Source organism: Bos mutus, chromosome 10, assembly GCF_027580195.1.
Source record: "Bos mutus isolate GX-2022 chromosome 10, NWIPB_WYAK_1.1, whole genome shotgun sequence".
NCBI lineage: Eukaryota > Metazoa > Chordata > Mammalia > Artiodactyla > Bovidae > Bos > Bos mutus.
The window spans coordinates 80,923,278-80,995,366 of record NC_091626.1 but is presented as its reverse complement, the minus strand read 5'-3'; the positions used below and the strand labels follow the sequence as shown (position 1 = coordinate 80,995,366).

Below are 72,089 nucleotides of genomic sequence, written 5' to 3'. Positions count from 1 at the left end.
ATGTTGTTCTCAGTCACTAAAAATAATTTCATTTTTAATTGCACTGAAACTTCCAACCTAATTTAGAAACTAGAAACTGAGTCATTCTCACTTGACTAAATAGAATGTTATTCTTGTAAAGTTGATCTGTATATATTATATTAAAAGGTTCATTTAGGAATTTTAGACGTCAAATCTAAAATGCTAACTCCTTGCTTGTATCTTTAGCCTCAAAAATTAATTTATCCATTTAATACTTAAAGTGTTTTCATACCAAAGAGAATTTCTGATGTGGGAGTGGGCAGTGTGAGATCAGAGAGAGAGAGACTGAGAGAGAGGGACAGGATGATTATGAAGGAAAACAACTGGGAGAAAGGAACTGTAGGTCTAAGCATAATAGAAAATCAAATGGGAGTCAATAATGTGGTAAGAAAAAATATCCATGAACTATACTCAAGAAATATTAATATTTTCCTCTGCTATATTTAACATCACTTGGTGGCTCAGATGGTAAAGCATCTGTCTACAATGAGGGAGATCCAGGTTCGATCCCTGGGTCGAGAAGATCCCCTGGAGAAGGAAATGGCAATCCACTCCAGTACTATTGCCTGGAAAATCCCATGGACAGAGGAGCCTGGTAGGCTACAGTCCATGGGGTCGCAAAGAGTCGGACACGACTGAGGGACTTCCATTTCACTTTCACTTTCTTTCACTTTCAAATGTTTTCAGAAGGCTGTTCCTGTTAGGCTTTACTCGCTTACAATGGTTTATAACATTTATTTTTGCAGAGAACCAGAGCCACTCAACCAGTTCTGCCTGGATCTCCGTGGAAGTAGTCAACAATGTTACCGAGTTTATATTTTTAGGACTTTCCCAAGATCCTGGAATGCAACTGATACTCTTTGCTCTATTCCTCCTCTTCTATATGGTGATCCTGGGGGGAAACCTGCTCATTTTGCTCATGGTTTTTTCTGATCCCCGGCTTCATACACCCATGTATTTCTTCCTCAGTAACTTGTCCTTTGTGGACATTGCCTATTCCTCAGCTACAGCACCCAAGATGATTGCAGACTTTGTTTCTGAGAAAAAGATTATTTCCTACTGGGGCTGTGTAACTCAGATGTTTACCTTCCACTTTTTTGGTTGTACTGAGATTTTTGTTTTGACTGTCATGGCTTTTGACCGTTATGCTGCCATCTGCCAACCGCTCCGTTATGCCAACATCATGAGTACCACTGCTTGCACCCTGCTGGCATCACTGTCCTGGCTGGGAGCCCTGGCTCACTCCTTTGTTCAGACCCTCCTGACCTTTCAGTTACCCTTCTGCAGCTCTCAGATCATTGACCACTACTTTTGCGATGTCCACCCAGTTCTAAAACTTGCCTGCGCTGACACAACCCTAGTAAACATGTTGGTGATTGCCAATAGTGGTCTCATCTCCCTGGGGTGTTTCCTCATTCTTCTGGCCTCCTACACGGTCATTTTAGTCAGTCTTCGGAAGCAGTCTGCTGAGGGCCGGCGCAAGGCTCTCTCTACCTGTGGATCTCACTTCACTGTAGTAACTTCCTTCTTTGTCCCTTGTATCTTTATTTACCTCCGTCCATCCACCACTTTCCCACTGGATAAGGCTGTGTCTGTGTTCTATACTACCATCACCCCGATGCTAAACCCACTCATCTACACTCTGAGGAATAAGGATGTAAAGAATGCCATGAATCGGGTGTGGAATCACAAAGTCTCCTTGAAGGAAAAGCAGAAGGCATAGTTTGTTAGAATTACAAAATCAGAATTAGTTGATACCTTCCAAGGCCCTTAACTTATTAATAATTTTAAAGAATAGTCTCTAACATTCAACTATGTCATAGTTCTCTTTTAAAAGGGAATAATTTGAGGCTATTTCATCTTTCTGCTTCTAGGTGAGCAAAACTTAAACCTTTCCATACTGGCTAGGCTTATCCTCGCTTATTTCTAGAGTGGAAGAGTAAACACTTCTGCTCATGTCTCATTTAATACCTTAGATCCCTTCAGTTCAAATCCAACACTCTTCAGATATAATTCAATAGTTTAGAATGGAGTTACAAGAAAAAGTTATCTCTGAGGAACTGGATAATTTCTCTGTAAAAAAGTCCATCTTCCTAGGAGCTGCCTTCCTTATCCCCTTCTCTCTCTCCCTCCTCCTTCCCTGCTGTTTTCCCTTCCCTCCTGCCTTCCTTTATCTGATCCTCCTTTGTTTCCCCAAATCAGGCAGTAAACCTCTCATGTGGAGGTAGGACAACCTTACTGCCAGAGATGGGAATCCAGGTGAGAAACCTGTGTAAACAAACCTGATTACTATAATTGAGTATCCCAAGTCCAGACTAGATTTAGATATTTCACTAATTAAACACCCAGAGCCTATATATATATATATATGTATTTGTCCTGTTAATTCCTCATGAATGTGTTTCTTTGTTCAAAAAGTATAAAAGATGCTGGCCTTGGCCACTTTTTTCGGTCCCATTTCTATGAGACCTCCATGTGCATGAATTAAAATGTTTCTTTTTCTCCTGTTAATCTGTCTTGTGTCAATTTTATTATTAGTCCAGCCACAAGAATTTAAGACAGGTAGAAGGGTAAAGGGGGAAATATCCCCCTTTCTGACAATTTGTCATTGAGTTGCTAAGTCATGTCTGACTCTTTGCAACCCCATGGGCTGTCCCTCACAATATTTAGGATTAAATTTAACCATGAAAGATCTGTACACTGCAAAGTGTATGACATTAGTGAAAGATATTGAAGAAGATACAATTAAATGGAAAAATAATTCCATATTCATAGATCAGAAGACTAAAATGTCTTAACCATATTGTTAAGATGTCCATATTACCCAAAGTAATCTACAGATTCAACACAATCCCTATCAAAATTCCAGTGGCATTTTTTTTTTTTTTTACAGAAATAGAAAACACAAGTCTAAAATGCTTTTGGAATCTTGAGAGAGAGTAAATAGTTAAAAAACCTCCAGAAAGAAGAAACTGGCAGCCTCATACTTCCTGATTGCAAACTATATACCAAACTATGGTAATCAAAATTATATGATATTGATACAGAAACAGATCAATGGGATAGAACAGAAAGACCAGAAACAAACCTGTGTATATATGATTAATGGATTTTTGAAAAAGTACCAAGAATATGCAATGAAAAAAGAATAGTGTCTTCAGTAAATGGTGCTGGGAAAACCTGGATAATCCACATTCAAAAGAATGAAACTGGGCCCCTATTTTATAAAACTTAGAGTTTAGTATTTAAGCTCTTAGGTGAAACTACCAATGGTATTGTCAGTATTAGGGGTTCTGGAGTCAAGGGGAATTACACTTTTAGTTGTGAAATTGTGGTTTATAATGGAAAATATATATTTGGTCTTTGTCTTCACTTCTGACACAGAGCTCCTAAAACCCTTGGAATTTCCTGGTAATGAAAGCTATAAAAGTATTTTTGTTATGCTAATGAAATGTGATGATATAATATTTAATGAGCTGACTTTTGGAAAGCACCCATGGACAGGATGGGGCTGATTGGCAGGAGAACTAACCTTATGATGAAAGAGCTGGAACTTTCATGTCTTACTCCTTGGCCTCGGATAGGGGAGAGGTCTGGAGGCTGACTCAATCAACAATGGTCAATTATTTAATAAATCATGACTATGTAATGAAGCCTCCATAAAAGCCCAAAAGGATTAGGTTTAGAGAGCTTATAGGTTGGTGAACATGCAGCGGTGCTGGTAGAGGGGCTCTCTGTAGAGGGCATGAAAACTCTGCTTCCTTTCCCCCTAGCCTATCATATGTACCTCTCCTCTCTGGTTGCTCCTAAGTTATAACTTTTATAATAAACCATAAACCAGTGTCAGTAAAGTCAGTGTTTTTGAGTACTGTGGGTCACTCCAGCAAATTAACTGAAACCAGGGAGGGGGTCAAGGGAACCTTTAATTTCTTGCTGGTTGGTAGAAGCACAGGTTACACTCAATTGACATCTGAGCTGTGTGTGTGTGGGAAGATCAGCCTTGTTAAGACAAAACCCTTAACCTGTGGGATATGCCTTCTCAGGGTAAATAGTGTCTGAACTGAGTTACATTGTAGGGACACTCAGCTGGTTTTCAGAGCACCGTGTGTTGAATGTGTAGGGGTGAACCTCCTCCATACACAAATATCAGAATTTGGTGGTCAGGACAGCAAGAGTAATGATGTATGTTGTCACCTTCCTTCCAATTAGATTTTATGTCCTTGAATAATTAAATCAGGTGTGTGTGCATGCTCAGTTGTGTCCAACTCTTTGTGACCCCATAGACTGTAGCTGGCCACTCTCCTCTGTCCTTGGAATTTTTCAGGCAAGAATACTGAGTGGGTTGCCATTTCTTACTCCAGGGGATTTTCCTGATCAGGAATTGAACCCTCAGTCTCCTGTGTCTCCAACTTTGAGGGCAGATTCTTTTACAGCTGAGCCACCAGGGAAGCCTAATAAAATTAGAAGCATAAGCTAAACCTCAGTGTATGTATGTATGGTGCTGCTGCTAAGTCGCTTCAGTCGTGTCCGACTCTGTGCGACCCCATAGACGGCAGCCCAACAGGCTCTCCCGTCCCTGGGATTCTCCAGGCAAGAACACTGGAGTGGGTTGCCATTTCCTTCTCCCCAATGCATGAAAGTGAAAAGTGAAAGTGAAGTCGTTCAGTCGAGTCCGACTCTTAGTGACCCCATGGACTGCAGCCTACCACGCTCCTCTGCCCATGGGATTTTCCAGGCAAGAGTACTGGAGTGGGGTGCCATTGCCTTCTCCAGATCTACCTCTAACTTTTCCTAATTGGTCACTAGAATTACATCGCTGTGACTGTTTTTCCTTCAAAGAACATTTGGAATGGAAAGAGGATGGTGATTCAGGTTCTCTGGTCCAGGGCAACTGCCATGAACTCTTCAACTGGTCTCTATTTCATGAAGCAGTCGTAGGGCATGCCACATGCTAAAATTTAGGTAGATTTTTAACACAGTCAATTTGGCAATGTTTTCTTGTTAATCAATGTTTATTCTCACTTGAATTTGGAATACATTATCTATTAGTCTTATTGACACTCTCATTATTTCTTTTGTTTTTTCATTGTCATGGTTATAATTTATGCCTCTAATATGCACCAGACTCTGTGCTGGACTGGTCACATATGGCTTTTCAATTTTACTTCATAGCAATTTTATATGTTCTTAGCATCTCTAGTTCCCAGATAAGAAAAATTAAGTTCTAAGAGATGGTAACTTGCCCAATGAAATGGAGTTAGGAAGTCTTCTAAAAAAAAAAAAAAAAAAAAAAAGATAGTAAGAAGCATGTTATTTTTCCTACTATTTTAGTGGTCATTTATTTTTGTCAGAATTTATAGGTAACCTGACACTTGTATTATTTCGTATCTTCATGTACCTTTACTAAAACCTTGGAAGAAAGTGAAGTGGTTTTCAACTATTTAAAACAAAGTTTTTGAAAATTTCTGTGTTTAACCTCGGACACGACTGAGCAACTTCACTTTCACTTTTCACTTTCACGCATTGGAGAAGGAAATGGCAACCCACTCCAGTGTTCTTGCCTGGAGAATCCCAGGGATGGGGGAGCCTGGTGGGCTGCCGTCTATGGGGTCGCACAGAGTCGGACACGACTGAAGTTGGACTTGGCAGCAATAATGGTTTGGACAGGTCCCTGTTTTCCTAATGATCCAGTATCTCTAAGTGATATAGTTCTATAGGATAGTAAAATTAGAAACGAATGTCATACTCTAGAAGGCATATCACACATTTTCCACCTCTGATCCTTAGCCATTTTACTTGGTGTGGGCAATTCAGAAGTTGTGTTTCCATGCTCTTTGGGTGAAATACACATCAACTTTTAAATTATTCCCTCAGGGTTTTGATTCCTAGCTGGCTGGCCCTGGCCTCCTGAGAATCAGTTTTCTTAGTCACAAACTGCAGTGATAGTTAGCTCATTGATACATCAGGGAAGGAACTGACATACACCAAAATATAGAAGACAAAGCTTTCTGTTGTGGATGGGGAAAGAGGCACCTTCTCCCCCATCTGTAGTTCCTGACTACACCAAGACTGGCACCTCTGATTGGTAGGTAGAAAAATGGTGCTGGAATAATTGCATAAACCACTATATTTTTGAGACACTGGGGTGAATATATTGGCGGGGATGATTAAGTAAAATACTCAGAGAACAGTGGTAAGAAGCAGAAAGCCTCAGGTAATGAAATATCTTAGGGAAAACATGGTGGTCATATAGACCAGATCTTAAGCATGGACTTGGACAAACAATGTCTTTTGCTTGATTTCCATAACTAAAGGCTCAGTGGGGCACTGAGAAGACACTTTGGTCATCTCCGACCTACAGGATCAACCATTCTTACTCTCAGAGAAGATTCTCGGAGATGAATTCTTTTGAGATTCTTAATCTCAAAAGAAGACTCCAGGAAACAAAGCCAGGAATCATGAAGCAGAATCAAAAAAACACCAAATGAGTTAATAAAACAATTAGATTTGGAAGTATTTGACAATTTTTCTTAATAAGTCATTGATGTATTCACTTAAAATTGATTTAATCATTCATTTATTTATTCAATAAACATTTATTAAAGACCTTTAGTGTGCTAGGAGTAATCTAAAGTACTAGAGAGATGTATAATGAGACATGCTTCATGACCTCAAGAGATCAGAGTTTCTGTTTACTTTGGCCAAAATACAAGTTGAAAATTACAATGCAATGGATAAATTGTTATTGGAGATGTAAACAGAGTACTCCTATAGAAGCCCAAATTTCTATGGCGCTTGTTAGAAATTATTCATGCAAACTTCCAGGTGTTTTGGAAAGAAGGCCTTCTGAGAATAGCTGGCAGATTTAGTAGTAGTGATGTATCAACAGTCACATAGGACTGTAGTCTCGGGGAAAGCAGGAGGAGATGGTAGCATCTAGAAATCAGATGTTCTTGTCCTCCTCTCTAAGCTATTTCCTAGACTTGATCTTAGTCTTCCAGGCCCAAGGATGGTAGCTGGGAATAGAGAGGTATAAACAGATGTTAAGGATAATACTTTGGGAATTACATATTAGGAGGATACTTTCTCTATTGAACTTGATATTTTGCTAGGGAAATATAACAATGACAGCAACAGCAATAATGATAATAATTTAAGAAAGTGTGAGCTATTTGCCTGACATTTTTCTGAGTTTTGTATACATTAGCTCATTAATCCCTACAATAATACCTACGCACAAGATATGTTTATTATCTCCATTGCACCATTGGGCATTTCAGGCAGAGTGAAGTGAGTCATTCAGGATCACAGGAGCTACAGGAGCTAGTAAGTGGTCAGCTGTGTTTCAAACCAGGGCACTGATGCTCCGTATCTAAATCTATTATACGAGAAATGCTCATGCAGCAAATAATCCTCAAAACACTCATACTGAGATCAGCCATTCACTGATTCTAAGGCTTTTTTCTTCCCTAGTTTACTGTGGGCAACAGAGTATATAGGAAATTGAGAGATGTACATCTTGGTATTTTCTGCTACTGGTTTAAGTATGAGACTCAGGGCGCTTGGTCTCCACATACCCATCTATATGGGGAAAATTTTTCATATACTACCTCTTCACTATCTTATAGAAGAGGATAGTTGAGCTTGATATCTGGGAAGTAGGAGAAATCAATTCAAATTTCTTTTATATGTGGACATGTGCAGAAAGATTACATTACTGTCCCTCCAAAGTGCCAACCACAAAAAGTTGTTAATTAACTTTTCTGGGACCTTTACTTTCAATCTACTTTTATTTTCAGAGAATCTTATGATTATAGAGCTAGAAGATTTCTTAAAATTCTACTGTTAAAATCCATTATGTTGTTAGGAAGAATCTGACATGGCGGGAGGTCAATGACCTTTCCAACATCACACAGATTTTGGTGGCTGATCTCTAATGAGAAGCCAAGTCTCTCAATTATTGCTCAGTGCTCTTTACAGCTGCTTTTCAAACTGGAGTGAGTGTTAAGAGATCCTCTTTTACACTTTTGTATAAGAGGCTCTAGGTTATGGCAAAAACCAACACAATATTGTAAAGCAATTTTCCTCCAATTAAAAAAAAATAAATTAAAAAAAGATCCCACACTTTCTAAAATGTGATTCTTTGTGAAGATTTTGGAGAATTAAAAAAAATATTGAGCTTGTATGCAGCATTAGAAGAGTTATAAAGATAAAAGCCTTTAAATAATGACTTGATTCCTCACTCCATTGTTATAAAAAATGTATTTTTTGAATGTTGTGCTCTAACACATATCTTACTCAGGTGAAATACTCTCTAAAAATAAACATCCTATATCTTTAAAGTTTCTAAATATCTCCTACCTTCCTGCTGTACCTGCCTTCATGCCCTCCACAACCTCTAGTCTCCATTTCTGTGTTTTCTTTGCTCTTCTTGCCCATGGCTCAGTAAAGTGAAAGCTCTGCTCCACAACCTGTACCATATTCCCCTAATTAGCAAGTTTGAGAGGCTTTAAAGTACCTTTTTTCTCTATAAAATGGTTTTCAATTAATCATAACTTGAAATTTTATAAATAGTTTTCTTTTTTAAAATTGTTTTGTTTCCTTTAAATGAACATTCCACTGGTGGCAATGTAAGCCATAAAGATGAGCTATTTTCATCTGCAGAAGAAATACAGGATAATAACTTCCTCTTTCTTTTACAGCTTCCTTTCTTCTCATCAATATAACCTTTCCTTCTCTTCCATTTCACCCATTTCTCAGTGACAGCATAATCCTTCTACTCAATGCTATTGAAGTACAATCTGAAAGCATTTCTTTCAGTTGTGAGTTTTTTGCTTTTGGTTATCAAGATGGGCTAGGATAGGCGACTTTTACTCACAGAGATACTACTTTCTTCATTCACATCCTTATTTAAGCAAAGAGAATGGACAATAGTTGTAGATGATAGCTAATTTCTTTTAAGCCTCTAGTATGAGTGTAACTTAGTTATTTAATCTTTTGCTATTTCAAGATCTGTGTGAAAGCCTCCCTAAGTTACTTAAATTGACAAGACAGCTATTCTCCATGTGGCTATAGAGAGCTTGGCTAGGTACATGAATGAACATTATATTGTTAGTAACAAATAAATTCTTCACAGATTATTGTTTTTCCCCAAAGCATTTGCTCCCTTGAGGAGAGTTCACAGTTCACCCACTGATAGGGAGGGCCTCTGTACCCCTAGGTATCTCCAAAGTCATCCTCCAGATACTTCATCCCTGCAGAGTAAACACAGAATGGAAATTCACAAGATACTGTTAAAGGAGCAGCAGACTTTTTAAAGATTCTACAGATAAGATTATGCAATTTTTTTTTTTCTTTGTCTGGCCTATGTTCTTTAGCATAACGTCCTCTAGTTTCATCCTTTTTTTTTTTTTTTTTTTTGCAAAATAAAGGGTAGGAGCTCCTTTTTTTAACACTGAATAATATGTGTGTATAGATGTATATGCACAAATCATAATCTCTTTATCCATTTAAAAATAGTATGGTAGTTATCAGAGGTAGGGAGGTGGGGGAAATAGGGAGATACTGGTCAAAATGTACAAAGTTGCAGTTATGTAGAATCAATAAATAAGTCTAGAGATCCAATGTACAAGATGATTATAGTTAATACTGCTATATTGGGGTATTGGAAATTTGCTAACATAATAGATTTCAGGTGCTCCCATCATAGGAAAAAATGCTAACTATGTGGAAGTGATTATGTATTTAATAGCTTGAAAGTAGTTATCATTTCACTGTGTGTATGTATATCAAATCATCATGTAGGACACCTTAATGTATCAAATTTTTATCTTTAAAAAAAGCCCCTCCGCCCCCCCAACCCCCCAGAAAAAACAAGCAGGCTTGCATCCAGAAGCTTAAGAGGTATAGATGGGTGAACACAGAATGAAATAAAACCCTTTTGATCAACTGCTCTGAGTAAGAACTTATCGGCTTGGAATCATTAACCCCTCTTAAATGGTGGCTTTAGAAAGAAATGTCCTGACTCAATCTCCATGGATTACCCTAAGAATTTCCCTTCAAGAATTCCCCACAAACATAATTCCTTGTTCTGGATTTTATTGGCACAATCCCAAGATTTTTTAGAGTGTGACACAACACTTCTAAGTATTTTTGGCAGACAGTCAAATTTTATTAAGAACCTAGAATGTGCTAGATGAATCTCATTTCAGACATAAAAGATATAAAGATACATTTAAAAAAAAAGTTTGTCATTATGGTGCTCACATTCCAGTTGACTTTGGTGGTGTGGCAATAACATACAATTGAACATTAAATCCTGCCAGTTGTCTATCCTAAATATTTTCTGAAGAGGCAATTCATTTCTTTAAATAGCTGTTGAAGATTAAAGTTAGAGATTAAACCACAACGTTTTTCCTGCATGTAATTCCACTTCAATTTACTCACATAGCAATCAGCCATTCTCTAGATTTTACTCTAAAATATATTGGAAGCTGCTCAAATCCAATTCCTTAACAAGGACTCAAATGCTTGGTCTTTGTCTAGTCTCTTTATTCTGTTTGTACTCCGATCAGTCACAGGTCTTCTAGAGTCCATAGAAACTCTTTTTTTGCCACATTCTTTATATGTGTTGTTCTCTATTCCTAAAATACTTTTCTCCTGAATTTCAAATTTAATTGAAATGCCACCAATTCAGAGAATCTTTCCTAAAGAAAGCCACCACTACACCTTACCACATGCCACCATCCTTTATTTAACCACACTTCCCCTTTTTATTTACTTCTTTTATCAATAGTGATATTTACTTTATTTTTACTTATTTATATTTCTTTCATTTACTCATTGTTCACTAATTTATCTGTATATATTTCTAAAATGGAAGCTCAATGAGGCAGAAAGTCTCCTTTGTTCACTGTTGTCTTCTCATTTGTTAACAAGTAGTCAGATCAGATCAGTCGCTCAGTCGTGTCCAACTCTTTGCGACCCCATGAATCGCAGCACGCCAGGCCTCCCTGTCCACCACCAACTCCCGGAGTTTACTGAGACTCACGTCCATCGAGTCAGTGATGCCATCCAGCCATCTCATCCTCTGTCGTCCCCTTCTCCTCCTGCCCCCAATCCCTCCCAGCATCAGAGTCTTTTCCAAATGAGTCAACTCTTCGCATGAGGTGGCCAAAGTACTTGAGTTTCAGCCTCAGCATCATTCAGTATTCCCTAAATATTTGTTGGGTAAACAAGTGAACACTTTATAGAAATGACAGAGAAGTTACACATTTTGAGACAGAGCTTTCAATGTCATGTGTGAAGTTTTGCTTTGATACACATTAAGTCACAAATGTGGGCTTCCCTAATGGCTCGGGAAGTAAAGAATCCACTTGTAATGCAGGAGATGCAGGAGACATGGGTTTGATCCCTGAGTTGGGATGCTCCCCTGCAGGAGGACACGGCAACCCACTCCAGTATTCTTGCCTGGAGAATCCCATGGACAGAGAAGCCTGGCGGGTACAGTCCATAGGGTCACAAAGCTGGACACAACAGTACCGACTGAGCACACAGCACAAATCACAAATACAGACCAGGGTCAGAATGGTTGTGGGTTTTATAATATTTAGGCCATGGCCATGATCATGTAGGGTGTATATATATGTTGGTCTGTCCTTGATAGAGTGCTGCATGTGTGTATGTGTTTTATGAGTAGCAGCTGAGTGCTGGCTTGGGGAGTAGGGAGTTTGGTAACTTGCTGGTTGTAAGTAGTGGAGGAGATAGGCATTCACCAAGGAGGCAGGAAGGATGAAATGCTTTTTTATTTTTTTCCCCCAAGGAATAAGTCAGGTAAGTTATCTTCATGAGGTGTATATTATTAGTTTCTAATTTTATGTCATATATCAGACATTGAGGTACAAAAACAAATCTCTTTAACACTATTTTTTTCTGGTGAAATAATCCTTTCTATTTCATAACACCTGACGTATGTTTGCCTTTCCAGTACATCAACACACATTCACCCAGATTCTTTCTAGATTAGTGCCATTTTCTCTTCTTTTTGATGGGATAGGGACAGAATATGACAGAGGAGGAAAGTGTGACCTGTGTGACAATAATCAGAATTATCATATCAGTGTCCCCTTGAAAACTAAAAATACTTAGTGTCTTGTAATAGTATTTACTGCATTGAAATATTCATTTACTTTTAGTAACAAAAAGGCAGTTATTTTATGAAGAGCAAACAATCATTCCACATGTTTGAAAATGGTGTAACATAATAGCAAAATATCCAAGTAAACTAAGTAATCATAAGGTTCTGGATGCTTTTGATAGAGACACTTTTGATTGTTGGAAACTCATAGCTGACTTATCAGTGAGTGCAAATGAATAGCATGCTGTGAATTTACAATTATTTATTTTTTCTGCTTTTAGTATGGAGGCTATGGGGCACCTTTTCCAAGTAAGTACAGTAACACTGTGGCTTTCAAAAATCCTAGGAAATATGTCTTTCTGAATAACCATTCTTTTAAGAAAGTTGAGGATTGAAAACTGGCAGCAGCATCTATCTTTCTTTTGATTAAAATATTTCTAAACTGAATTTTAAATGTTTCTATCTTATTTAACATGATTAATTAACTCACTGAGGACCCATACTGCGCTATTCATAAATGTCAGAATATTTCCCCTTTGCTAAATACTGAATAATTCCACTGACCTTCCTTGGTGTTTTTGTTTTTCTGCCTCTTGTGTCAAATTCCTTGCAAACACTGTTTTTTGAGGGAATGTGGGGAAAGAGGTGTTCACTTGTAATGAACCATCCCTTCATTATAATAAAATGCTTTTATACCACATTTGGAAGTCTGTGTTTGTTAAAATTATGCACAAGTTGAGGCTGTAGGTTCCATGGTAGAAACATTGAATTTCTTTGGTTAATATTATACACAAGCTTTAGTGCACAGACACTGTGGTATCTATTTGGTTTTCTAGAACCCTAACCTTTGTATATATGTACTTCCTGAGGACAGGCAATACTATAAAACAGCACATAAGTAGAATAGAAGCAACTCTTTGGCATTGGTTGTTGTTCACAAGAAATTGTTACTTTGGTGTGGCAATTTTTACATTACTTAAAAGAGGAGGCATATTTGGTAAAGTAAATGATTGTCTTAGTTTTATTTGGTGGTTTTGTTAGATCTAATAGAAACAGGTTCAACGTTAGGCCTTAAGAAAACTTTTATCAATAATCTTATTCCCACTGCCAGCTTGAAATGACAGAATGGGTCAGCTTGGGTGGCAAGCATATCCATTGCTTAATTACTTCATCTTCTTCTTAACTACCTGAAACGGGGTAAAATGCATGGCCAATGGAGTAATCCGCATAAAGAATTTTTATATAGGGCCCTGTATCGTTGTATTTTGTGGTTGTTTACATATAACCAAGGGTTTAGTTCTCTAAGATTTGGTTAAAGAAAAAAATATCCATTCATTAAACTTGAAGCCCTGGCATCTCTTTGATGGTTTATATCTAAAATATCATCAGATCAGCACACCCAATATTAGACTATAAGCCCAAGTTTTCAAATTGATTGGATTTCACATCATCATTAACAGCAACAACAACCACAAAAATCTAGAAAGAACAGGTTGCATCTTTTATTACCAGTCTAAAATTTGGCTAAACTTGGAAGCAGCTGCACATATCGCTTACTATAGTAGATGTTTAGGGGAAGGATTAGTGCATTTCTGAGTTTCATAAAAAATAGAAATAACACTAAGAAGTTGATATTTTGGTGTCAGATATATGATATATTTCATATGGTTTCAATGTTTCCAATTTTCAGATCATCACTTACTCTTTCCTTATCTTGGTTTATACAATACAAAATCAGGTAACCAAACTTATGCTAGTACAATCTCTTAGTGGCAGACCAGATTTGATGATTTTTAAAGTGTTGATGTAACTCCAGTTAAATGCTATTTGGAGTAATAACAATTTCTTTATTTTTCATAGCCATATTATGAAAAAAAAAGTGAAGACATGGAAACTGCAAATTACACCAGGGTGACAGAATTTGTTCTCACTGGCCTATCCCAGGCTCGGGAGGTGCAACTCGTACTATTTGTTATATTTCTGTCCTTCTACTTGTTCATTATTCCAGTAAATATTCTTATTATTTGCACCATCAGGCTTGACCCACATCTAACTTCACCTATGTATTTCCTGTTGGCTAATCTGGCTTTCCTTGACATTTGGTACTCTTCCATCACAGCCCCTAAAATGCTTATAGACTTCTTTGTGGAAAGGAAGGTCATTTCCTTTGGTGGGTGCATTGCTCAGCTCTTCTTCTTGCACTTTGTTGGGGCCTCAGAGATGTTCCTGCTCACGGTGATGGCCTTTGACCGATATGCTGCTATCTGCCGCCCCCTCCACTATGCTACCATCATGAACCGACGTCTTTGCTGTATTCTGGTGGCTTTCTCCTGGATGGGGGGCTTCATTCACTCTACAATACAGGTAGCTCTCATTGTTCGACTTCCCTTCTGTGGGCCTAATGAGTTAGACAGTTACTTCTGTGACATCACACAGGTTGTCCGGATTGCCTGTGCCAACACCTTCCCGGAGGAGTTAGTGATGATCTTTAGCAGTGGTCTGATCTCTGTAGTGTGTTTCATTGCTCTTCTCACATCCTATGCCTTCCTTCTGGTGATGCTCAAGAAACACTCAGGTTCAGGTGAGAGTACCAGTCGGGCCATGTCCACCTGCTACTCCCACATCACTATTGTGGTTCTAATGTTTGGGCCATCCATCTACATTTATGCTCGCCCATTTGACTCTTTTTCCCTAGATAAAGTGGTGTCTGTGTTCCATACTGTGATATTCCCTCTACTTAATCCCATCATCTACACACTGCGAAACAAGGAAGTAAAAATGGCCATGAGGAAGCTGGTCAACCAATACATTTTATGCAAAGGGAAGTGAAAGATAAATGGCATTTTCTATAGTCCTTCTGAGGGTTTTTGTCCTAAAGAAGGAAGTATTTATAGTAGTATTGCTGCTTTCGCTACCTCCTTTTGTCTGAGGTCTTAAATCCCACTAGGTTTTCCCTCTAATTGGTGAAAAAACAAAGAAATTATGATGGAAATAAATTTACTCACACTCTCCCTGAAATTTCTGGCAGATCACTATCAGAATTTAAGATATAATAATGATCTGCTAAAACACACATTTTCACTAATTGTTGATTGAGGCTTTTCTGGAGAGGGTTTGGCTCTGAGGAGAATGTATGTTGAGAAATAATAAAACTAATAAGACCTGGGAGATGTGTCCACTATGAATACAAAGAAGTAAGTGGCTAGTATATGAATATGAGTAGTTTCAAGAGACTACGTTTTTGTTTAGTTGCTAAGTCGTGTCCCACTCTTTTGTGACCCCAGGGACTGTATCCCGCCAGGCTCCTCTATCTATGGGATTTTCCAAGCAAGAATACTGGAGTGGGTTGCCATTTTCTTCTCCAAGTGACCTAATTAAATATTATTATCATGTTTCAGTCTTAGTCCAGTGGGATGATGTTTGGTAAACCATCTTCCTGGGACTGGAAAAATAGATTATTTACTCCTTTATCGTCTTCCTCTTTCCAGAATGGAAAGTGAGGATTTATTCATATAAGCCATTTCAACTCATGCCAGCTGGTAACCACTCAACAGTATTGGTGACAGGAATCAAGATTTTGTCACACGTTGGAAACAAATTTTATAAATTCATAGCTGAGTGTAGTTTGATTACTGTGTGAGACTCCTCTCTCAGAGGAAGTTGCTAGTCAGCTAGTAGTTTTTAAAGTCAGTCTCCTTACACCCTCCAATGTGAAAACAGACTTGGAGGAAAGGGATTCTAGGTTGATTGGAATTGATAGACAACCAGCTGTGTGATTTTTTAAAAATCACCTCTTTTGTCAGTCTTCATGTCTTCTGTATTTGCTTATTTTGCCATTTATGTTAAAGTTAAATTAGTAGTGTGTTGCTTTTGTTAGCACTATAATTAAGAGTTCTTTACTATTAAATCAAATTTTATGTTTCTTTTTAAGATATAAATGGAAGAGACCTATAATTTCTGTAATTTTCTTTAACTCTCTAGTGAGAATTCTTTAGTGAATTATTTTAGTGACCAATTAATTCCCTAATACTCAGAACCCAATTACTGACCATGCTACAGAATGTAAAAGATTGTAATGTTTGCATTTATGCAACTTTTAAAATTTAAATGAACTTTTCAATTTCAAAACTATGGATCATTTCATCCAAGGGCAAGAGCATTTTGGGAGCTTTGAGCTTTAGTCATATGCTTTTGATAACCTACTATGATTAGATTTTGAGGGAAGTAGGTTCTTGTCAGTATCAGGAATGAATGTGTGTAAATAAATGATTAAAATAATCCCAGGGTTATTCTTTATCTGGATTCTATTTATTGAGGGGGTAATCTGTGCCAGATCCAGTGCACCTCAGGCACATAGAAAGGAATAATGGTACTTAACATCTGTTCTTTGCTTTGGGAAGCTTTCCCTATGATGTCACAGTGGGGTTCCCAGCCCTCACACTTGTGCGGAAGCTTTCACACACTAATAAGCAATTCCTGGACTGCAGGAGGGTGTCCAAGAATTTAGCTCAAATCTGACACTATCTCCTTGGAAACAGAATCTGATTCCATAGGTCAACTGCTCAGTTCCACAGGAACAATCTCCACTTGAGACGCCAGGTGCAAGCCCAGGTTGTCATCTGTGCTTCTGCCTGATTGGCTATAAATCAGAGGGTCCCACAATCCCTTTCTCAGGTTCAATTTGTTAGAACAGCTCACAGAACATGGGGAAACCTATTTACTCACCATTAACAACTTGCTACAAAGGATTTCAAAGGATATGCATCAACAGCCAGATGAAGAGATATATGGGGTAAAGTTCTTAACAAAGGAGCTTGGAGCCTGGTACAGGAGCATGTGGAGGCAGTCTGTTTCTGGGATATGGAAATTCTCCAAACAGGACCAAAGATCTATCCTTCAGGGTTTTTATGGAGGCTTCATTAATAAGCATGATTGGTTCATTAAAAAGCTATACTAACCAAGAGAGTATGGTATTGATGTGAAGACAGACTGATGGCCCAAAATAGAGTAGGCAGAAGCAGACTCACACAAATTGTAAACTGATTTTTGTCAAAGAAACATATACAATTCACCAAGAAAGGAAAGTTTTAAACAAATAATGCTAGAACAACTGAATACATGTATGGAAAACAATGAACTTGGACATCAAGCTCACTGCACACACAAAATTAATTTGGAGTTGGATCATAGATCTAAATGTAGCAGTTAGAACTATAAAGCTCCTAAGAGAAAACATAGATGAGTGTTTTCTTTTTTTCATATTTGGGACAAGCAATGATTTCTTAAACAGCACAAAAGAAGCTGTAATCACAAAACTGATAAATTAAACCTTAAGAAATAAAAAATTACTGTTCATCAAAATATACCATTATGAAATTAATAAGAAAATAATACTCTGGGAGGGAAATTTGGAATTTCATAATAACTCCTAATCACTTTCCTTGTGAAAAACAAGTAAAAAGATTTATTTTTATTTATTTTTTATTTTTAAAATTTACAAAATTGTATTAGTTTTGCCAAATATCAAAATGAATCTGCCACAGGTATACATGTGTTCCCCATCCTGAACCCTCCTCCCTCCTCCCTCCCATCCCTCTGGGTTGTCCCAGTGCACTAGCCTCAAGCATCCAGTATCGTGCATTGAACCTGGACTGGCAACTCGTTTCATACATGATATTTTACATGTTTCAATGCCATTCTCCCAAATCTTCCCACCCTCTCCCTCTCCCACAGAGTCCATAAGACTGTTCTATACATCAGTGTCTCTTTTGCTGTCTTGTACACAGGGTTATTGTTACCATCTTTCTAAATTCCATATATATGCATTAGTATACTGTATTGGTGTTTTTCTTTCTGGCTTACTTCACTCTGTATAATAGGCTCCAGTTTCATCCACCTCATTAGAACTGATTCAAATGTATTCTTTTTAATGGCTGAGTAATACTCCATTGTGTATATGTACCACAGCTTTCTTATCCATTCATCTGCTGGTGGACATCTAGGTTGCTTCCATGTCCTAGCTATTATAAACAGTGCTACGATGAACATTGGGGTACACGTATCTCTTTCCCTTCTGGTTTCTTCAGTGTGTATGCCAAGCAGTGGGATTGCTGGATCATAAGGCAGTTCTATTTCCAGTTTTTTAAGGAATCTCCACACTGTTCTCCATAGTGGCTGTACTAGTTTGCATTCCCACCAACAGTGTAAGAGGGTTCCCTTTTCTCCACACCCTCTCCAGCATTTATTACTTGTAGACTTTTGGATCGCTGCCATTCTGACTGGTGTGAAATGGTACCTCATAGTGGTTTTGATGTGCATTTCTCTGATAATGAGTGATGTTGAGCATCTTTTCATGTGTTTGTTAGCCATCTGTATGTCTTCTTTGGAGAAATGTCTATTTAGTTCTTTGGCCCATTTTTTGATTGGGTGATTTATTTTTCTGGAATTGAGCTGTAGGAGTTGCTTGTATATTTTTGAGATTAGTTGTTTGTCAGTTGCTTCATTTGCTATTATTTTCTCCCATTCTGAAGGCTGTCTTTTCACCTTGCTAATAGTTTCCTTTGATGTGCAGAAGCTTTTAAGGTTAATTAGGTCCCATTTGTTTATTTTTGTTTTTATTTCCAAAGATTTAAATGGGGATTTCCCTGGTAGTCCAGTGGTTAGGACTCCTACTGAAGGGGGCCCCGGTTGGATCCCTGGTTGGGGCACTAAGATCCTGTAAGCCGCTAAGCACAACCCCTCACCCCAAAAAGATTGGAACAGACACTTCAGAAAAGAAATACACAAATGATTGTATGTTCCTGAGAAGATGCACATCATTAGTCATCTGGGAAATGGCTCAAGACATGTGACCATGTGTTCAGACAGAGCACACTCTCACCACTCTGCAGAACAGGCATAAATTTGTCTCAGTAAAACTCAGAAGGCAACAAAAATGTAGTTTATCAAGTGCCCCCAGGTGTATATGACACCCTAGATACCAGACACTTTCATGTAAGTGACTAGGTTGCCCAGTGGATCAGAACTGTGAGAGCCTGACAAAGGAAGCAATTGAAATACTGCGTTATAAATTGGTTGATTTGCATATGAAAGGTGGCTTTGCAGGTGGGTTATTCATTATCTGTATGAATGGGAGAACTCTGGGAGGCACAGACTCTCTGGGGTTGGCAGGGCCCAAGGCGTCCAAGCATCAGAAATACAAAAAATAAAAAGGCACAATTAACACACTACAGCAAACGTTGGTCAACTGATGAAGGAACTTAAACTCTCTCATATGTTGCTAGTTTACATCTACCTTAAGATCCAGAGATCCTACTCGTAAGTGGTTAGCCAAGAGAAATGGAAACTTGTGGACAAAATTATTTACATTAGAATGTTCGTGGAAATGCCCATAAATGAAGAAAAGTAATAAAACCTTTGGATTCTATACACACAATGGAACATTATTTGGTAATTAAAAGGAACAGCTGCAGATAATGCAACATGCATGAATATTAAAATCTTAATGCTGAGTTAAAAGCCAGATAAAAAAGAATACATGTCATGTGATTCCATTTTGATAAAACCTAAGGTAAAGCAAAACTAGTCTATGATGTTAGAAATTAGAAAGTGGTTGCTAACTATGGTAGTATTTGCAGAGGAGAATGACAAAGATCACAAAGAGATTTTCTGGAATGAATGAAGGAAACATTGTACATCTTGTTTGGAATAGTGGTTCCTTGAGTGCTAACATTTGACACAAATATTCAAGTCCAACACTTACTCGTGCATTGGCAAAACTAATACAATTACATAAAGTTTAAAAATAAAATAAAATTAAAAAAAAAAGAAATATAATCAAGAACTTATTTTCATGCTTTCTTGTAAATGCGTGCAATTTTTGAAGGACACACAAATTAATATTAATTGTCTGCTGTGAGATGTGAGGAGAAATGGACACAGGAGATTAAGATGGGAAGGAGATCTCCTCACTGTACAGATATTTTTAAATAATTAATTTTAAAATGAATGAATGTATTATTTATTAACATTTCATGCCAAGATGGGCACAATAAAGGACAGAAGTGGTATGGACCCAACAGAAGCAGAAGATATTAAAAAGAGGTGGCAAGAATACACAGAAGATCTAGACAAAAAACATCTTCATGACCCAGATAACCACAAGGGTATGATCACTCACCTAGAGCCAGACATCCTGGAATGCAAAGTCAAGTGGTCCTTAGGAAGCATCACTATGAACAAAGCTAGTGGAGGTGATGGAATTCCAGTTGAGCTACTTCAAATCCTAAAAGATGATGCTATGAAAGTGCTATACTCAATATGCTGGCAAATTTGGAAAACTCAGCACTGGCCACAGGACTGGAAAAGGTCAGTTTTCACTCTAATCCCAAAGAAAGGCAATGGCAAAGAATGTTCAAACTGCCGCACAATTGTACTCATCTCACACGCCAGCAAAGTAATGCTCAAAATTCCTCAAGTCAGGCTTCAACAGTGTGTGAACCATGAACTTCCAGTTCAAGCTGGATTTAGAAAAGGCAGAGGAACCAGAGACTAAATTGCCAACATCCGTTGGATCATTGAAAAAGCAAGAGAGTTTTAGAAAAACATCTACTTCTGCTTTATTGACTATGCCAAAGCCTTTGACTGTGTGGATCACAACAAACTGTGGAAAATTCTCAAAGAGATGAGAATAACAGACCGCCTGATCTGACTCCTGATACAGCAGGTCAAGAAGCAACAAGAACTGGACATGGAACAACAGGCTGGTGCCAAATTGGGAAAGGAGTACGTCAAGGCTATATATTGTCACCCTGCTTATTTAACTTATATGCGGAGTACATCAAGTGAAATGCTGGGCTGGATGAAGCACAAGCTGGAATCAAGACTGCCTGGAGAAATATCAATAACCTCAGATACACAGAAGACACTACCGTTATGGCAGAAAGCAAAAAGGAACTAAAGAGCCTCTTGACAAAAGTGAAAGAGGAGAGTGAAAAAGTTGGCTTAAAACTCAATATTCAAAAAACTGAGATTATGGCATCTGGTCCCATCACTTCATGGCAAACAGATGGAGAAACAGTGCAAACAGTGAGAGACTTTATTTTCTTGGGCTCCAAAATCACTGTAGATGGTGACTGCAGCCATGAAATTAAAAGATGCTTGCTCCTTGGAAGAAAAGCTATGACCAACTTAGACAGCATCTTAAAAAGCAGAGGCATTGCATTGCAACAAAGGTCTGTCTAGTCAAGCTATGGTTTTCCAGTAGTCATGTATGGATGTGAGAAAATCACTGCAGATGGTGACTGCAGCCATGAAATTAAAAGATGCTTACTCCTTGGAAGAAAAGTTATGACCAACCTAGATAGCATATTGAAACGTAGAGACACTTCTTTGCCAACAAAGGTCCATCTAGTCAAGGCTATGGTTTTTCCAGTGGTCATGTATGGATGTGAGAGTTGGACTGTGAAGAAAGCTGAGCACCAAAGAATTGATGCTTTTGAACTGTGGTGTTGGAGAAGACTCTTGAGAGTCCCTTGGACTGCAAGGAGATCCAACCAGTCCATTCTGAAGGAGATCAGCCTTGGGATTTCTTTGGAAGGAATGATGCTAAAGCTGAAACTCCTGTACTTTGGCCACCTCATGTGAAGAGTTGACTTGTTGGAAAAGACTCTGATGCTGGGAGGGATTGTGGGCAGGAGGAAAAGTGGATGACAGAGGATGAGATAGCTGGATGGCATCACCGACTCGAGGGACCTGAGTTTGAGTGAACTCTGGGAGATGGTGATTGACAGGGAGGCCTGTTGTGCTGTGATTCAAGGGGTTGCAAAGAGTTGGACACAACTGAGCGACTGTACTGAACACTAAAATACAGCATGGTTCATGACTTTAATTACTAAGATTGTCTAAAATTACCAATTTTTACCAGCAGTAATATGAAGTCTCTGTTATGAGGACTAGTTAGATCATCTAGTTAATTTTAAGTATTGTGGCAAACATTAGGAAGCAAGGTCCCTGATTATGTCTATAGTTATGAAAAAATAATATTTAAAAAAGTCTTTGGTGGCAATAAAGATTGTAATGTACCCCAAGACAGGAATTTTTCTTCTCACGTGTTTTTGTGCATATTTTAATTTTTTTTTTTTTTTAAAGAGAACTTTCTTTTATCCATTGTCTACTTGAGTATGTGATTTTCAGAATATACATTTTTATACCTCTCTATCCTTTCATATTCATTTATTTTCCTAATACAGTCTTTTCATGTATTCAGTTCAGTTAAGTCGCTCAGTTGTGTCCGACTCTTTGCGACCCCATGAACCACAGCATGCCAGGCCTCTCTGTCCATCACCAACTCCTGGAGTCCACCCAAACCAATGTCTATCAAGTTGGTGATGCCATCCAACCGTTTCATCCTCTGTTGTCCCCTTCTCTTCTGCCCTCAATCTTTCCCAGCATCAGGGTCTTTTCAAATGAATCAGCTCTTCGCATCAGGTGGCCAAAGTATTGGAGCTTCAGCTTCAATATCAGTCCTTCCGATGAACACCCAGGACTGATCTCCTTTAGAATGGACTGGTTGGATCTCCTTGCAGTCCAAGGGACTCTCAAGAGTCTTCTCCAACACCACAGTTCAAAAGCATCAATTCTTCGGCGTTCAGCTTTCTTCACAGTCCAACTCTCACATCCATACATGACCACTGGAAAAACCATAGCCTTGACTAGATGGACCTTTGTTGACAAAGTAATGTCTCTGCTTTTTAATATGCTTTCTAGGTTGGTCATAACTTTCCTTCCAAGGAGTAAGCGTCTTTTAATTTCATGGCTGCGTTTGCATGTATTGGTATCCTTAAATTCCCCTTCCTCTTTATGTATTATTTTTATCTTCATAGCTTTGTATATCTCTTTATTACTTTACTTTTCCCTTTTGTCATTCCTCCTACCTCTTTTTTTCTGAACTGATTATAAATTAGAATGAAATATGTTTGATTATGCATTGTTTTTATTTTTAAAATATGTGGTTAGTATTTTAATTTTTTAAATAGAAAATCTGTGTCTTTAAAACAAAATCAAATCTACTAAAGTTTAAATTATGTTGTCTTCTGCATGATTCCTAATTATTTTTCTTCTGCTTAATAACATTAAATTTAAAAATAAATAGCTCTGCATCATTGATGTGCATGCTCAGTCACTCAGTTGTGTCTGACTGTGTGGTCCCATGGGCTGTAGCCCACCAGGGTCCTCTGTCCATGGAATTTTCCAGGCAAGAATACTGGAGTGGGTTCCCATTTACTCCTCCAGGGCATCTTCCTGACCTAGGAATTGAACCCGTGTCTTCTGCATAGGCGGGGATTCTTTACCATTGTGCCACCTGGGAAACCCCATCATTGCTTTAGCAAAACTCAAAATGAAAAACAGCAGATATGAAGACCAAATAGGTTCTGTATGGAGGACATCTCCTCTGAGCTTTTAATCAGTCCTACAACATGCAGTTCTTTTTCTTTAGAAGGATTATTCAAAGGAGGCTTTGTGACCATCATTTATTTTCTCCTTGCATATCCCTTTGTCACCAGAAGTTATCTTGAATCTAACATAGTTACTATCTACTTGACCACATTATTTTCTTTCTTGATATACCTTGGATTTTCTGTCACTTATACTACTTTTCTCTTTTTTGAATTACAGTATAAAATATAAACCTCCCTTGACTTTCTATTCATTCAGACCTAATAAATATTCTCATCATTCCATCATTTCTGTCACTGATGGAATGTTAATTTTAGATTCCAATAGAAAGGCCATGTCGCTTTAACTGATATTTGAGTATTTGCACCTAGCATATCTCTAATATTTAGATCTCGTTGGCATTCTAAAAATTCCCTTTAAAAGAGTTCTAATTTGGTTAGCCTTAGAATTCCCAGAGTGCATTCGCTGTTGCATCACAAATTGGTTGTTTTCAAATGTTAAGAGGTCTGTCTTCGAGAGAGAAGAGATATTTAATAACAAAGATGGAAATAAACAGTTATTGTCCCTTCTGTTAAGAGGTGGAGCTTGCTGTGTGAGAGCAATGTTGGATTGCTAGAGAGGTAAATATATTTGTCAATCTTCATATTATAAGGAACAGGAAGAAGGAATAAATGGAAACATTTTACAGCTTTTCTGGTGGGACATCTGCTGTCTCATAATGCAATGGTGAGCTGTTATAGCAAAAACAAACTTTTTTATTATTTGAAATCTGAATTCAATAATACAGTAACATCTTTTATCTGTTCTTAATGATATAACTCTTGTTCCTCTGAATATTTAGAATTACTTTATTGAGAATACATAAAACTTTTATTAAGATACCAGTTTTCTTGGTCTTAAATTTATATATCATATTACTAGAGAAAGAAGTGAGGGATATTAGATGGTAATCAATACGATCTGTTAAGGAGTCAATAGAAGAACATAAGTGCATGATAGGAAAGCCAAGCACAGTGGAAAAATCTGCAACCTTTAACCTTTAATACTTAAAGTTTTCTCTTATGTCCTAAAGACAGTCTTGATATCTGAAACAGTATGAAATAACCAATTGTATAATAGAGTGCAAGGTGCACATAACTTAGGAATAAGTACAGAGAGATTCCTGACTTACTTTTCTAGCAGCAGGTTTTATTATACACAGAAAAAAAATGATAAATATTTAAGCCAATGAATGCTAGGGAAAAAGGAAGGAAGGAACAAACGAAAGGAGGGAAAGAGGAAGAGAGAAAGAAAAAAAGAAAGGAAGGAAAGAACAGAACAGAAAGGTTAATTTGGATTGTGCCATTTGTAAATGTTTGTGCTTCAGTTTGCTTAGGGAATCAATTCATGTGTTTGTGCATGTGTGTGTGTGCATATGTGCATTTGTATACATATCCGTGCATCTATGTGATATAAATTGCCTCTTTAATAATTCCAGATTTTAGCTATATACAAAAACATCTGCTATTAGTTAATCTATTTGGGTTTAGACACACAAAATCAGATATTTTTACATTTCGATTAGATATATATTACAGTGCAGTATTATCATCTAGTTCAAGTCTTCAAGTTCTGAAAATGTTCCATCCTAAAAATAAACAACTTTTTAGCATGTACAAGCAACATGTGTATTTTATTTGTACATTTTTGTATTCATTTTCGTTATGACACTTTCAAAAATAGAATTACAAAGAATGGGATATAATCATATATACATAGAAATTCTACTGTTATTGTTTTTGTGTAGAATGGGGAAATTTCTGCTCTACCCATCTTGAGTTCTTGTGGTTGGACTAATAATAAAATTTACGCAAGGCAATTTAATCACAAGCATAGAGGTCTTATAGAAATGAGATTTAAACAACTGGCCAAAGTAGGTGCTTTAATACTTTTTAGATGAAAAAACTGGAACTTTGTAACAGATAGGACAAAGAAATTTAGGCTTTAGATGGTCAATTAGCAAAGAATCTAAATGGAGTCTGGGTTTGGGGTAGAAAAATAAAAATAACAAGATTTGTTTATATGAGCTTCTGGCTTGAATTCCCTGTCTCTAGGACAAGGGTGTCCTTTTACCCCAAGAGCAGGTGGTGCCATGAAGAGATTTTTTCCTGCTTTCAGGGAGACAGAAAGAAGGATCAGAGTGTCTCCCTTGCATTGACCATTTCTTAACTAACTTTAATTCAAAATAATCAGTATGCCATTGAGGCACATTTGAGGTGGCCTACACTGGGTCTTCAAATTTTCATACCAATAAATTATCCTGTACACTGGATAAGTACACTGCCAATTTAGAGACAACTGTACAGATAAGCCACAGATCTCAGTTTCTCCAGAACAACCAGCATTCTTTTTATTTAGACCAGGATGATGGGTTAATATTCTATAGAGAAAAGGGAAATATTTTAAGTAAGCAGGTTTTAAAAAATGTTTTAGGCAAACATTCCCTAAGGTATAATTTACATACAGTAAATATATTAATTTTTGTATAGTTTAATAGTTCAATAAATTTTGAAAAAAAAATACACTTGTAACCATTACAGATGAGATATGGAATGTTTCTTGCCTTAAAAAACTCTGCCATTCCTTTTTGCTGTCAATTTCCATCTTACCACCTTCCCCCTATTCAAATAAAAATTTGAAGAATTTTAAAAAGTTCATATGCCTCATGTGAATCATAACAAATGCAGGGCAGGACAGAGTGCTGCATGAGAGAGCAGTTAACAGGAGAACAGGACAGAAGCAGAACAGTGTGGCTTCAAGATTTGGGTGCTGGCACTTAATGATTTATAGAAGAATAAAGGGTGGAAGTGGCTTCCCCAGTGCTCATGGGTAAAGAATCCACCTGCAGTGCAGGAGACGTGGGTTCAATCCCTGGGTGAGGGAAGATTCCCTGGAGTAGGGCATGGCAACCCACTCCAGCATTCTTGCCTGGAGAATCACACGGACAGAGGAGCCTGGCAGGCTACAGTCCATAGGTTACAAAGAGTTAGACACGACTGAAGCAGTAGCATGCACTCAGGTAAAGAGTAGAAGAGATTTCTTCATTTGTGGGAGAGTAATGGTATAACATTGAAGAAGGCAATGGCACCCCACTTCAGTACTCTTGCCTGGAAAATTCCATGGATGGAGAAGCCTTCCATGCAGTCCATGGGGTTGCTGAGGGTCGGACCCCACTGAGCGACTTCACTTTCACTTTTCTCTTTCATTCATTGGAGAAGGAAATGGCAACCCACTCCAGTGTTCTTGCCTGGAGGATCCCAGGGATGGGGGAGCCTGGTGGGCTGCCGTCTATGGGATTGTACAGAGTCGGACATGACTGAAGTGACTTAGCAGCAGCAACAGCAGCAATGGTATAACATAGATGTAGAATTCACAGTTTTTAGTGGGAGAAGAACTGGAAATAAATTCTCTACTCTCCCATGCACTACAGGCACAGGAGATGAAGATAGAAAATAGCACAGTGGTGACAGAATTCATTCTCCTTGGTCTGACCCAGTCTCAAAATATTCAGCTCCTGGTCTTTGTCCTGATCTTAATTTTCTACCTCATCATCCTCCCTGGAAATTTCCTCATCATCCTCACCATCAGGTCAGACCCTGGCCTCACGGCCCCCCTCTACTTCTTCCTGGGCAACCTGGCATTCCTGGATGCATCCTACTCCTTCATTGTGGCTCCCAGGATGCTGGTGGACTTCCTCTCTGAGAAGAAGGTGATCTCCTATAGAGCCTGCATCACTCAGCTCTTTTTCTTGCACTTTCTTGGAGGAGGGGAGGGATTACTCCTTGTCGTGATGGCCTTTGACCGCTACATTGCCATCTGTCGTCCTTTACACTATTCGACTGTCATGAACCCTAGAGCCTGCTATGCCTTGCTGTTGGCTCTGTGGCTTGGTGGCTTTGTTCATTCCATTATCCAAGTGGCCCTCATCCTCCGCTTGCCCTTCTGTGGTCCAAACCGACTGGACAACTTCTTCTGTGATGTGCCGCAGGTCATCAAGCTGGCCTGCACTGACACCTTTGTGGTGGAGCTCCTGATGGTCTCCAACAGTGGCCTGCTCACCCTGCTGTGCTTTCTGGGCCTGCTGGCCTCCTATGCAATCATCCTCTGCCGTATAAGCGGGTCTGCTTCTGAAGGGAAGAGCAAGGCGCTGTCCACATGCACCACTCATGTCATTATTATACTTCTCATGTTTGGGCCTGCCATCTTTATCTACACTCGTCCCTTCACAGCCTTATCAGCAGACAAGGTGGTTTCCTTTTTCCACACAGTGATCTTTCCTTTGATGAATCCTGTGATTTATACCCTTCGCAACCAGGAAGTGAAAGCTTCCATGAGGAGGATATTGAGCCGGCATGTGTTTTTCTGAACAGGTTTTATAATATGAAGTTATGAACGGGAAATCTGGCTGCAAATTTTTCATTCATTTAACAAATACTGCTTTTCATTGAGTGCCTTCCATTTTTCATATACTGCTATAACTATTGGGACTTCCCTGGTGGCTCCGATGGTAAAAGTGTCTGCCTACAATGTGGGAGACCTGGGTTTGATCCCTCAGTCAGGAAGATCCCCTGGAGAAGGAAATAGCAACCCACTCCAGTACTCTTGCCTGGAAAATCCCATGGACAGAGGAGCCTGGTAGGCTACAGTCCATGGGGTCACAAAGAGTTGGACACAACAGAGACTTCACTTCACTTTATTGTAACTAGTGGGGGAAAGTTATGCATAACAAGAGAATACACTTTGTGTGTTTAAAGAACATAAAAGAAACACCAGAATGGTTGCAGTATAATGAATAAGTGTGAGAGATTTTAGGTGTTAATTTATATGTAAGGGTCAAATAACTAAGGTCTCTTAGGCTGAGATAAGAAGTTTTATTTTATTCTAATTTCAGTAAGAATTCATATTTAGTACTTTAAGCAGGAGAGTTGACTTATCTGAAATTGTTTCTTCTATGATTTAGAGGAATATCAGGTTTCTAGGCAGAGATCAATAACCAGAAAAACATAATTAAAAGCCAAATGTTATGCTGCAGACTTGTTTTGAGCAGCTTAAAAAGTTTGAAAAATTTTGAAAACATATATCTTCTTCCTCCCTCAAAGTTGGTAGATATATGAAAGGAAAATAATTGGTTTTATGGAAAAAGTACCATGCAAATATTTCACTTGATTGTTTTTCAGAGCTTCATGATCATTACTAATGAGCTATTACAAATTCTCCCTGGATATTAAAATCTGCTTTTAACTGATTTCAATCTGATTATGATAATGATACTTATTGGTATTGTAGATTCTGTTGGAGGTTACATAACCACTCTAGTTATTTTCAGTATAGTGGGGTTTAATGTGGGAAATTAGGTATTTATAAAATTTTTTATGGAGTGGGAGACCATTATATGTGCTGGGCTTTAGATGTTTAAACATATATTAATAAAGAAGTAGAGAATCCAACAGCTTATATTGAGGTTAATTTTTTAAAAATTGACAGTATATGTGAGCTGCTGTCAGTAGAGATGGGCTTCCCTGGTGGCTCAGATGGCAAGGAATCTGCCTGCAATGCAGGAGACCCAGGTTTAATCCCTGGGTTGGAAAGATCCCCTGGAGGAGGGTATGGCAACCCATTCCAGTATTTTTGCCTGGAAAATCCCGTGGACAGAGGAGCCTGGTGGGCTACAGTCTTTGGGGTCTCAAAGGGTTGGACACAAATGAGCGACTAAGGCTTACAGGATATTTGAACAATGCTATCTACAAATTTGACTTAGTTGCTATTTATAGACTACTGCACTCAACAATGACAAGCAAATGTTCTTCTCAAGTGCACCAGTCATTCTCAAAGATAGATCATTGGCAAGCCCATAAAAGTCTCACTGTATTTCATATAGAATACATGCTCTGACCACAATGAGCCTGAATTGGAAACGACTGAGAAGAGAAACATATTCCACAAATATGTGCAAATATATTCACATGCTTTTAATAACTTAATGTACACCAGAAATATTACAGGGGATATTAAAGATATTTTTCCTTTAATAATCTATCTTCTGAGAGTTTGATTATTTCTTATTTGATTATTTCTTGAATAACTGTTTGGCAGATACAGCAGATGAGCAACTGGGTCTGAAGCTTCCTTTGTGGGAAGATTTTAAAGTACAAATTAAATTTCTTTAGTAAATATACAGCAATTCAAGTTATCTGTTTCTTCTTGAGTTAGTTTTGGTAATTAATGGTCTTAGGATTTTGTGCATTCGAGCTAAGTTATCAAATTTATTGGCATGAAATTGCTCAGAATGTTCCATTAGCATTCTTTAAATTTCTGTAATATTCATAATAATTGTTTTTTTAACTCCTGATATTATTAGTTTGTGTAATCTCTTTTCCCCTTGAAAATGTGGCTAAATTTTTTCTGAATTTTATTGTTCTTTACAAGGAACTAGCTTTTGGGTTCATTTATTTTCTCAATTTAAGAAATTTATATATTTCTTTCTTTATCTATATTATTTAGTTTCTTCTTTCTTTGGATTTAATTTTATGTTTTTTTCCTAAATTTGGAGATTAAATTATTGATTTAAATTCTTTCTTACAAACTTTTTAAATAAAATCAGTTGCTGCTACAAATTTCCCTCTCAGCACTACTTTATCTACATATTGCATATTTTTTATGTTGTGTTCTCATTTGCATTCCATTAATAATATATTCTAATTTCAACTTTGATTTTCTTACTCGTGAGTTATTCAGAGTGTGTTTTTTCCTAAAGTTTTGAGAATATGCCTAATACATTTCTAGTTTAATTCTATTGTAGTCTAAGAACATATTTGATATGATCTCAGTTTTTAAAAGTTTGAAATTTGTCCTATGTCCCAGAATAAATCTATCAGATTAATACCTGTCATGTTGAATGCCATCATAAGTTTTGAATTTAAAACATAAGAGTGTACTTTTGAAAAATATTGAAAAATTCTCATGATATATCTACAGGACACAGCAATAATAGCTCAACATTGCTGCTGCTGCTGCTAGGTCATTTCAGTCATGTCTGATTCTGTGCGACCCCAATAGACGGCAGGCCACCAGGCTCCACCGTCCCTGGGATTCTCCAGGCAAGAACACTGGAGTGGGTTGCCATGTTCTTCCCCAATGCATGAAAGTGAAAAATGAAAGTGAAGTCGCCCAGTCGTGTCCAACTCTTAGTGACCCCATGGACTGCAGCCTACCAGGCTCCTCCGTCCATAGGATTTTCCAGGCAAGAGTACTGGAATGGGGTGCCATTGCCTTCTCCACAACATAGCTGAGAAATTGTCAATTTTGTAAAACAGCATCTCATGGATTATCTCCTGAATTTCTTCCAATGAATTGTAAACTTAATCAAATATAATCTGTTAGAAATTACCCACTTTTCCAGTCTTGCCTGTTACTGTTTCAGCACAGGAAGGGAGTTTGATCCTTCAATGACTTTGCACACTGTTCTCCTTTACCTCTTGCTGATGAACGTTTCAGTGAAGACTGAACCATAGTGCTTCCTGCTTCTTGATATATTTCCAACGCCCATACCAGTGTTTACTTCTCTTTGCTCTCATGATACTCTAGCTGTTCTTTTACAAAGATTTTACCATTATTTTATATGTGTCTGTGTTTAAAATTTCTATCTTCTTTGAAATTAGAGTTTGTACTATTAAATTTGTGTTTCATCACAATGACTTGCTCTGATAGATTCTCAATAATGGCTAGTAAGAACTGAATGAGTAATGCATGCATTATGATTTCTTATTGTACAAAGCTAACTTGAAAAATTTTAAATAGGAACCAATATAGAGTTTTACTTAATGTGATTATGTTAATAATAATAATAATTTTAAAAACTGACTTTGTGGTAGAAAGGAATTGATGAAACATATATAACACCTGATAAGAACAGCCAGCTCATTAGAAAAGACCCTGATGCTGGAAAGATTGAAGGCAAAAGAGGGTGTCAGAGGATGAGATGGTTAGATAGCATCATCAACTCAAAGGACATGAATCTGAGCAAATTCTGAGGATAGTGGAGATGGTGCTCCATTATCTCCCAGAGGACTATCTCTGGGAGATAGTGGAGGACAGGGAGGCCTGGTGTGTGGCGGTCTGTGGGTTCGCAGGGTCAGACATGACTTAGTGACTGAACAATAGCAATATATACAATAAAAATAAAGGTCAAGAATGTACATAAAGTATTTTCTCCACATTTTTGGTACATACTTAAACTTTTTTGTCTAAATATAAGGACATATTATATATGTTATTTTTTAAATTGCTTTTTTAAAAATATTCTGGAACCTATATTATGCATGAATGTATATGTTATACATACATATTATACTTTAAATGCCTGTATTAAGTTGTATGCAGCTATTAAAATTTATTTAAACAAACCCTACTTTTGCATATTTATCACTTTTTTAAATTAATATAGAGAAAAGACTGTATAATGACATTAGTTTTTATATGCATAATGCTTTGGGGAAGATGCACAAGAGTAATAGCTATTTCCTATTGTGAAGTTTGTGTTGGGGGATAAAAAATGGGAAGGAATTTTCTCTCTGTATAAATTTTTTCACTCTCTTGGCACTTTGACCCCTTTTCTATTCCTCAACACACCAGATCTTCCTTACTTTTTAAATTGGAAAAGAGAAGACTACTAGCCTTTTCAGAAAAAGGTGGATATTATTGCTTGATATACAGATCTTTCTTTTTGATTACCACTTACTGGAATGGCTTCTTTTAGACACTCAGCTTTTACTTTAATGAAACCTCCTCAGAAAGATCCTCTCTGACCATCCTTTCTAAAACACCAATCTCTTTCCCAAGCTCTCTCCAACTCACACTCTGCTATATTTCCTTTCTAACATTCATTACTATCTGATGTTTTCTTTCCTGCTTGCTTGCTTATTGTCTGTCTCCCTGAATTAGAATGTAAAATTCTAAAGGAAAGGACTTTTCTCTTGTCTGTACTGTACTGTTGACACAATACTTCCAGGCTCAGGGGAGACACCCAATAAGTTAATTGAGTTCAGTGCAAAAATCTAAGGATGTGTCAAAAAACTCAGTAATAGAGATAAATAATATCAATATTTTTTAAAATAAAAAGATCCCATTTTAAAAAGCCTCTAAGAACTAGCTTAGACCTTCATATTAATTTTGTCTTACATATTGGGATGAAGGTTAAGAAGTGAAACTCTCACTGTTTGCAGATGACATGATCCTCTACATAGAAAACCGTAAAGACTCCACCAGAAAATTACTAGAACTAATCAATGATTATAGTAAAGTTGCAGGATATAAAATCAACACACAGAAATCCCTTGCATTCCTATACACTAATAATGAGAAAACAGAAAGAGAAATGAAGGAAACAATTCCATTCACCATTGCAACAGAAAGAATAAAATACTTAGGAATATATCTACCTAAAGAAACAAAAGACCTACATATAGAAAACTATAAAACACTGGTGAAAGACATCAAAGAGGACACTAATAGATGGAGAAATATACCATGTTCATGGATTGGAAGAATCAATATAGTGAAAATGAGTATACTACCCAAAGCAATCTATAGATTCAATACAATCCCTATCAAGCTACCAACGGTATTCTTCACAGAGCTAGAACAAATAATTTCACAATTTGTATGGAAATACAAAAAACCTCGAATAGCCAAAGCGATCTTGAGAAAGAAGAATGGAACTGGAGGAATCAACCTACCTGACTTCAGGCTCTACTACAAAGCCACAGTCATCAAGACAGTATGGTACTGGCACAAAGACAGAAATATAGATCAATGGAACAAAATAGAAAGCCCAGAGATAAATGCATGCACATATGGACACCTTATCTTTGACAAAGGAGGCAAGAATATACAATAGATTAAAGACCATCTCTTTAACAAGCAGTGCTGGGAAAACTGGTCAACCACTTGTAAAAGAATGAAACTAGAACACTTTCTAACACCATACACAAAAATAAACTCAAAATGGATTAAAGATCTAAACGTAAGACCAGAGACTATAAAACTCCTGAGGAGAACATAGGCAAAACACTCCCCGACATACATCACAGCAGGATCTTCTATGACCCATCTCCCAGAATATTGGAAATAAAAGCAAAAATAAACAAATGGGACCTAATTAAACTTAAAAGCTTCTGCACAACAAAGGAAACTAAGCAAGGTGAAAAGACAGCCTTCAGAATGGGAGAAAATAATAGTAAATGAAGCAACTGACAAACAACTAATCTCAAAAATATATAAGCAACTCCTACAGCTCAATTCCAGAAAAAGAAATGACCCAATCAAAAAATGGGCCAAAGAACTAAATAGACATTTCTCCAAAGAAGACATACAGATGGCTAACAAACACATGAAAAGATGCTCAACATCACTCATTATCAGAGAAATGCAAATCAAAACCACTATGAGGTACCATTTCACGCCAGTCAGAATGGCAGCGATCCAAAAGTCTACAAGCAATAAATGCTGGAGAGAGTGTGGAGAAAAGGGAACCCTCTTACACTGTTGGTGGGAATGCAAACTAGTACAGCCACTATGGAGAACAGTGTGGAGATTCCTTAAAAAACTGGAAATAGAACTGCCTTATGATCCAGCAATCCCACTGCTGGGCATACACACTAAGGAAACCAGAAGGGAAAGAGACACGTGTACCCCAATGTTCATCGCAGCGCTGTTTATAATAGCCAGGACATGGAAGCAACGTAGATGTCCATCAGCAGATGAATGGATAAGAAAGCAGTGGTACATATACACAGTGGAATATTACTCAGCCATTAAAAAGAATACATTTGAATCAGTTCTAATGAGGTGGGTGAAACTGGAGCCTATTATACAGAGTGAAGTAAGCCAGAAAGAAAAACACCAATACAGTTACTAACACATATATATGGAATTTAGAAACATGGTAACAATAACCCTGTATATGAGACAGCAAGAGAGACACTGATGTACAGAACAGTCTTTTGGACTCTGTGGGAGAGGGAGAGGGTGGGATGATTTGGGAGAATGGCATTGAAATACGTATAATATCATATATGGAACGAGTCGCCAGTCCAGGTTCGATACACGATACTGGATGCTTGGGGCTGGTGCACTGGGACGACCCAGAGGGATGGTATGGGGAGGGAGGAGGGAGGAGGGTTCAGGATGGGGAACACATGTATACCTGTGGCGGGTTCATTTCGATATTTGGCAAAACTACTACAAGAGTGTAAAGTTTAAAAATAAAATAAAATTAAAAAAAAAAAGAAGTGAGGAAAGCCTCAGATTATGTTTATAATTATGGAAAACATCACAATTTTCAAAGTCAAAGTCTTTTGGGAGGCAGAACTCTAACCTACTTCAAGGTGGGGCTCTTACTCCACTGAAGTGCATATCTAACCCTGTGTATTTTCTTTTTCCTATATACAGGCCTCTTTATCACTGGTTTCCTTTTGTAGTTTGTGGATTTGTGGAACGTGTATTACAGACCAGTGTCTCTCTGTCTCTTGACCTTTGAAAATTTTATAATTGTCTTTCCATTTATGTCTCCATGAGTCTTTCTTTTCCCTGTTTTCTTGTTCAGTTTTGGTCATTCTAACCTTGTACTTCTTTATCTTTTCTCTCTTCTCTTTTTTAATTTCTCACACTATGTCCTTGAGATGAAAACAGATTAGAACAAATACATATTTGATTATGAATTTTATTTAGTTTACAAAAATGTGTGTTTAGTGATTTGGTTTTGAAGTGACACACAAACTCAGATTTCCTTTTAAAGCAAAACAATGAATACAACAATGAGATATAACAAGACTAAATTACGTTGTATTTAATTACTCTGAATTTTAATTAATTTTTTATTTTAGTATTAGTCAATGAAAAAAAAAACAATACCTCTCCACTCCTTGTTTTCGCTGAGGAAAGAAAAAGTGAGTAAACAACAAATACCAAGATCAGGATACATTTTTTCATATCCTATTTAGGAGGTCACTCATCTTTGAGGAAGTGATACATTTTACACCACACAGTTCTTTTTTCTAAGAAGTACTAGGCTTTGAATATCTTTATGAGCATTGTTCATATTCTGTCTGCTATGTCTACATCACCAGGAACCAGCAACATGCTGAATCTTACATACTCATTACTGACTTGACCACATTATTTGCTTTTAGGGTCAGACTGATGGTGAAGATAGAGGAATGAGTAATGCATATGCCTTGAGGGAAAAATCTAAGGGAGTGACAAAAATTTAGTAATAAACAATATTCTAATCAAATTTTTGAAGTGGGGTCGATTGACAATATTTTATTAGTTTCAAGTGTATAGCATACTGATTCAGATACACACCATTAAAAGTTATTTCAAGATAATGGCTATAATTCCCTGTGCTATCATATATCCTGTTGCTAATTTATTTTATACATATGAGTTTGTATCTTCTAATCCCACACCCCTAATCTGCCCTGTCCCTATGATATCCACTAGTTTGTGCTCTATATTTGTGAGTCTGTTTCTGTTTAGCATAAACATTCATTAGTAGTTAACATTCTACATATAAATTATATGATACAGTATTTGTCTGACATTTCACTAAGCATAATATTCTCTAGGTCTACTTGATATTGTAAAAAAACAAAATTAATTTTACAAAACTATGATAAACAAAATAAACACTAAATTTTAAATAAATGCTGGGTTAGTAATATTGCCATTTTGAGCCATATTGGAACCTGAGATAAAAGGAAACATTTGTAATGTTAGAGTCTTTATTTTGAAAAGTTGATATTCATAATTTTTACATTAACTCTGACTTTTAAACATTGCACTAAATTTTTATTTACCTTGATTACTAGGGGTTTTGGTATCAGGGTAAATTTTGCATCTGAGGCAATAATTCACATGTCTCATCCTCAACCTGATTCTGCTTGCTTCCTTGGTATACATATCAACAATCTCTCATCATTTATTTACATTTTTTTCTCTTTTTGATTTTATTATAAGATGTAAATAAACTTTTCTTAACTTTCTGTTTACTTTTGATCTAATAGACTTCCAAACAAAGTTGTACTATTTCAGTCACTGATAGGATTTTGGTATCAGAATTCAGGATTAACTCCCTGGGGCAGTAGATGACATATTCTAAAATATTTGCCCTTTACAAAGCTCTGGTATTTTCCTTGCCAAATTCAGTTGACAATCTAATCACTCCCTTTGGAAATAGTCAGCAGGGTTGTGGCAGTCTCAAATCTCCAAAGGACTTTCTCCATTGCATCATAAAGAGAGGAGATTTCAAAATCTAATGTTCTCTATGTGATGACAAATATTTATGAACAATGACAAGGATGGTCAGTTAATGTTTTATGGGAATGGGGAGGAAGGCAACATCATGAGAGTTATGTAAAACTTGGAGATTCAGATTTCTGAAGTTTGGGAGCTATTCATATTTTTGAGAAACAAGGAGAGGACAGTAGAAAAATACTGTAACTATTCTGCTGGTTCATTGGCTGCCTTGAAATGCAATGGACTAAAGGTCAGAGTTTGAGCAGGAATATTCAGAGGCTTAGGTCTAAATTCATGACTGTGGCATTTTCTACCCTCTCCCCAATAGATTTCCATTTATTTTTGATAATTGAAAGAATTACTTTAATGGTGGACAAACACTTTCATTCTATTTCCATAATTATGTGAAATGATCAATAGCTTTCAGAGTTGACATCTCATTTAAAACCAAGAAGCATGTAAATGACTGATATATTTTCTTTTCTTTTTACAGTACAGATGAAGAAGATGCAAAGAGGGTAGGCCAAGTGTTCCAGAGAAAAGCTTCACAGATTTTATGTTTTGCATTCACAGATTTTATGTTTTGCAGAACATTAGCCCAGATCTTATTTTCCATACTCAACATATTTGAGAAATTCCTGTGTTGCCTGTGATTCTGTTATTTATCAAAACAGGGTTTTTGATGGTTAGATAGAAAGTTGTGAAACAGAATAGTTTCCTGTAAAAACAGGAATTTTATATGAAGTCTTTTTCACCTCCACAGTTTCTTATCTCTATTTAATCACTCAGGTTTGTGCAGCTACCATTACCCAGAGTTCATCTTAAAGACATTTACAGAGGCTCTAGTGGCAATGTGTCCGTTCATTAGAGGTACCATTTAATGTCTAAATATTTTCCAGGTTTTTAGCTCTTCTTTAAACGTACTTAAATGAGCTATTACTACCATCATCAGCTCAATTTGATCCTGATATAACCCTTGTCAGAGTCAACTCATTATTCTATTTCTTGAATGAAAATTCAGATTTCTGAAATCTAAGTGACTTGTCCAGGGTCAAGAGTTAATGAATTGCTGAGGTGAGTCATCATAATCAGATAAAATGATTCCAAATCAAATTCAGTTAGGACATTGTCTAGAAAGTTAGCATTTGAAGGATATTTATAGATAATTTATAATCAATCTGTTCTATTGATGAGGGAATTCCTTATTGAAGGTGCATTCATTTGTTTGATGGTTTATATATTCATTATTAGCATAAGTATCAATTAAACATTTGATCATGTCGCCTAAGCGACATTTTTCAGAATATGTAAACTTGTTAATATATGTTTAAATAATTTACAAGCTTCAATTAATATGATGACAGATGTTGTACTCAAAGCTTTGGAAAAATTGTTAAATATATTCATTTCATTAGAGAGATAGTAATGAGATTTATTTTTCTTAAGGAAGATAATCAACTCATTTTATCAGGTTCATTTACAAGCAGAAAAAAAATGAGGAAATGGATAGCAGTTAATGAATGGTTAAGGTTTTGTAAATTGAAAAGAAATGTCTTCATTCAAGAGAAAATGGTTAGTTCAGTTCAGTCACTCAGTCATGTCTGACTCTTTGCGACCCCATGGACTGCAGCATGCCAGTCTTCTCTGTCCATCACCAACTCCTGTGGTTTACTCAAACTCATGTCCATTTAGTCGGTGATGCCATCCAACCTTCTCATCCTCTGTCATCCCCTTCTCCTCCTGCCTTCAATCTTTCCCAGCATCGGGGTCTTTTCAAATGAGTCAGTTATTCGCATCAGGTGGTCAAAGTATTGGAGTTTCAGCATCAGTCCTTCCAATGAGTATTCAGGAATGATTTCCTTTAAGATGGACTAGTTGGATCTCTTTGCAGTCCAAGGGACTCTCAAGTGTAGTTCTCCAACACTACAGTTCAAAAGCATCAAATCTTTGGTGCTCAGCTCTCTTTATAGTCCAACTCTCACATCCATACACAACTACTGGAAAAACTATAGCCTTGACTAGACAGACCTTTGTTGGCAAAATAATGTCTCTGCTTTTTAATATGCCATCTAGGTTGGTCATAACTTTTCTTTCAAGGAGTAAGAGTCTTTTAATTTTATGGCTGGAGTCACCACCTGCAGTGATCTTGGAGCTAAAAAAAAAATAAAATCTGCCACTGTTTCCACTGTTTCCCCATCTATTTGCCATGAAGTGATGGAACTGGATTCCACAATCTTAGTTTCCTGAATGTTGAGCTTTAAGCCAACTTTTTCACTCTCCTCTTTCACTTTCATCAAGAGGCTTTTTAGTTCTTCTCTTTCTGCCATAAGTGTGGTGCATATCTGAGGTTATTGATATTTCTCCCTGAAATCTGGGAAAATGGTTAGTACTCCATACTGAATTATTCTTTTGTAGACCAAATGTTTAGAATGGAAGATGATGGAAAGCATACACATTGCTCATTCTTGCTTGAAAGGAAACAACAGTGATGCTCTTTAAAATAAAATAGCAAGACAGGCATGACACATAAAGGAGTAACAATGAACATGAGAAGTGGAGAGAGTGAAAACCTTTCAGCATGAAAGGATCTGAATAAAAGAATGGAAGAAAGAAGAGAAAATGATAAAGAGTGAGATTTAAAGAAAGCAAAATAAAAAGTCAAGAAAATTAGGAGCAAATGAGAGACAATAAATTAATAGGGGAAAAACAAACTGCAATTGAGCTCATAAAATAAATTAGGAAATGAAAGGCTTCTTGATGAATAAAAAGGGAGAGAAAGAGAAAAGAGAGAAAATGAGAAAGGAAGCATGAAGAAATGTTCAGAGACGGGGAACGTCTAGCTCCAAGAGCTGGTCTGACCACAGTTTGCCCTCAAGGCAAGTACAGCGTTGCCTGATGATGTTTGTGTCTCTGCCCAAAGAGTGAAGGAGGCTGTCTTCCTGGCCTTCCTATTCCTCTATTGTGTCATCACTGCCAGAGTCAGATGCATCTCTTAATTAGCTGAAGGGCTAAAGAAGATTAAGGATATAGTGGTGAGAATTTAGATTTCTCTTTCAGCCTCTTCCTTTTTTATTTTTTAAAATATATATTTATTTCAAGATTCTTGTGCTATTTTTCAAAATAACTTTATTTATTTATTTTTGGCTGTGTTAAGTCTTCATTGCTATGTGGGCTTTTCTCTAGCTGCAGCAAGCAGGGTCTACTCTGCTTGAATTGAGGGAGGTACATGGGCTTCTCACAATGGTGACTTTTCCTGTTGTGGAGTATAGGCTCTAGGGTATTTGGGCTTCAGTAGTCGTGGCGTGTAGGCTCAGTAGTTGTGGTACTTGGCTCTAGAGCACAGGCTCAGTACTTGTACATGGGCTTAGATACACAGCAGCATGTTGGGCCAGAGATCAAACTCATGTCTCCTGCATTGGTAGACAGATTCTTTACCACTGAGCCACCGGGGACATCCTCAGCCTGGCAACAGTTTTCCCACTAATGTGGCTAACATATAATTTTTTATTCTGATGATGGTCATAATTTGTACGTATTTTTTTGGAAATGTATTTTATTTTACTTAGAGAAATGTTCACCTGATACATATAGTCTTTGGATTGATGCGAAGCACCATTTTGGAATCACAGTCAGGGAAATACATAGACAAGAACAGGATATGGGAAGAGAATGGATCAAGTATGTCAGGTAGCATGGAATCCTTTTGTTGGAAAACAGTGAAAAAACAGAGATGACAAGAAATAGGCAGAGTGGGAGAGCCTATAACTCTCAATTATAAAAACATTCAGAAATCTTCTCATGTCTTAGGGATATCATCCAATGCTGACACATCATGAAATGACACATCACTCACATCAACTCTGAGTGAGCTTGTGGGATGCAGTGAACCTAAAAGGAAATAGAGGGAACTCTTCACCTGCATTCCTGGGTTTCTCGGGTGTATTTTTATTTACAGGTGATGGAATGAATATTGAGATAAGTGTCTGTGGAAGTAGAGACAAGTTAAGAAGTAAGCAGAGAGGCTAACTGGAGGCCCTACAAGATATTTTTTTATTACAATTTTGTGTAAGTCTCACTTTGCCTCTGAGTGTGTGTGTGTGTGCATGCATGCATACATGCAGTGTTTCTATACATATATACGCTGACATTTTAAAGGAAGATTTTCAAAAATTCCATCTGTGGATGGTAGTACCTGTATATTAGTCATTCCATTCAGTTCTTGAGACATGTAAAGCAGATATTTTAATATTTCTTAAAATATGTACCATAACAAACCACTGTACATATTGTTTTGTTTTCTTGTTTTTTCCTTTCTATTACGTTCCTCTTATTTTTCATTCATACTTCTCTCTTTGTGTCTTTCTTTCCTAGTGACTAAGTCACTAGCGTTTTGTCAAGGTTTTTGTGTCTCTTTGTACATGTTCCAAAAAATTACTTAAGACATATTGTTTATAACTAACGTGGTAAGTTTGTCAGATATTTTTACCTAGAGAACAGTCCAAGTCTAGATGTAAGAAATTGTAATAACAATAAACTGCTTCTTTATGTACTTCAGGCAGAGACAATGGAGAGAGAGAATAGTACTGTGGTAACTGAATTTATCCTTGCTGGTCTGACCCAGTCTCAAGATGTTCAGCTCCTGGTCTTCACACTAGTCTTAATTTTCTACCTCATCATCCTCCCTGGAAATTTCCTCATCATCCTCACCATCAGGTCAGACCCCAGTCTCACGGCCCCCCTCTACTTCTTCCTGGGCAACCTGGCCTTCCTGGATGCATCCTACTCCTTCATTGTGGCTCCCAGGATGCTGGTGGACTTCCTCTCTGAGAAGAAGGTGATCTCCTATAGAGGCTGCATCACTCAGCTCTTCTTCTTGCACTTCCTTGGAGGAGGGGAGATGCTACTCCTAATTGTGATGGCCTTTGACCGCTACATTGCCATCTGTCGTCCTTTACACTATTCGACTGTCATGAACCCTAGAGCCTGCTATGCCTTGCTGTTGGCTCTGTGGCTTGGAGGCTTTGTTCATTCCATTATCCAAGTGGCCCTCATCCTCCGCTTGCCCTTCTGTGGTCCAAACCGACTGGACAACTTCTTCTGTGATGTGCCACAGGTCATCAAGCTGGCCTGCACTGACACCTTTGTGGTGGAGCTGCTGATGGTCTTCAACAGTGGTCTGATGACCCTCCTGTGCTTCCTGGGCCTTCTGGCCTCCTATGCAGTCATCCTCTGCCGTGTACATGGCTCCTCCTCTGAGGGGAAGAGCAAGGCACTGTCCACGTGCACCACTCATGTCATTATTATACTTCTCATGTTTGGGCCTGCCATCTTTATCTACACTCGTCCCTTCACAGCCTTATCAGCAGACAAGGTGGTTTCCTTTTTCCACACAGTGATCTTTCCTTTGATGAATCCTGTGATTTATACCCTTCGCAACCAGGAAGTAAAAGCTTCCATGAGGAAGATATTGAGTCAACACATGGTTTGTTGAATGGACTTTATAATAAGAAGTCTTGAAGGGGAAATTCTGGCTGAAAATCATTCACTTATTTAAAAAATATCCACGTGTATACCTGTGGCGGATTCATGTTGATGTATGGCAAAACCAATACAATATTGTAAAGTTAAAAATAAAATAAAAAATTAAAAAAAAAAGTAAAAAAAAAAAATATTGTTTTTCATTGAGTGCTTCCCATTGCCAGGTACCATTGTTGTCAATATGGGAAAATTATAATAACAAGAAAACAAACATGCTATCTTATTCAAGAACATAAAGGAAACACCAGCCTGGTTGGAGTAAGGAATAAGTATGAGAGATTTAGTTCTTAAGTTATATATGGCTAGAGTGTCATATAAATAATGCTTTTTATACCAAAATAAAAAGTTTTATTCTATTCTATTTGAAGTAAGAATTCATCTTAATATTTTAAGCAGGTGAGTGATTCATTCACAATTGTTCTTTTATTATTTAGAACAACTTTATCAAGATTCTGGGCAAAGACCAGTAAGGACAATGAATCTTCACAAGTCATATGTTATGTTACAGTCCTATTTTGGACAATTTAAAAAGCCTGAGATTCTTGAAATACATATATTTTCCTCCTTCACCCAAATTTGGTAGCAGGGTAAGAAAACAAAATAACTGGTCTTATGGAAAAAAATGTCATGCAATTATTCCACTTAATTGTTTTCAGAGCTTCTTGATTACTATTAATGGAAAAAACTGAAAAGAAAAACAGCTACATTTGACATGTTAACAAATATATGTGTGGCCAAAAGGCAAAGAGTGATGAAAATCTGCCCACTCCATGTGGATGTGTGAGTTTGTTTCTGTATAATTACAGAGGTTTCCTCCTTAACTGAGGATGGTATAAAGGACCATCCATGCATAAAATTAAAGTAAAAAAGCTGTTAAGGAAATTTATATAAATGAGAAATTAATTCACTAAACACAAAAAATTAATAGGTGAATATGAAATAGAGGCCTGGTGTGCTGCAGTCCATGGGGTTGCAGAGTTGGACACAACTTGGAGACTGAACAACAACAACAATGAAATAGATAAAGAAGAAGAAAATATGGACAACTGAAATGAATCTTCAGTTAACAGGGAGAAATGGAAAGGATTATAAACATAAAAATAATTTTATTCTCAAAAACAAACCATGAGAATAAAGACCACTGATTCTGGTTAGCTTGTAGAAGAATGTTGTTCATGTGTTATCAACAATAAGAAAAGTAGAAAACAGAAAATTGCCAGTCCAGGTTTGATGCATGATACAGGATGCTCGGGGCTGATGCACTGGGATGACCCAGAGGCATGGTATGGGGAGGGTGTGGGAGGGGAGTTCAGGATGGGGAACACATGTACATCTGTGGTGGATTCATGTCAATGTATGGCAAAACCAATACAATATTGTAAAGTAATTAGCCTCCAATTAAAATAAATAAATTTATATTAAAAAATAAAAGTAGAAAATGATAATTACACTTTTCTATGAGGCCATCAGAGAGTGGATGAAGCAAAGAAGCCTTTGTGTTGAGCTCCAGAGAAAGGCAGAGCCTGTGTAGAAGAGCAGAGAGCTATGGTAGCTCCATAATTGTGGGCAAGTACCTAGTACGGATATGGGGATATGGTGGTATGATCCTGACATGGACTGAGATATTTTGTAGAGGTGAGAGGGAAAATAAGGTGACCTTTTATGATACGTGGGATGTGGACAGATTAGCATCTGAGAAAGCTCCAAACACAAAAATAGATAGCTCACTCATGAATTTCTCCCTCACTCCCACTGACACCTATACCAGTAATTTGCTCAGAAAAGGAGAAATGGAGGAAGAAATGAAAATCAATGCTTACTGCTGGCTTCACTGATAGCTCAGTTGGTAAAGAATCCACCTGCAATGCTGGAGACCTGGCTTCGATCCCTGGGTTGGGAAGATCCCCTGGAGAAGAGAAAGGCTACCCACTCCAGTATTCTGGCTTGGAGAATTCCATGGACTATATAGTCAGTGGGGTCATAGAGTTGGACACAGCTGAGGGACTTTCACTTCACATTGGCTGATGCATATTCTCAGCCATCATTATAGTATTCGATGTTGATATCTACAGATTTGTCATAAGGGCAACAAAACTATAAGAATTATGGCTCAAAATCATTTCAGTTCTGACAAAATTGAAGATATAGGTTCTTTGGTAGCAGTGGCAAGACACTTAAGGTAAAACTACTCTGGCTAAATTCCATATAATTAAAGATGATTTCAAGCTCCAGCTCAATTACCCTTGGAAAGAATCTGAAAGATTAGATCCTCATTCTACCTGTTATATAGAGGAAAAGGATTTAACTCCCTAAAACACTAGGCAAAATATAGTTCAGTTCAGTTCAGTCACTCAGTCGTGTCTGACTCTTTGCAACCCCATGAATCGCAGCACGCCAGGCCTCCCTGTCCATCACCAACTCCTGGAGTTCACTGAGACTCACGTCCATCGAGTCAGTGATGCCATCCAGCCATCTCATCCTCTGTCGTCCCCTTCTCCTCCTGCCCCCAATCCCTCCCAGCATCAGAGTCTTTTCCAAGGAGTCAACTCTTCGCATGAGGTGGCCAAAGTACTGGAGTTTCAGCTTTAGCATCATTCCTTCCAAAGAAATCCCAGGGCTGATCTCCTTCAGAATGGACTGGTTGGATCTCCTTGCAGTCCAAGGGACTCTCAAGAGTCTTCTCAACACCACAGTTCAAAAGCATCAATTCTTTGGCACTCAGCCTTCTTCACAGTCCAACTCTCACATCCATACATGACCACTGGAAAAACCATAGCCTTGACTAGATGGACCTTTGTTGGCAAAGTAATGTCTCTGCTTTTCAATATGCTATATAGGTTGGTCATAACTTTCCTTCCAAGGAGTAAGCGTATTTTAATTTCATGGCTGCAGTCACCATCTGCAGTGATTTTGGAGCCCAGAAAAATAAAGTCTGACACTGTTTCCACTGTTTCCCCATCTATTTCCCATGAAGTGATGGGACCGGATGCCATGATCTTCGTTTTCTGAATGTTGAGCTTTAAGCCAACTTTTTCACTCTCCACTTTCACTTTCATTAAGAGGTTTTTTAGTTCCTCTTCACTTTCTGCCATAAGGGTGGTGTCATCTGCATATGTGAGGTTATTGATATTTCTCCTGGCAATCTTGATTCCAGCTTGTGTTTCTTCCAGTCCAGTGTTTCTCATGATGTACTCTGTATATAAGTTAAATAAGCAGGGTGACAATATACAGCCTTGATGCACTCCTTTTCCTATTTGGAACCAGTATGTTGTTCCATGTCCAATTAACTGTTGCTTCCTGACCTGTATCAGGTGGCAAATTATTGGAGCTTCAGCTTCACCATCAGTCCTTCTATTGAATATTCAGTTGATTTCCTTTATAGATTATACTCCATTAAAAGTTATTTTAATATAATGGCTATAATTCTTTGTGCTGTATAATATATTCTTATTGCTTATCTATTTTATACATAATAGTTTGTATCTCTTAATCCATACCACTAATGTGCCTTTTCTCTTTCCTCTTGCCTTTGGTGAGCACTAGTTTATATTCTATATCTTGAGTCTATCTCTGTTTGGCATATACATTCATTTGTAATACTTTTCTACATTCCACATATAAGTGATATCATATAATATTTGTCATTCTTTGTCTGACTTATTAAGAATAATATTTTTGGGTCTAATCAATATTTTAAAAAATAAAAATAATTTAAAAACCATGATAAAATAAATACTAAATTTAGATAAAGTCTGAATTAGTAATAGCATCATTTTGGGCCATATTGGAATCTGAGGCAAAAGGAAAAATCTGTAATGTTGATGTCTTTATTGTGAAAAAGTGATATCATAACTTTTACACTATGGCTTTTAAATATTGCATTAAAGTAGTATTCATCTTGATTACTAAGGCATTTGGTATCAGGATAAATTTTGTGCCAGAGGCAATACCTCACTTGCCTCATCCTCATCTGGACTCTTACTTGCCTCCTCAGTATATATAGCAACAATCTCTCATCATTTATTTACACTTTTTTCTCTTTTTGATTTTATTTTAAGATGTAAATAAACTTTTCTTAACTTTTATTTACTTTTGACCTAACTAATAAGCTTCCAACAGAGTTGTATTATCTCAAGTCACTGATAGGATTTTGGTGTTAGAATTCAGGATTAACCCCCTGGGGCATTAGATGACATATTCTAAAATATTTGCCCTTTACAAAGCTTTGGTATTTTCTTTGCCAAATTCAGTTGACATAATAACTCGCTTTGGAAATAGTCAGCAGGGTGTGGCAGTCTCAAATCTCCAAAGCACTTTCTCCATTTCATCATAAAGAGTTCGAGGAGATTTCAAACTCTAATGTTCTCTATGTAATTGCAAATATTTATGAACAGTGACAAGAATGGTCAGTTAATGTTTTATGGAATGTGGAGATTGGCAACATTGTGAGAGCAACATAAAACTTGGAGTTTCAAATTTCTGGAGTTTGGGAGCTACTCATGTTTATGAGAAATGAGAAGAGGACAATAGAAAAAATACTGTAACTATTCTACTGGTTCATCAGCTGCCTTGGAATGAAATGGAGTAGAGGTCAGAGTTTGAGCAAGAATAGTCAGAGGCTTAGGTCTGAATTCGTGAGTGTGGCATTTTCTACCCTCTCCCCAATAGACGTCCATCTCTTCTTGATGCTTAGAAATACTTTAATGGTGGACACTTTTATTCGATTACCATAATTGAAATGATCAATAGCTTTTAGAGAGTTGACATGTGTTTTAAAACCAAGGAGCATATTTATAATTGATAACCAACAAGATCCTATGGTATGGTGCAGGGAACTCTGTTCAATGTTATGTGGTAGGCTGGATGGGAGGGCAGTTTGGGGGTAAATGGGTATATGTATATATGACTATGGCTGAGTTGCTTTGCTGTTCACCTGAAACTATCACAATATTGTCAATCAGCTATACGCAAATATAAAATAAAATGTTTTAAAAAGAAAAAAAACCCAATGAGCATGCAAATTACTGATATATTTTCTTTTCTTTTTAAACTTAGATGAAAGATAGGTGAAAAGGCTAAGGCTCCAGAGAAATAATGAAAAGATTTTATGAGTTTCCAGAACATTAGCCCAGATCTCTTATTTTCCATACTCAACATATTTAACAGTTTCAACTGTTCCTTATTTTTTATTCATCAACATAGGACTTTGATGGTTAGATAGGAAGTTGTGAAACTGAGAAAATCTTGATACACAAACAGCTGACTGCATTGGGAACTTTACATGAAAGCTATTTAATCTTTAGTTGTTTCGCTGAATGAGACATTTGGATTTGTGTAACCACCATCACCCAGGGTTCATCCTAAAGACACTGACAAAGGCTCTAGTGCAGTATGTCCTTTCATTAGACACATTTGTATAATAAATTATATTTATTTTAATAAAATATTTGAAGGGCTAGTTTTGATTTGAACTTACTTGAATGAGTTATTATTACCATCACCACCTCAATTTTGATCCTCATAGCACTGTTGTCCATTAGATATTTTATTAATGAATGAATTTCCTGGCTGAAGACCCATACACGCATTTAGTGCTTTGTATATTCATCATCAGTATGAGTATCGATTACATATTTGGTGATGTTTTTAACCTAATTCACATTTTTTTGTAATATGTAAAAAGTTAATTTGTATTTAATTTATAAGCTTTAACCACTTGCACTCAAAATTTTGGACACTTTATTTTATTTTCTTTTTTAAAATTTTATTTAATTTAACTTTACAATATTGTATTGGTTTTGCCATATATCAAAATGAATCTGCCACAGGTATACATTCGTTCCACTGGAATGACAGCAATGAGATTTCCTTTTGAAAGGAGAGAGAAAGAGAAAAGAGAGACAATAAGGAAGGAAACATGGAGAAACGTTTCAAAGAGATGGGGAAGTAAGCTCCTTGGGTCTCCATACGCCTGGCTCCAGGAGCTGGTCTCACCAGTTTGCCCTACAGGCAGGCACAGCATTGCCTGATGATGTTTGTGTCTCTGCTCTGAGTGAGGGAGGCTGTCCCCTTGGCTTTCCTATTCTTCTACTGTATCATCACTGCCAGAGTCGGACACATCTCTTAATTAGCTGAAGCGCCAAGGAAGATTAGGGAAATAGTGGTGAGAATTTAAATTTCTTTCAGCCTTTTCTGACAACACTTTCCCTACTAATCTGGCTAACATAGACTATTTGATTCTGAAAAGGCCATATTTTGTAGGATATTTTTCACAATTGTATTTTATCTTACCTAGAAAAATGTTCATCTGATACATAGTCTCTGGTTCTATGCCAGCCACAATTTCAGAATAATAGATCCAGAAAATATATATATATATATATATGAAAAGAGCACAAGGACAGAAATGGATGAAATATGTCAGGTACTGTGGAATCTTGTCTGCTGGGTAACAGAGAAAAAGGCAAGATGAATGATAGGAAATAGGCAGAGTGGAAAAGCCTATAACCCTCAATCAAAAAACCCATCAGAAATCCTCTGATGTCTTAAAGATATCATCAAACACAGACACATCATAAAATGACCAATTCTGAGTGAGTTTGTGGGATGCACAAAACCTAAGAATAAGTAGAAGGGGCTCTTTATTTATATTCCTGGTTTTCCTGGGTGTTTTTTTATAGGCAGATGATGGAATGAATGTTGAGATAATGTTTGTCTAAGGCAGAGAAAAGTTAAGAAGCAAGATCAGAAGTTGCCAAATATTTTTATTACAATTTTGAGAGTCTGCAAAATATTTTGTATTATAATTCTATGTGGGTCCCATTTTGCCACTGTGTGTGCATGGGTGTGCATGGGTGTGCATGTGTGAATGTGGATGTGTGCACATGTATGCAGTGTTTGTATACATATATATGCTGATATTTTAAAATAAGACTTCAATAAATTCCATCTGTAGTCATAACACCTATATATTAGCCATTGTATTCAGCTCTAGAGAGACTTAAAACAGATGTTTCTAATGTTCCTAAAATATGTACAATGCACTATATAGACTTACTGTTTTTTTCACTTTTCTCTTTTTTTTACTCACACCTATCTTTCTTTTCTAAGTACTAATTCACTAGCTTTGTCTTTCAAGGTTTTTATCCTCCTCTTTATATCCAATATTTCACAGATCTTACGACAACTGTGCTTGTTAAATATTATGCAGAATATTAATATATACTACATTGTATTTTTATGTAGATTAGCAATTTTCATATTTAAAAACATTTCATATCGACCACAAAATTTTTTTGAGCATATGCCTTAAATATATGTGTATATATTTATAAAGTTTATATACCATTATATTAATATATAATACTTATTAAATGCAGGATTTTGAAAAGACAGAATGAAAAGCCAGTGATATGTGCATATATATGCATAATTATGTACATGTAATACATATTTACACTATTTTATTATCACTCTTCATTGGATCATCATATTGACCTTTCTGGAATGAGCCTACACCACTAAACAGACTGAGCATTAAAACTGGATTCTGCTCTCCTGCAATGACTGCTGCTGCTGCTGCTAAGTCGCTTCAGTCATGTCCGACTCTGTGCGACCCCATAGACGGTAGCCCACCAGGCTCCCCCATCCCTGGGATTCTCCAGGCAAGAACACTGGAGTGGGTTGCCATTTCCTTCTCCAATGCATGAAAGTGAGAAATGAAAGTGAGAAGTGAAAGTGAAGTCGCTCAGTCGTGTCCGACTCTTAGTGACCCCATGGACTGCAGCCCACCAAGCTCCTGCATCCATGGGATTCTCCAGGCAAGAGTATTGAAGTGGGGTGCCATTGCCTTCTCCCCTGCAATGACTAGTATTCTTTTAATTATACAATGTTAAGCCTCTAAGTTTATTTTTAGTTATTCAAATATACCAAAAAGAGCATTCATTGATTAAATCTGTGCTAATAATTTCTTTATATATTTCAACTGAATAGTACGTACTCACATTCTTCTGCTAATAGTAACAATAAAGAAAACTCATTCTAAAGTTAAGTGCTGCTACCATAGTAGCTTTAGTTCTCTTGTTTTGGAAAGGAATGGATTAGACTATAGGATCTTATTGCTCTTTACCTCTCCTGTATGCTATGATTTTTTGTGTTAATATAACTAATTTAAAAAATGTATCCTGGAAAATTTGTATTGTGACCTGTTGTTTTTTGACAGGCTCTCCCTTGGGCATCATGCTGGTATCAGAGAAAGAAAAAGATTGGGAGAATGTAGTAAAGAATTGGGAGCTTCCCAGGTGGCTTAGTAGTAAAGAATCTGCCTGCCAAAAAGGAGATGTGGGTTTGATCCCTAGGATGGGAAGATCCCCAGGTTGGGAAGATCCTCTGGAGAAGGAAATGGCAGGCTACAATCCATAGGGTTGCCAAAGAAACACAGCTTTGCGAAGAACAACAACAACAATAAGGAATTGAGACTGAGAGAGTGTAGTGAAGTTGTGTAGTTCAAGGAAGGAGTGGTTACATTAGCAATGCTTCACCAGGGATACAGCTGGAACCTACCTGTAAATGATGGGGAAAGTAGAGTTATTGTTGGAAATTGGTGACCAGCTTGGAGTCAGAGCAATACAAGGACATCAGGAAGGAGGAGGACAATAAGAGAAAACAGAGAGCAAGGCAGAGAGTTAGCAGGCGAAAATGGGAATTCCACAAAAGTTTGTGTTGGTGGATGAGGTGAAAAGTGTGTAATTCCAAGCAAGCTGCTAAGTCTCAAGCACAGTACAACCACCAAAATGCAAAGATCTTGATATTTGGAGTTATGTTGTATGTCAATCAGGAAATTTTTCCTATGACTCAAGAAGGCAGGAATCCCAAGACGGTACAGAACACTAGCCTCTGAGAGTGGACCGCAGTGCTGCAGAAGCACATGGCTGAATGGGATAAGACTGTAGCGTTGAGACAGGTGATTTGTTTGTTTTAAATCTAGAGGAGGGAAATGTTCAGTGTTTTCCCAGGATATTGGAAAGGGTTGAAACATTGTCTGTAACTGAAGTGGTGAATATGTCAGATATTTGTAGGAAGACAACAACGTGGGTCTAGATGTGAGAAATTATAATAACGATAAACTCTGCTTCTTTATGTACTGCAGGCAGAGACGATGGAGAATGAGAACAGTACGGAGGTGACAGAATTCATCCTTGCTGGTCTGACTCAGTCCCAAAATATTCGGCTCCTGGTGTTTGCCCTAGTCTTAATTTTCTACCTCATCATCCTCCCTGGAAATTTCCTCATCATCCTCACCATCAGGTCAGACCCCAGTCTCACGGCCCCCCTCTACTTCTTCCTGGGCAACCTGGCCTTCCTGGATGCATCCTACTCCTTCATTGTGGCTCCCAGGATGCTGGTGGACTTCCTCTCTGAGAAGAAGGTGATCTCCTATAGAGGCTGCATCACTCAGCTCTTCTTCTTGCACTTTCTTGGAGGAGGGGAGGGATTACTCCTTGTCGTGATGGCCTTTGACCGCTACATTGCCATCTGTCGTCCTTTACACTATTCGACTGTCATGAACCCTAGAGCCTGCTATGCCTTGCTGTTGGCTCTGTGGCTTGGAGGCTTTGTTCATTCCATTATCCAAGTGGCCCTCATCCTCCGCTTGCCCTTCTGTGGTCCAAACCGACTGGACAACTTCTTCTGTGATGTGCCGCAGGTCATCAAGCTGGCCTGCACTGACACCTTTGTGGTGGAGCTGCTGATGGTCTTCAACAGTGGTCTGATGACCCTCCTGTGCTTCCTGGGCCTTCTGGCCTCCTATGCGGTCATCCTCTGCCGTGTACATGGTTCCTCCTCTGAGGGGAAGAGCAAGGCGCTGTCCACATGCACCACCCACATCATCGTTATATTTCTCATGTTCGGGCCTGGCATCTTTATCTACACCCGCCCCTTCAGAGCCTTCCCAGCTGACAAGGTGGTTTCTCTCTTCCACACAGTGATCTTTCCCCTGTTAAACCCTGTGATTTATACTCTTCGCAACCAGGAAGTAAAAGCATCTGTGAAAAGGCTGTTTAGTCAGCACTTAGCCTGATAAAAAGTGGAAAAAATGAATATGAAAATAATGACTGGAGAATTTCATGTGAAATTAAGGTATTCATTTTCAAAACACTGCTTTTACTGATCACCTCCCATTTGTCTAGACTGTACTAGGCCCTGCGTGAAAGAGCTACTACTGAGGCAGGTAAAGTCACTGTCCTCTGAAGTTACAATCTGGTAAGAATAGACAGCCAATAACATAGAAAATAAACAGTATAGTTTCAAGAAGATATATATCCCTGAGGGTACTAAAAACAAAAGCAAAATATTCAATAGCAAGTGTGAGATGGGGGTAGTGAATTTACTTTTAGTCTTGAAGTAGGTCCTTTAAAGGAGGTGATGTTTTGGCTGATATCTGGATAAACTGAATATGCTAACTGTGCAAACACGGGCAGGGAGAGCCTTCCAGGCAGATGGAACAGGTATGGCAAAAATCTGAAGATAGTAATGAACTTGGTATATTTGATGATCACAGCAAAGGTCAAATTGACTGGGATATAATAAGCGACTGTATAAACGGTTAGCATTCATGTTGGAGATACTGACAATGTCCAGCACATAGATAGGGTCTATGAAGTGAATATAAAGAGCTTCATTTTATAATAATTATAATAAGAATCCATTATAAACAACAGAGTAATTTCTCTCATATGGTTCAAAAGTGATTCAGGGCTGTAAACTCATGATTCTGAAGATATCAAAGAGTTGAAAATATTATTAAAAGGGAAATGTTATGCTTACATCTTCAAAAGGAATTAAACTAAATTTTTCTTCAATAATCACATAGAGGAAGGCAAATAAGCAAGTCATTTTCATATGAAAAAAGTCATGGAAACATTTCACTGTCTTTTTTGCCATGACTTCATAATTAGTCCTATCAGATATTTATGACTCCTAACTGTTATTGATTTCATCCATAATTGACTTCACACTGAGTGTGACCCTGATGGTTCTTTGGTGTATCAATCAGGAGTCTTTTGCATTCTAATTACTTAAAAATGATTTAATATAGAGAATTACATGCTTACAAAACAGTTTCAAAGCTTGGAAGAACAGATTATAGGCTGGATATCCAGAGATGACTCCCAGAACAGCACAGTAGACCTAGACTACAAAGAGAGCTGTTCTTGCTACAACCTTTGTCATCTGTTGTCTGAAAATACCACCATGTTAGCCTAGGACCAGGGTCAAGATGATGATCCACAGCCACTGTGAACTTATCAGATCTCCCCTAGAAAACAGAAGCCTCTCTTGGTACTGCCTCTCTGACAATGGCTTAACCAACTGAATGGGTAGCATCCAAAACAAACCTGGAACCAAAATGCATGGGATTAATTTTTATATTTTATTTAAAATAATCAAAATTAAAATGTTTATGATTTAATATAAATATAAATATGATTTAAAATAAATACAAATCACACACGTAGTAAAATATGCATATTATGGAAAAGAACATTTTCTTTTCTGAAATATCTCCTTCTCAATCTTAGTCTCTATCAGGGCTTCCCTGATAGCTCAGTTGGTAAAGAATCCACCTGCAATGCAGGAGACCCCAGTTCGATTCCTGGGTTGGGAAGATCCCCTGGAGAAGGGATAGGCTACCACTCCAGTATTCTTGGGCTTCTCTTGTGGCTCAGCTGGTAAAGAATCTGCCTGCAATGCGGGAGACCTGGGTTCAATTCCTGGGTTGGGAAGATCCCCTGGAGTAGGGCATGGCAAAGCCCTCCTACAGTATTCTTCCCTGGGGAATCCCCATGGACAGAGGAGCTTGGCGGGCTACAGTCCATGGAGTCACAAAGAATCACACAACACTGAGCGATTAAACACTCGGTGTTAAACACAGCACATTAACACATTAACACAGCGATTAAATACTCAGATTAAACACAGCACAGCTACCTTTATATCTACTCACATACCTGTATCTCTCTTGAGACTGGCTGACTGATGCTTTTCCTACAAAAGTTGATTCCTTCATCTGTGCATCAGATTCCATTCCCTCTTTCCTACAAAGGACCGTTACTCCTTTCTCTCTTATGAACCATTAACTTTTTCCTCCCTATTGCATCCCCTTGGCATATGTTTCTTTAATCTTAAATAAAATCTTTTTGTCAGCTTTCTCCTTCCACATCTTATCTCATTTTTTCTTCCCCTTTAGAGCCAAGCTCGAGAGTGGTTTAGAAATATTTATAGACTTTTAAAGAGCAGCTTTATATTTATAGTAAAGTTGAGCAGAAAATACAGAGTTCCTATATATCACCTGCTCCACATCATATATGCATACTTTTCCCCATTAATATCTTGCATTACTGTGGTACATCTGCAACAACTGATGAACCAATACTGATACATTATTTAAAAATAAAATCCATTGTTTATATTAGAGTTTGCATTTTCTCTGCAGTTCTATGAATTCTGACAAATACATTTCATCTATTCATCATTTACAGGATCATACAGAGTAGTTTTGCTGCCTTAAAAATCCCGTGTTCCACCTATTCGTCCCTGCCTCTCTTCCTTCTCCCGTCAAGCCCCTGACAACCACCGACCTTTTTACAATCTCCATAGTTTTGCTGAGTACAGAATGCCACTCAGTTGGAACCATAGACTATGTAGTTTTAATCTTCTCAGGCTGGCTTGTTCATATTCTCTGCTTTCAATGTTTTTCCTTTTCAACTCACCCAGTCATGCCAATAAAATAACTTTTGCCATGATCACCAGTGATAGCAATGATTGTTAGTCAGGTCTCATTGTGTTTGACCTCCGAATATCACCTAACACAGTGGATCACTGCCTTCCCAGGCCACCCATTTTTCTTGCCTCCCTCAAACATCACCAGCTGTTCCTTCATTCTTCTTTGAGAGCTTCTTAGGTACCCAGCTTTCCTGGCTTTAAATCCCATCTATCTATCGATAATCTTTGTACTTATCTTTCTCATGAATGCTAGGCTCCTCTCCCCAGAAGCCTATGCCCCTGCCACAGCTCTGCTTTCAAATCCTGTTTCACCTCATGCATGACATCCCAGGCTGACTCCTGCTGTTCACCGCACTCCTCTCTCCACCCCACAACCCAATGGAATTCACTGTAATTCCATTTTTCCAGTCTCTGGCCCCAAATCTAAGACTTGTAATATTTTAGAAATATTTTCTCTCATATTCCACATCCAATCCATTAACAAACTTGGATTAGCGCTGTCATCATGAAACTGCCAGATGACATCATGTCTCCCTCAAATCTACCACCTACACTCGAACCACCATCATCTCTTGCCTATATGATAGCTGTAGCCTCTTTGTTGGTCTTCTGTTTTTGTCCCAGTTTATTTTATTGTCAGCAGAGTGTCCAGAATGATCTGGTTAAAATATAGTCACATCATCTCTGTCTTCTCAAAACCCTCGATGACTTCGCTGTTAAAGAGCTAAGTCTTTTCTTGTGATCTATAAATGTCCATAGGACCCTATCCATAAACCCCAACTCCCACTCCTTTTTACTCTCTGACCCCTTATTCTAATGCATCCCATCTCAACCCTTCTGTTCAGTTGTCCTGGCCTCCTGATCCTGAGCTATGTCAGCCCACCCTTCCCAATCCCATCCCAGTAACTTCGACTTGATGTTTCCTCTGTCTGGAAGGTAATTTTCCAAGATACTGCCAAGCCTTACTATATAATTTCCTCATATTTGACTTGTCCTCAAAGGCCACCTTTTGTGTGACACCTTCCCTGAGCACCCACTCCCAGAACAGTCCCTGCCCATCTTTCCTGCATTGCTTTTGTTCATAGCACTTATTACCTTTTAACAGGACATATGTTGCACTTCCTTATTTTATTGTCTGTCTTTTTCCATTATGGTATGTAACATCCATCAAAGCAAAAATTGGTTTGTTTTGACTACTGACTAGCACAAAGAAGGTGCTTGTAAATATCAAATTAATAAATTAAAAACTAATATGAAAATTCATGTAACTCCATTATGCAGAAACATCTAATATTAAAATTTTGTCCATTTTACATGTATAAACACATTATTATTTTTATAAAAATTGGGTCATATTACACATATAGTTTATAATTTGTCCTTTTCTCTTAATATTATAGGCATGTTTTAAATAAGTAAATATAGATCACAATACTCAAATGACTGAATTATTCAATTACCATTTGTTATTACTTATTTAAATAATCTTCCACATTTTTATATTTAGAATTTTTATTTTTATGTTTATAATTTACTAGGTCACAAGGTATAAATTTGGATATATAGTTAAATTCTTTTGATTTAATTTTCTACCAACAAAATATGGAATTATTTCTTTGCTGTTTTTAAGAGTAGGACTCAGTTTCTTTTACAGATTTACTATTTGGAAAAAACAAAAGTATCATATTTATTATAGCTTTCAATGTGTACTATTGCCATCAATGTCTATTAATTAAATGCATTTTTTCCTTAAAATGTTTTCTAAAAATTGAGGTAAAATATAAAGTCCCTTTTTTCAAGAAAGGTTATAATACTGTAAAGATTATAATGTTATAAATTCTTATATATCTTCAGGTCTCTATTTTTTTATACTCTCAGATCCTTTACATTAATTTGTTGTACTCCATGCTTTTTCTATGTTATTTAAATACCATCATTTTATAGTACTTTGCATATTAGAAATACTATTTATACTTCCTCACTACTTTCACATGATTTACCTCTAGAAAAATTCTGAAAAATATTTTAAGTCAAAGAAACTTAGAGTTTATTGAAATTTATGTACTAAAGAGTATTGAGTTTCTCCTTCCAATAACACAAGCTCTTGTAATAGAGATGAATTTCTGATTAATATTATTCCTATTTACCTTATATATCCTATTGCTCATCTAAATAGACTTTTTTAATGATATACTTTAACAAGTAATTGTTTTATAAGAAAGATATTGGTTTTATTTTGTAACTAGTCACTGTACAGAATTATTTGGTTTTGCTTTTCAAAATTCTACTTTACAAATGATTTAAAATAAAATTGGGTTTTGTTCCTTTTGGTATGCAGTTCTATGAGTTTTAACAGGTATAGATTCATGTAATCACCAAAACAACCAAGATACAGAAAACTTTCATTATGCCCCCAAACTCCAGTGCTCTTTCGGCATGCATGGTAAGACTCTTCAGTCATGTCTGACTCTTTGCGACCCCATGAACTATAGTCTGCCAGGCTTCTCTGTCGATCAGATTCTCCAGGCAAGAATACTGGAGTGGGTTGCCATATCCTTTCTCCAGGGGATCTTCCCGATCCAGGGATCGGACCCTTATCTCTTACATCTCCTGCACCGGCAGATGGGTTCTTCACCACTAGTGCCATCTGGGAAGCCCTAAACTAACTTTTATTTCTATTATTTTTTTTCTGTTAATCCTCTTATCTTTTCCAGGATAACACCAGTAATAATTATATACACTTTTCTTTTGTTTCAAACCAGGGCAAACATTTGGGATTTACTGAATCTTTGCAACTGTTATGTTGGTTGGCCTTTTTTTTTTTTTTTTTTTTTAAGTCATTTTCTTTATTTCTTTTTACAGAACAGAAATAGAAAAAAAATGTTAAAAATAAAGTTTCTTCTTCTTCTTCTTCTTTTTTTTTTTTTTTTGTATTTCAAAGAGTGCAAAGAATGTGGTCAGCTAGGGAAGATTCTCTTGGGCTCTATTGCTTGTCTTATGAGGAATGTAGGCTAGCTATGGTAATTGTGAACAGTTCAAAAAACTGAAGAAATTTGGAAAGAAGATTGTGTTTGGAGAGCAAACCACAGATGAATGATTGACCTTCAAGTAAATATAGCCAGACCCTCAGTTATAGTTTAGGGTTGAGATTCCACAGCTAGTATCATCCTGAATTCCGTGTCATAAACATTTCAAAAAATTATGTTAATAATTATAATCACCTCTGCTATTCTTACCACATTTTATTCATCATTTTCTCTGTGCCAGGCATTCTGCTGAATGCTTTATGTTTATTTGTTTGTTTGTTTATTTGTTTGTTATGTTTAATTTAACTTTTACACCGTTCTTCTAGGCTATTGCAAGGTACCTGCCTTCACTTCTTCCAGTTACTTTGAGCTTTCCAACTTCTCCTTCCCCAGATTTTATCCACCTGAGTAGCAGCTATCATTATAATATTAGCCTGTACTAATTTTCAATGTCCCATCAGAAACTTTAATGCAGGATTCTTTCTTTATATGATTCTTCAAGTAATCAAGAGTGTGCAGGTGACAGAGTGCCTTAGTTCAAAAGAGAGATTTTCCAACATTGGGATATTGAACACTGGGGCATAAAGATGAGAATATTTCTGTAATTAAAGGAGCAATGATTTGCTCCTTAAATGATTGCTCAAAGGTCTTCTAAAGACCAGTCCCAGTTGTGCTTTTTCTCTAATGAAAACTGCTTCATCATGAATGTCGGCCCACACTAAATAGCAAAGATACACTTCACAGCTTTTCTTGCTACACTGGGAAAAATCAGCTCAACATATTAATAACTCCCACTGCAAGCAGATTGTAGTGCCTAATCTGTGATCTTCCTAGATGGCTCTGACTTTTAGTGGCTTTTGTAGCAAGACTGGAGAAAATATATATACACACTTCTAGGCTTCTCATGCTTACTAAGGACTATGGTGATCAGTAGGTTTGTGAGTCTTGAAGGATATGATATTTTTGGTTTCTGATGCACAGCTGGTAGATTAAAAGACACACACTCACACAAACACATATATATGAAGACATAAAGATGGGTGATTCAAGTAATCAGGTATTAGAGAGGCCTCTAGAGTTCCTTCTGAACATGAAAGGAGGAAAAAAGCTGACAACTGTTTATTTACTTACAATGTGTATGTGTGTGTGTATTAGTCGCTTCAGTCATGTCCCACTCTGCAACCCCATGGACTATAGCCCATCAGGCTCCTCTGTCCGTGGGATTTCCCAGGCAATGAATACATACCATATTCATTATATATGATATAAATATAAATTAAGTATAATAATTTTTGTGTTCTCATGACTAATTACATCATTAAATCAGGGAAATAGAAGAAATATTCAAATATCTGAGGCTGAGAAATTTTAGTCTTTAATATATCAAGATACTTAGATAATTTTTATAAGAAGTAATTTAACCTCAAAAAGATGAAATGATTTTGGAAGCCAATATCTTTTTCTGAATCACTGAATTGATACTAGGATAATGTTTTTACTGAAATTATTATTATTACTATTCATGAAATAAAACAAGCTGATTATTTCTGAGCAGTATTAAATTTTGAAGACTAGACAATTATTGAATGTTGCCCAGGACATATGCTTAATGCTTTATAAAGACTATCTGATTGAATTTTCATAGGTAAAGAGGTAAAATCTTAGGCTACTAAGGTATGAGCAAAGTCACACGGCAGGTTAAGAACACTTTAACCCTCTTAACGACTTTCCCATAGTTCAGTTTTCAGATTTGTGCAATATTGTTCTCTGACAAATCTAAAATATTTATCAACACTGACAGGATAATTTGAATATTTGCAAGTAAATGAGGATGAAGCCAGAGTTTCTTCCAATATGGGAAAACAGAAGGTCACAGGAGATATTTGTAGAATTTGTAATCTGCTGTAAATCAAAAACTCAATTTTGAAAAATGAGTCTGAGTCTTTAAATAATTTTTTTTTTTCTTTCAGTTGCCTCTGGTGTCACTTTGACATACCATTGTCAATGTGGTTTTTTTCCTTTGCTTGCGTTGTTTGGCTTTGAGGATCTTACATGCTGGTACTACAAAACCTTGATACTCATCTTGTATCCATATATTTCCTGGATTTGGCCTAGAATTTTTTTTCTTCTTTTTCTAGTCTAAAAAATTAGCTTTGTTTGAGTAACGTGTGGAGAAATAGAGGAAGGATTTTCTCTTCATTTAAAAAAAATGTTTCTATGAGATCATAAGATAAAAAACTTGAGAATAACTCATATGTTATAGGTATATGTTTTGATCATCTGTAATTTTACAGAATTAAGAAATTAATCATTTATATATTCATAGTTAAAATAGTACTTATCAATCCTAGCAAAACAATTTGAAAATGTATGAATGAAATTAGAAAGAAGGTGGAATTTTTTGTAGTTGAGAAAACAGAAGTTTTCTTAAAGGAAAAATCATTTATCATCCTCATAGAATAAGAACTAGGCTTCCTGAAATCACTACATTAAACTGTTATTTAAATCCAGTGTTTTAACAATAGTGGATCAACCATAAATTTCATTTTTTGGTTTAACAGAAAACTTTGAGAGTTTCATCCCCATTAAATTTTTTATTTACCTTACTTGTTAAGTAGAACACAATCACTTACTGTAATCTTCCTCTGTAACTATGGATTATGTAACTCCTTAGCCAGTATTCAGAAAAGAATATTTTTGTATAAGTATGTGATGAGTATAATCCAGCATGTACTTGATGGTGATCAAATCATGAAGTTTTCCATTTGTAGTGACATCTGACATAGATTGTTAAGAGGTTCCAAAAAGAAAAATATTTACTGAGATAGTTGGTAGTTAGATTTTAGGTAATCAATATTCTAGTTAATTATTAACTGATATTATAATTCCTTCATGTGTAATTGTAGAAATATTGCATTTTCTAACTCTGTCATTGTGTACCATTTTGTCATCATAGACCAGAGCTTGCAGATCAATGGAGGGAGTCAACCATTCCAGAGTGTCTGAATTTGTGTTACTTGGACTTACTGATTCTCCTCAGCTCCAGATTTTCCTTTTTGTGATGTTTTCTGTTTTCTACTTAATGACCATGTTGGGCAATTGTCTGATTTTGCTCACGGTACTGTCCACCCCACACCTTCATTCCCCCATGTACTTCCTGCTCAGCAACCTGTCTCTCATCGACATGTGTCTGTCTTCCTTTGCCACTCCAAAGATGATCATGGACTTCTTTGCTCAGCACAAGACCATCTCCTTCGAGGGATGCATTTCTCAGATCTTCTTTTTGCACCTCTTCACTGGGACTGAAATTGTGCTGCTCATCTCCATGTCTTTTGACAGGTACATTGCCATATGCAAACCTCTCCATTATTCATCAGTTATGAGCCAAAGAGTATGTGTTGGGCTTGTGGCAACTTCTTGGACAGTGGGCTTCTTGCATACAATGAGCCAGTTAGCTTTTACCCTCTATTTACCCTTTTGTGGTCCCAATGTTGTGGACAGTTTCTTCTGTGACCTTCCTTTGGTCATCCAGCTGGCATGTATAGACATATATGTTCTTGGAATCTTCATGATTTCAACCAGTGGTGTGATTGCTCTTGTAAGTTTTCTGTTTTTGCTGACTTCCTACATCACTGTTCTGGTCACTATCAAGGACCACTCCTCCACTGGATCAACTAAGGCTTTTTCTACCTGCACTGCACATTTCATAGTTGTGTTGATGTTCTTTGGGCCCTGCATATTTATCTATGTGTGGCCTTTCACAGACTTCCTGGTGGACAAAGTTCTCTCTGTTTTCTACACCATCTTTACCCCTTTTCTGAATCCACTTATCTATACTCTGAGAAACCAGGAAGTGAAAACAGCTGTGAAGAAGAAACTAAGTAACCAATATTTAAATCTTGGGAAAACTACTCCAATATATTCAGTACAATGAGCAGAGATCTCCTATCTGAGATTTAGTATCATCAGTTTTGTTCTCAGAACAATAGAAAATTAAAGTTAGAATCTTTCAAGTCATTTAGTCTAAATTCACGAAAATCAGAAGTTAAAATTGAGAGATGTGAAGGATCATGCCTAAACGTTAGTGCAACGTTTGCAAGTCTTTTGCAATTATGGATCCATTTGAAAATCTGTTGAAATGTATAGGTTACCTTTATGGAAAAATGCACATATTATCAAAATTGTGAATATAAATTCAGGAATTCATAGACTTCTGAATTCTATAAACATAGATCAAGGTTCTTAGAGAAGCCTGAGATAAAATATTGCTCTTTTGTCTTTTAACCCAGAACATTCTCACTCAGTTTCAAAGTGTTGTGGTATTCTGACGTCTTCCACTTGCAGAACTTAAATTAAGAATGTTGGGCATAACAGGTCTTTTCATGGCATTGGAATATTTTTTGTGGAAAATTTATATTATGAAGCTCTTTTGAATATTGTTGAACAATCTTGACTCAGTGGATCCAACTTTTTGAGTTCTGAGTCAACTTTGAACAAAAGAGAACAGTTCAGAGGATACAAGATTTAAAAATACCTTTTCTTAATAAGTATATAGATCACTATCACACTTGATATAGCAAATAATTAATCAAACATCAGTTGTAAACTTTAAACCATGGAAAGTAAACTACTTAAATATGACTGGCTTTCAAAACCTGGCTTGCTAAGCATAGATCTGATGAATTTATTAATACCCCAGACTAAATGTTTGAAAAATTATAAACCATTAAATTCATGATAAATTTTTCATTTCCAAGTAAATTATCCCCAATTATTATTAGTCTCAGCGTGAGTATACAATATAAGGTAGCCTGTGGGAAGAAAAGATGGTAATTATTTAAGAAATATATTGCACAATTCTTCCTAATTTGTTATATTAAGTATTATGTTGAATATGGTTTTTTTTAATTACAAGACAGTCATTGAAAATCAGCTGGTCCATCAATTTCCCTCACAGCTGAAGAACCTAAAGTCTAGAGAATCCATAAAGCTACAGGCTGAATCACCATTAAGGGGCAAAGCTCATTGCTCTAAACATACATGAGACTTAGAATTAGATCTTGAATCTGTCATTTCCTAGTTGCGCTATCCTGGGAGAGTCACTTTACCTCTTTATTCCTTTTTTAATCTCTAACATGAGGATAATAAATGTAATTGCCCGTTGTAACTATTTTGTGGAAAATGGACAGAATGGTTTCTAAAAATGTCATTTCCTTTTTTCTTCTCACCAAGGTAGATTTCTATATAAACTGTACTTCAATTTTAATAAGTATGTATTTGACGAACAATTGTATAGGTCTAACCACTATTTGTCAAACACAAAACTTGATATTCAGTTTTAGGATGTCTGTAATATTGTGGCTTAAGATGTACAGCAGGAAAATAATAAAACACTTTCCAGTTTTCCACTGCTCAAAGGGGGTGGCATAGAAAAACTAGATAAAATTGCCTAATACTTTGAGATTTCTCTGAATAACAGTATACCGATAGGTTGCATCTCCTTGAGTTGACAGGTATATGAAAAGAGTTCAGGAAACAATCTGTCATCATGGATTATGACAGTTTGTAAGTTCCAGGAGAAAAACACAAGCCCCTGCCTTGCAAAGAAAGAAGTGGCTTAATAGTTTCTTTCATTTATCTCAGACTTTTAATGTTTTGACATGCTTCAACACAAACCAAGCCAAATATTTAATATCTGAAGTTAATTAGTGTGCAGTTTAGGGACAAATGTAGCATTTGGACTAGGTATGAAATCACATTTTTAATTTGAAATACTGTTAATTTTAACCAAATCATAAATTCTTCCTTCTTGCTTCAAAGTCAGTTAGACAAATGAAAAAAGGTTAAGGTAGAAATATACTTTTGCCTCATATACATTCTTTAGCAAAAACTATCATCTTTATTTTTAAGTATAAACCTCAGGTCTAAAACTTTCATTTCAATTCAATAATCATCTGTTGAGTATCTAGTCTGCTTAAGGCCCTTGTTGGGTGCTGGAGATCCAATAAAGTACAAGATCTGTTTCTCTGTCTTTTAGGGGCGTATATTTAGCAATAGATAGGTTCCATCTGTTGTAGGTTGAATTCCAGTCCCACCAGTTTATTTCTTGTGCAACTCTGAGCATGTATTTTTGATGTTTCTAAAACTCAATTTCTTCATCATAAAATTTGGACATTTTATGGTATATTTAACAACTTGTGATATTGTGAAAATCAAAACACATATACATATAACCAGCAGTGCTTAGCACTCAAAAGGGTTTATGAATACTAACTAATTATACTGTTATTGTTGCTGTTGTTTTAAACATGATTAAAATTTCAGGGCTACTGAAATATAAATAGTTGTGCCTACTTGAACTTAAAGCCATGGTTTTAATACTGTAATAGGATGTGTAAATTAACTTAATATTAACTAAAGTTAAAATATTGGATTTGTGCCAATTATTAATCTTTGATGTATTTCTGTAAATAAAGTTGTCCCTTTACATCTATGTTTTTCAAAAGAGGTATTATATTTTGAGGCTTTCTTATTTAAGTTGAAATATAGTCCAAGATCGCATGCAAGGGAAAAAATAATAAATACACAATGTTCAATAGGCCAGTGTGCTGTTGTTTTTAAATAGAGTGTATCTGACTTTTTAAATAGAGTGTTTTTAATGTTTTTAAAAATAATATATATGATTAAAAAGCAATACAATGTTATTCATATATTTATGTCTTGGACTTTTATCCAAAAAATAGCAGTGAAATGTTTTATAGTCATATATACCTGGATATATTAAAATATTAACTGGGGAATGAATGGTGACAATCATCTATTCATTTTATATATAGCATGTTATTAAATGTTTCAACAATAGAAAGAGTTTGTCCAGATTTATGAAAGTATAAGGGAATTGTTCATGTAGCAATAAGATAGATTTACAAAGACAGAACTGTTTGTGTGAAGATATGGTACTGTTAAGGAAATTGTTAAAATTCGGTTCAGTTCAGTTGCTCAGTCATTTCTGACTCTTTGTAACCCCATGGACTGCAGTACACCAGGTCTCCCTGTCTATCACCAACTCCCAGAGCTTGCTCAAACTCATGTCCATCGAGTTAGTGATGCCATTCAACCATCTCATCCTCTGTTGTCCCCTTCTCCTCCTGCTTTCAATGCTCAGCATCAGGGTCTTTTCCAGTGAATCAGTTCTTTGCATCAGGTGCCAAAGTACTGGAGTTTCAGCTTCAACATCAGTCCTTTCAATGAATATTCAGGACTGATTTCCTTTAGGATTCACTGGCTTGATCTCCTTGCAGTCCAAGGGAATTTCAAGAGTCTTCTCCAACACCACAGTTCAAAAGCATCAATTCTTGGCCCTCAGCTTTCTTTATAGTCCAACTCTCACATCTATACATGACTACTGGAAAAAAACATTGCTAAAATTGGAACCATAAAATTATGGGATAAAGTTAGCCATTTCATATGATTAAGATATCCCTGAAGCTATAGAGTGAATATCTAGCTCTACTTAGGCATTTCTGGGGGTAGATCCCATTCCTGTGGAATTGGTTAAACCCCAAACTGTGTCCTCAAAGCATATTTTGATAACTACATTTCAGTATAATTGCGCACGCGCACACACACACACACACACGGGTTCTAGGGAACCCCTAGAGTGGGTATTGTGAGTATCATCATTAAAGCCAGATTTTCTAGCCTAAATTCAGCTCTACACCACTTACTAGTCTTGAGGTTTGGGATAATTTAATTAACCTCTCTAACTTAGTTTTCTCATTGTTCTTTAAGCAGAGTTAGCAAGTTGCAAATGTTTGGATTCCCACCATGTTTTGTCTTCCCTCAAGGGTTTATAAAGAAATCAGAATAATTAATCCAATTTGTTGTTGTTGTACAGTTGCTAAGTCATGTCTGACTCTTTGTGACCCCACTAAGTGCAGCACTCCAGGCTTCCATGTTCTTCACTATCTCCCGGAGTTTGTTCAAATTCATGTCCATTGAGTCAATGATGCCATCCAACTATCTCATCTTCTATCACCCCTTCTCTCACCCTCAATCTTTCCCAGCATCAGGGTTGTTTCCAACAAGTCAGTTCTTTGCATCAGGTGACCAAAATATTGGCGTGTCAATTAGATAGTGAGAAATTTCACAAGAAAATAGAGCTTGCTGCATTGTCTTAAAAATGAGATAAAACAAAACAAAAAAACAAAATTTTAAGCCATATAGCATTGGACCAGAATTCTAAGCCGTAGCAGAGTTTCCAGATCAGGTACTAGAGAGCTCATCTCTCTGTTTTATCTTGTACCAAGTCATTCCATTCATGTGTATTACTCCCAGCAGTTTGGGATCTTTAATAAAGATTTTAGAGTGTAATACACCTTTTTCATTTTATGCCTGTAAACTTTTTCCGGCTCTAACTCCCACTTTGACATAATCCAATTTTGCCACGAAATTTAATGTCTTACTCTCAGCATAGCATTTATTGAATCACTGAGGAACACTGATATTCCAGCAAAGTATTCTTTCATGAAGATTTAAACCAAATTGGAAGTATCAAAAAATCTTTTATATTTCTTCTTTTAAAAATGCCTTTCTCTGTGTCCTGATTCTCATTCTTTGACTGCATTTCAGTGGAAGTCTGCTTTTAGCCATTTGCATTTCATTGTACATTGAAGAGCTGTGTTAGTTCTTCCAAGTGTACCTTTGAATGTTGGAAAATAGGATTGGCTCTTGTGGAAGTAGTTCAGCCTTAGTCTCTGGAGAAGAGATGACATTATCATAAGTAAGATTTTCTGCCATTGTCAAACAGGTGACACCCTAATCTTTTCTCTCAGTAAAGATAATCCAAGAAATGTCTTTTGACTCTTGTTTTAATCAGAGTCTAAGTGCTATGCCTTTGGAAACAGAAACAATCAGACATAATTCCTAACCTTGAAGATGCTGCTGCTGCTGCTAAGTCGCTTCAGTCGTGTCCGACTCTGTGGGCTGCAGTCCATGGGGTCGCTAGGAGTCGGACATGACTGAGTGACTTCACTTTCACTTTTCACTTTCATGCATTGGAGAAGGAAATGGCAACCCATTCCAGTGTTCTTGCTTGGAGAATCTCAGGGACGGGGGACCCTGGTGGGCTGCCGTCTATGGGGTCGCACAGAGTCGAACTGTGAAGAGATTATACCTAATACAAACACAGGTGATTGCAATGGAATGTCATAATTGCCATGCAGGAGGAGAAGGGGATGACAGAGGATGAGATGGCTGGATGGCATCACTGACCGATGGACTTGAGTCTGAGTGAACTCCGGGAGTTTGTGATGGACAGGGAGGCCTGGCGTGCTGCGATTCATGGGGTCGCAAAGAGTCGGACACGACTGAGCGACTGAACTGAACTGAACTGAAGTTTGTATATATAATATGGGGACTTAGGAAAAGACTTGTTCAAATGTGCGTGCAGAGTCAGAGAAAGGTTTGCAGAGGTAGTGCTGAATCTGAGATTTAAAGGCCAAGTTGCAGGAAAGTATGTCAGAAGGAAGGAATAGCATAGGAAAAGGCAGAGAAGCATAAATATGCCTAGCGGGAAACTTCCCTGGTGGTCTAGTAGTTAAAACTCTACATTTTCAGTGCAGGGGGTGTAGGTTCAATCCATGGTAAGGGAACTAGGATCCCACATGCCACACAGTATGGCCAAAAAATTAAAAAAAAAATTAATTGAAAAAATTGCTAGTGAACTGAGGAGCTAAATGTAGTTTATTATTTCTAGAGAACAAGATGTATCGTTAGTGGTTGTGGAAAGAGATTGTGTTGATAGAAAGTAGCCAGAGCTTCAGTTCAGTTCAGTCACTCAGTCATGTCTGACTCTTTGCGATTCCGTGGACTGCAGCATGCCAGGCTTCCCTGTCCATCACCAACTCCTGGAGTTTGCTCAAACTCATGTCCATCGAGTCAGGGATGCCATCCAACCATCCTTGGTGTGAAATAAAATTCACATTCTATAGCAAGGCAAGAAAAATGTGAAAAAACATTAAAAAATTTCTTTGCTCTTTGGTCTCCTTATTCTCCTCTCCTGTGCATTGTGTATCTGTGTCACATGTCGACTAAACCTCCCCCATCAGCAGAAATGCCTGCTCAACCATAAACAGCAACATTCTCCTAGAATCAACAAGACAACTCCATAAAAGATATCATTCCTTCTTGATCTTGTAAGGGGCCATGATGACGGGCTTCCCCTTTGGCTCAGTGGTAAAGAATCCACCTACCAATGCAGCAGACGTAGGAAATGCGGGTTCAATCCCTGGGTCAGGAAGATTCCCTGGAGAAGGAAATGGCAACCCACTCCAGTACTCTTGCCTGGGAAACCCCATGGACAGAGGAGCCTGGTGAACTACAGTCCATGGGGTCACAAAGAATTGGACATGACTGAGCACACACACACACACGATGACACTTAGATCTGGATTGTGTAAATTGTCAATAGTGTATCATTTAATGTACAACCCACTGTCTCAAAAAGCGTATATGATCGTTGTTTGACTTCTAATGGAATAGAGGTCAAATGGAACAGTTCTCAAAGATTTCTGAGATGCTATAAGGGTTTAAATATGGGAGACCTGGGTTTGATTCCAGGGTTGGGAAGATATCTTGGAGAAGGGAATGGCAACCCACTCCAGTATTCTTGCCTGGAGAATTCCATGGACAGAGAAGCCTGGTGAGCTACAGTCCATGGGGTCGCAAAGAGTCGGACACGACGGAGTGACTCACACACACACACACACACACACACACACATTATGGTTATAATTCTCAGTTTGACTAAGGTAAAATGTTCCATATCTTTCTTAGATCAATTGATTATAATTTTTTATCAACTCTGGGATGCTAGGTGTATATTGCAGAGACAATGGGGAGCACTGGGTACCTGAGGGAAGGCTGGAAGCAACAGGCCAATTTTTATACAGTTTCTGTTTTGAGAACTTTTTACAGTTTTATCAAGTGATTTGATGGAAGTTTACTTATTTTCACTTATTTTGGTACATAAAAGGATGTGTAAAATATAGTCTGTGCTTGAATACTTTGTTGTAGATGCAAAAGAAAAGATATCCTGCTTTTTCTTGTCTCTTTCCAATCTCTCCTGAATCTTTGAATCTTCTTATTTGACATGCATACTGAACCTTATGTTGTGTGGTGAGTTGAGTTACCAATGACTAGTAAGTTGGTCCAGCAATTTCTGGAAAGAAGGCTCCCTTTTCCTTCTTATTCTCTTCTTTTCTCATCACCCTGCACCTTGAAGCTATTTCCCAGAATCTCTTTAGCTCCCATACCCTGAAAAGATCTGCCTTTCTGAATGGCATGTTGGTGCATGTTCATTGAGGGGATGACACAGAAGTTGGTAAAGTCTTTACATTAAGGTCAGATAATACCTGGAGGGGAGCAAGATGGATTACAGAAGAAACCTGGACATCCCTGGTGAAGCATATACCACTTAGCACTTGTCTCCCCAATGGTGATGTTGATTTTGACATTGTTATTCCACTGTTTATGAAGATCAAATATATGAATTTATTCTCAAATATTTATTCCCAAAAACTTATAATATAACAGGCTTCATTAAATGGGTTACAGAAGAAAAACCAATGTGGTTGGGGAATATACAACAATTACAGCATATAGTAGGATATGAATCATCTGGATCCTGATTATGTTTTCAGTTCCATTTTGCATTCCTCTCCCTCCTGAACACTAACTTTTCTTTTTCTCCAGTGTGCCAGACTCTATTCTGTTGAGTTGTTTTCACATGCTATTTTGTCTACTTAAATTCTGACAGTAATACTATAAAGTGTGGTTTTTGAATAGCAGTGGCTTTTCTGCTGGGAGAAAAACACATCTAAAGGGATTTTGAGACCATGAAACTAGTTCTGTGTTGATGGCTCATTGCTTGACATTCATCCAATCTAACACAAATCTCAATTTTGTTTTATGTATACATTTAATTTTTTTGAACAATATTAAGTATTTTGACATTTCAAAATATATTTACTCCTGATTTCATTTATTAGACTGTAATTGGAAATGAACATGTGAAATAGTTTAAGCTCAATAGAAGTAAATAAACAATAGGAAGTCCAATTAATTAAATAAGAGAAACAAAAAGTCACATTTCATGACTCTATAGAACAACACCATAGACAGTTTTAATTAGGCTAATGACTCTTGGAGGTGAAGATAGAATCATACACTACGGTTCAATATTTCTGGAAATCATTTGCTAATCTTTTACCGTGAACTATTGGGACTAAGTGTTAGGCTTCTTCTCTATGGTCATGAGACTGAAAGATTGAAGAGCACCGCAGAAAGCTATTTGGTGATAGAAAATATGAGACAAGGAGGGATAAGGTACCATCAGTGGAGAGCTTAGAATGGGGACTGGGATCATTCTTTACTCGTACTTCCTTAGGTTGGTGCTTATGCCAACTATCTAGATTTTGTCTTTGGGGCTAATATTCCATGTAGCACTCCTAATGCTTGGGACCTTATTCTAGAGCACATGCAAAGTTTCATGTAATGGAACCTTTGACATTTATTTGGCTATAATTCTAGCAGTGTGCATGTTAAGATGCTACACTGGAAAACAAAATTCATAGCCTGGGCATAGAAAAAAAAAATAACAGAGCATTCCTTACTCTGGTTAGCCAACCATATGCTATTGATGAGAACAAAATATTAATATTCATCCAACTTGCAGACTTGGTCTAACTAACAGAGTTGAGAACGTGGGAAGACAGATTTATAGTGTTCATAGAGAATATTTACAGGGCTTTAAAAATATTTTTTTCACTAACATAATTCATTAGTCCATCTCCCCAGTGACATTAAGCCTATTCATAAATTGTTTCTACTTCATCATAAGAAACATATGTAAGAATATATCTTTTGAATTCTAACAGGTCCAATAACTTTTCAAATAATTTTTTTAAAAGTAACACGATTGCAATTTATAGTTGTATACATTCAACATACAGACACAGAAACTTGAGTCAATATATTAAGCTCTAGATTCATTTCTTCATTATTGTAAGTATCCATCTATATCTTGCTACACATCTACCCACCCATACACACATATCCATCTATTTGCCCATCCGTTCACCTAATAATTTATTTACCTTTATATTCAACTCTATACAATCTATTTATCTATCAATCAATATATACATCTGTCCTTATCTAAACCCAAGCTATATAATATCACATACAATATTAGGCAAATTTTGACAATGCAAGCCAACTGGATAATTGGAAAACAAAATATAAATGGTTGCAAGTATTTACTTTTAAGCATTAAAATTTTTCCTATGTATAACTCTCAGAATGACAATAGCCAAATTGCTCTTAAAGGTAATTTAGCTGTTGTCCAATTGATAGAGGAGAAGAGAGACATAAAGAGAAGAGGCACTTTCTTGGTAGGACTCTATTATCTTAAAGGTATAAAAACTTGGGAAAATTATTTCCTGATTCTCAGTTTGCTAAGTCACTTCAGTCGTGTCCGACTCTGTGCGACCCCATGACGGCAGCCCACCAGGCTCCCCCGTCCCTGGGATTCTCCAGGCAAGAACACTGGAGTGGGTTGCCATTTCCTTCTCCAGTGCAGGAAAGTGAAAAGTGAAAGTGAAGTCACTCAGTCATGTCCGACCCTTAGCAACCCCATGGACTGCAGCCTACCAGGCTCCTCCATCCATGGGATTTTCCAGGCAAGAGTACTGGAGTGGGTTGCCATTGCCCTCTCCTGATTCTCAGTTTAA

General features: G+C 37.1%; 6 protein-coding genes across 6 annotated transcripts in view; all 6 read left to right on the top strand.

Moving 5' to 3' along the window:
* LOC102280547 (olfactory receptor 4S2) overlaps nucleotides 1-1,744 on the top strand; it is an 8,761-nt gene extending 7,017 nt beyond the window's left edge. The window contains exon 3 of the mRNA XM_005908875.1: nucleotides 768-1,744. Within this exon, the coding sequence (XP_005908937.1) occupies nucleotides 768-1,744 (977 nt within the window). The remainder of the gene's footprint in view (nucleotides 1-767) is intronic.
* Nucleotides 1,745-14,044: 12,300 nt separating this feature from the next.
* On the top strand, nucleotides 14,045-14,986 carry LOC102272345 (olfactory receptor 4M1). Its single transcript, XM_005908853.2, has one exon. The coding sequence runs from the start codon at nucleotides 14,045-14,047 to the stop codon at nucleotides 14,984-14,986; it is 942 nt and encodes a 313-aa protein (XP_005908915.2).
* A 12,106-nt stretch (nucleotides 14,987-27,092) lies between these two features.
* LOC102280270 (olfactory receptor 4N4C) lies at nucleotides 27,093-28,019 on the top strand. The gene has a single exon (XM_005908874.2). It carries the CDS (start codon nucleotides 27,093-27,095, stop codon nucleotides 28,017-28,019), a length of 927 nt encoding a protein of 308 aa, XP_005908936.2.
* A 13,494-nt stretch (nucleotides 28,020-41,513) lies between these two features.
* Nucleotides 41,514-42,440, top strand: LOC102279986 (olfactory receptor 4N5-like). The gene has a single exon (XM_070378538.1). It carries the CDS (start codon nucleotides 41,514-41,516, stop codon nucleotides 42,438-42,440), a length of 927 nt encoding a protein of 308 aa, XP_070234639.1.
* A 9,204-nt stretch (nucleotides 42,441-51,644) lies between these two features.
* Nucleotides 51,645-52,568, top strand: LOC102272058 (olfactory receptor 4N2). Its single transcript, XM_005908852.2, has one exon. It carries the CDS (start codon nucleotides 51,645-51,647, stop codon nucleotides 52,566-52,568), a length of 924 nt encoding a protein of 307 aa, XP_005908914.2.
* An 8,702-nt stretch (nucleotides 52,569-61,270) lies between these two features.
* Nucleotides 61,271-62,230, top strand: LOC102279706 (olfactory receptor 4K2). The gene has a single exon (XM_005908873.3). It carries the CDS (start codon nucleotides 61,271-61,273, stop codon nucleotides 62,228-62,230), a length of 960 nt encoding a protein of 319 aa, XP_005908935.3.
* The last annotated feature ends 9,859 nt before the right edge of the window (nucleotides 62,231-72,089 follow it).

What these genes read in the sequence shown, in the direction of transcription:
- LOC102272345 (XM_005908853.2), top strand. Translation starts at nt 14,045, where the DNA reads ATGGAAACTGCAAATTACACCAGGGTGACAGAATTTGTTCTCACTGGC.
- LOC102272058 (XM_005908852.2), top strand. Translation starts at nt 51,645, where the DNA reads ATGGAGAATGAGAACAGTACGGAGGTGACAGAATTCATCCTTGCTGGT.
- LOC102280270 (XM_005908874.2), top strand. Translation starts at nt 27,093, where the DNA reads ATGAAGATAGAAAATAGCACAGTGGTGACAGAATTCATTCTCCTTGGT.
- LOC102279706 (XM_005908873.3), top strand. Translation starts at nt 61,271, where the DNA reads ATGGAGGGAGTCAACCATTCCAGAGTGTCTGAATTTGTGTTACTTGGA.
- LOC102279986 (XM_070378538.1), top strand. Translation starts at nt 41,514, where the DNA reads ATGGAGAGAGAGAATAGTACTGTGGTAACTGAATTTATCCTTGCTGGT.